Source organism: Gallinula chloropus, assembly GCF_964237585.1.
Source record: "Gallinula chloropus genome assembly, chromosome: 1".
In the NCBI taxonomy this organism is placed as follows: Eukaryota; Metazoa; Chordata; class Aves; order Gruiformes; family Rallidae; genus Gallinula; species Gallinula chloropus.
This window is the reverse complement of record NC_140085.1, coordinates 148339714-148411802: the sequence shown is the minus strand read 5'-3', so window position 1 is coordinate 148411802 and position 72089 is coordinate 148339714. Positions and strand designations below refer to the sequence as shown.

The 72089-nt window shown below is 41.6% G+C and overlaps 2 protein-coding genes across 3 annotated transcripts; both read left to right on the top strand.

Moving 5' to 3' along the window:
* Positions 1-12293: 12293 nt before the first annotated feature.
* CDC16 (cell division cycle 16) lies at positions 12294-36259 on the top strand (the record flags this gene model as incomplete). 2 transcript variants are annotated; one of them, XM_084266532.1, is made up of 18 exons in its annotated part: positions 12294-12341; positions 14700-14754; positions 15638-15735; positions 16218-16256; positions 17040-17180; positions 19245-19404; positions 20055-20149; positions 20794-20927; positions 21774-21853; positions 23182-23231; positions 24033-24106; positions 27215-27340; positions 28069-28221; positions 29110-29173; positions 30845-30906; positions 32977-33112; positions 33978-34068; positions 35189-36259. In XM_084266532.1, the coding sequence occupies 18 exons, from the start codon at positions 12294-12296 to the stop codon at positions 35452-35454; spliced, it is 1872 nt and encodes a 623-aa protein (XP_084122658.1). In that variant the 3' UTR covers positions 35455-36259. The 2 variants fall into 2 exon arrangements, with proteins under 2 accessions (XP_084122658.1, XP_084122659.1); XM_084266533.1 differs by lacking the exon at positions 28069-28221.
* A 4475-nt stretch (positions 36260-40734) lies between these two features.
* Positions 40735-66852, top strand: UPF3A (UPF3A regulator of nonsense mediated mRNA decay; the record flags this gene model as incomplete). The annotated part of the gene is made up of 10 exons (XM_084266887.1): positions 40735-40959; positions 42444-42550; positions 51383-51489; positions 53588-53686; positions 53782-53892; positions 56973-57028; positions 57120-57278; positions 58907-59067; positions 62578-62872; positions 66679-66852. Exons 1-10 carry the CDS (start codon positions 40741-40743, stop codon positions 66850-66852), a joined length of 1488 nt encoding a protein of 495 aa, XP_084123013.1. The 5' UTR covers positions 40735-40740.
* Between the last annotated feature and the right edge of the window lie 5237 nt (positions 66853-72089).

Here is a 72089-nt window from a genome sequence, read left to right as displayed (position 1 = left end):
ATCACGAAGAAACATGTTGCTATTGCCTGAGGCAAGCACAGAATCTACTAAGGAACCAAATGAGAACAAATGAGATATTAAGCCTGAACTCGACAAGCAGCATTCCAGTTCCTGCCATATTTTCTGGCGTGTGGAATAGGAAGGTGGAATATTCTATGGACTTTGTTGTTTTTCTGTGAAATTGGTCTCGCTGTAGCGAAGTGCAACCCAGAAGATCAGGACAAGATTTATCTCTCTGGCCTTTGAAGGAGAAGTAGGGTGGTCTAGGTTAATGTAACTCCAGCTCAGGGTCTCTCTTGACTTTATTTATTTATTTTGGCAGAGACGGATGAGCAAGTATGTATATTCACATGTATAATTCCTCACAAATATTGGAAGCTAGGAGAAATTTAGAAATACCACAGGCAGAAATCAAATGAAGACACTTTACAAACATGTTAACACAATGCTCATTAGACTGACTTTGAAATAATATGCTGTACAAGAACATGGGACTTATTCTTAGCATAGGAAAAATCTTGTCTATGTTACAAGTTCTTTTGTTATTGAGTAGTGAAGTATGCTGATATTTTATTTACCACCTCATAGATGAATTCTAATAAAACAGCTGAAATCATTCCTATGGTAAAGGCAGACAGTCATCACAGCTACAGTAACATTGCTTCTCTGTTTTCTAAAAGCAGTGAAAAAGTATCCTCAGCCTCTGTGAGTGCACTGAATTAAATTGCTAAGGGATTACAGACTAGCCGCATTTCTATGACCAAATTCATCACACATACCTCCATTCACTCTGGAAGGTCCCTGGGAAACTCTTCCATCTCCTTCCTACCTGTAGTGAGAGCTCAGTGTGTTGCCCCCTCCTCCTTGTCATGTTTAATTCTCTCAACAATGTTATTTCATTCCTGTCCAAAGAAAAGTCAATCACAGCGTTACCATATAAAATTCTCAGCACAGATAAGTTAAGGGTCCTACAAGCCATCCATCAAAGCCAGGTTTTTGCTTTGCAGACATTTGTCAAAGCGCTTGAAGCTGTGATTGCCTGCCTCCTGTTTACAGTCTCTAATGCCCAGACCATTACAGTTCTGCTCACTGATGCCTAAAACATTCCCTAAAATATTTGCATTGATCGGAGGTAGCTTTTAAAAACTAATACATCCAGACAGGGAGATTATTATATCTGTGTGGCCTCACAACCTTGACCAGCAAACCAGAGGCCTCATGGCAAATCCTTGCTCTAACTACTTTGCTACAGTTTCAGTTTCCCTTATAGCAGCAACCACAGATTGCACACACTCCAGGACAGGGCTCCTTCCCCCACCCCGCCACCCCCGAACCCCCCTCCACTCTGTAACTAATTTTCAGTTTGAAGATCTCTAAAATTAGAAAAAAAATAACCCAGTCAGCTGTCCAGAACCAAAGGTTGCAAAGTGCCAGAACCATCTGAGGCTTCCTGGCCTGTACCAGGACCGGTGTGGCCTTCAGGGCCAGGGAGGTCATCTCACCCTGTACTCAGCCCTGGTGAGGCTGCACCTCCAGTGCTGTCTGCAGTTTTGGGCACCACAGTACGGGAAGGACACTGAGGTGCTGGAGCACGTGCAGAAAAGGGCAACTAGGCTGATTAGGGGTCTGGAGGACAGGTCTTATGAGGGAGCTGGGGCTGTTCAGCCTGGAGAAGAGGAGGCTGAGGAAAGACCTTATTGCTCGCTACAGCTCCCTGAAAGGAGGTTGTAGTGAGGCGGGTGTTGGACTCTTCTCCCTAATACCTAGTGACAGGACAAGAAGGAATGGGACCAAGTTGCACCAGGGGAAGTTCTGATTGGATTTTGGGAAAAATTTCTTTACCAAAAAAGTGGTGAAGCATTGGAACAGGCTGCCCAGGGCGGTGGTGGAATTGCCGTCCCTGGAGCCGTTAAAAAAATGGGTATATGTGGTTCTTTGAGAGACATTTTAGAGGTTATGGTGGTGTAGGGCTGACAGTTGGACTTGATGATCTTGAAGGTCTTTTCCAACCTTGATGATTCTATGATTCCCATATCAGCAGTTCCACACGGTGCCATTCTTTAATTCTCCTCAGTGCTGCACAGGAGCAGAACAGATGGGGAAAACAACTGCCTGGGAGCCACTTGGCTGTGTGCAGCAAGCACAACACTCCTGTGTTTTGTAAGCAGACTTGTCAAGTCTCATGCATAAAAATCAGTCATCTGACCTCTGTTTCAATTTATCACACCAGCACCAGCAACTCAGCTACTCCAGATTCAGTGCTCCTGGGGCAGAAGAGAGGTGGTCGCACCATAAAGCGGTGAAGTCTGTGTGCCTCCCACTAGATCTCTCCCCTCCCTTTCCTCCAACACACAGGCAAAAAGGACCCACGCTGGAAGAGATGCTTTCTAGGGTTGCAGCCTTCCCCTGCAGTACATCTTGATGGCATAATGTGATATTGCTGAGGAAAGATATATAACCCAAAGAGGTGTGGCCTCACAGTACAAGCCAGTGCCTGCAGCTGCATGCGCCGAACAAGAAGAAAATAATGAAGGCTATAGAAAGCTTTATAATTTCCTATGCAACTCGGGACAAAGACTTGAGGCTGATGCAACTCTTATCACCCATTGATCTAAAAAAAACCCAAAACAAGCAAACAATAAAACCCCAAACCCCTAACCAAGAGGAGATTATTTTAAATTCATTAATTGCTGTTAAAAAATAAAATACCCAGGGAATTGGGCTCTGGAGGCTTAGCTATGCTGAACAGGAGCTCAAGGTACTCAGTTAAAGGCTGAATGAACTGGGGCTGTTCAGCCTTGAGAAAGGAAGTCTGAGAGGGGATCTGATGAATGTTTATAAATATCTGAAGTGTGGGACACAGGGGGACATGGCCAGCCCCTTTTCAGTGGTCTGTGGAGACAGGACAAGGGGCAATGGCCTCAAGTTGGAGCACAGGAAGTTCCGCACCAACACGCAGAAGAACTTTTTCACAGTGAGGGTGACGGAGCCCTGGGACAGGCTGCCCAGGGGGGTGTGGAGTCTCCTTCTCTGGAGATATTCAAGACCCGTCTGGACACCTATCTGTGCGACCTGTCCTAGGGAACCTGCTTTGGCAGGGGGGTTGGACTTGATGATCTCTCGAGGTCCCTTCCAACCCCTACCATTCTGTGATTTTGTGATCTCTGGTGATCCCTTCCAACCTCTACAGTTCTGTGATTGATTCTGTGATTGTGCAAGGGGCATCCTCAGACCGTGCTGACTAATGTGACACTGTGGCACTTCAGGTACTTTGCAGTGCATCCTGTTTGGTTCCATGGAACTAGACTTACACAGGGCATTTACCTCAGCTTGCTCATCACAAAAAGACTAGAACTACTTGTAAGATCATTGCATGCTGTGACAAATGAGCGTGGAAGAATAGAAAACACAAGTTATGCCTTTGCAAAGACTGTTCACAAGTCAGAAGATAGACATGCCACACCATCCCACCCCGGTTATCTTGGTATCCGTTTGTTTGTCTTCCTTCCAGATGAAATAAAAGAGCCAGAGAAAACACGACCAAGGCTTGGAATGGTTAATAATACATCGATGTGAGGAGTGCAGCTTCGGTTTGCAAATAATCTGCCCCGAGGCTCCTTTATAATCCCGTTTAACAGTGACCCCTAGTGCTAGTAACTAAAATAAACCCGCCTTTGTGTTGCAAGGGTACATAAAGACCCAAGGAGAGCGCAAACCTGTGTTGCCTTGTATTGGTGAGGCCTTTTTCTTTAGCCTTGAGATCTTTAAGCCCGTGTTTCCAATGTCTGTCGGAGTGTTAGAGCATTAATTCACTTTTAACAAACGAAAAAACAAGAAAAAAATACACAAAAATTGATGCTGGCACATACTATAGGGATCTAGATGAGAAATTTATCAACAAAATTTTATTGTAACATCTCACTAAGGAATTCTTTATGCAGTTGAGTCTATTCTTAGAAATGCAATTAATATTTGGTCTTGTTATGTATATATTTGCATTATTTACATAGAATCATAGAATTGTTTTGGTTGAAAAATACCTTTAAGATCATCAAGTCCAACCATTAACCTAACACTGCCAAGTCCACTACTAAACCATGTCCCTAAGCACCACATCCACACATCTTTTAAAAACCTCCAGGGATGGTGACTCAACCACTTCCCTGGGAAGCCTGGTCCAGTTTTTCACAACCCTTTTGGTGTTCTTGAGGTGAGGGGCCCAAAACTGAACACAGTACTCAAGGTGTGGCCTCAACAATGCCAAGTACAGGGGGACAGTGACATCCCCTAGTCCTGCTGCCACAATATTTCTGATACCAGCCAGGATGCTGTTGGCCTTTTCGGCCACGTGGGCACACTGCTGGCTCATATTCAGCTGCCTATTCAGTCAGCCCCCACCTCCATCCCTGAAAAAAGGTAATGGAACAACAAAAAGGAAAAATTTTAACTCTGTAGATAAATATTGGAAGCTCAAAATACCTCTTAATATCTCAGTGCCGTTTTTCACTTGGACTAAGGATCAATTTGTAAGCTTTCAGTTTTCGAAACGACAGCAGAAATTCAGGCAGACAGAAACCCAGCAGCTGATTCAAGACTCGCACAGTAACACTAGAGGGCAGGAGAGCAGTTTTAAAGTCAGTCTTGCACATTTCAACAGTCAATCTTCACCTTGCTAAACTGTGCCAAGAAACCCCTATTTTGTAAGGGAACAAAATGGAAATAAGATCTATCTGTTCTTATAAATGACAGACTAGCACAAGCAAGGCAGTGCAAGCTGGAGCTGAAGAAACTAGTTTCCAATGAAATACCCTTTCACTAACACTATTTTAAAACATAAGCCAGCGTCCTCCAGCCCTCTGTTTCACTTGCATTATCTTTACTGGAAGGTACAGTTACACTGTTTCATTACATTTCTCCTCTTCCTGAAAATGAATTTTATGTATTGCTTCTTATTTCATAGTTAATCATTAAGAGATAATGAGATTCATTGGGCTTTCTTCCCATTCATGTACTGAAGACCATCAGGTTCTGCTCTCACAACTAACTTCCTAGACACAGATAGTGAAAACAAACAGCCTATCTGAGGTCAAAAGCATCTCTGACTGTTGTACAAGGAAGATGTGATCTTATTTAGCCTCAATGAGAATTACTGTGTCTGGCTGAACATAGTATTTCACAAACTGGTTGAGGCTGGCAGTCACCTGTGGAGGTCATCTGGTCTGACCCCCAGATCAAGCAGGGTTATGGAGAGCTGGTTGCCCAGGAGCATGTCCAGACAGCTTTTGAGTTTCTCCAAAGAGGGAGACTACACAACTTCCCTGGGCAACCTATGCCAGTGCTGGGTAACCTTCACCGGGAAAAAATGTTTCCTGATGTTCAGGTGGACCCTCCCATGTTTCAGATTGTGCCCAGGGCCTCTGGTTCTGTCACTGGGCATCAGTGACCACAATATTTATTTATTTACTTGTAAGATGCAGAGACATGTGTAACTACTTGTAACATCAGAACATTTTTAAACCTTCAACCGGGCACTAAACCAAAGAAACCAAAATCCCTTTGGAACTTCAGGTTAAGAACTTGTCCAGTAGCCACCAGTGCTATCATAAAACAGGAGGCCATAGGTTCCCCCTGAACAAATCACAGGCTCAGCAGTCAGCCACAAGAAAAAGCGTGCTCTTTTTTCACTCCTCCACAACAGAAGTGTCTAGGGATGCAAAATGCAGAGGGGATTCACACCGTGAGTACAAATCTGCCAAAATGCAAATGGGATTATGCAAAATGCCCAATGCACCTGCAAGGACAGTTGCTGCCATCTATCTAATAGATACCACGTGAGTTTCTTTCTCCTTGTCATGGGAACATGTTCTTTTCATGTTCTTTCTTTTTTTTTTTTTTTTTTGGCTAAAAAGTTTCCATGAGATGGTGAAGTGCTTCTCTGACATGCGTACAGGTGCGTGGTTCAATACCCAAGGCTCAGTATAATAACTGTAAAGGGATTAAAGCAGCCTTTTATTTTGGAAGCTAAACACATAAGAGCAAGTCCTGGTGAGAGATTCAAGGGGTTAAGTTCAGCATCTCAGCAGAGTTGATGGTTAGCCAGAAGTACTGTTTTCATCCTCTGAAATGAAGTTCTCATCCATCTCAGCAGAACAACAAAGCCACACAAGAAAGTGGAGTCTGCATGTGCTGTTATCATCACTCCTCTGAAAACCTCTGAGCAACTGCAATGACAGGAGGGTAATGATAGTGACAACAAAAAACAGGGGGTGGAATCCCACAGCAAAGACTCATTCCAAAGATGCTACAAAACTGCTTTTCAAGGAAACCAAAAGCTGAAGTGTACATACTTAAATTCATTCCAGCTCTTTTCTGTTTCACATGTGTTGCATCTCATGCAGCCATTTGATTCCATTTCTTTATGGAACTGAAGGATACAATTGCCACGGTAGAACATCTTGGTGTGAGAAGGTTTTTCTCAGTAACCTGAGAAAGGTAAAAGTAGTTTTCTGTGTCTGACTGTTTCAAACACGGCATCTTAGTACCAGAATAATCAGACTCCATATTTCTTTAAGAAGAAATGCCAACAAACTGGATTTCACGTTAGCTAACCAGAAAACACGGATTTTCTTGTCCGTGGTGGTGATGAATGGCAGTGGTGAGCAGCCCTCTCACAGCTAAGGGCGATGACAAACAAGCTGTTCAGCCACTCAAGCTGCACTCCATGCAATGTGTGCTAAGTGTCATAGCCAACAGACAAGTTTTTCACATTACTTCACTGTCCCAAAGCCTAGAGAGCGAACTCTTAACCAAGCAGGCACATTCCTGTAATACAGACTATGCACATTTCAGGTCAATATCAGTATTTTTACTTCAAATGAAATGTCAGACTGATCAAAACTATGTCCCAAGTACTAGACTTCTTAAAATATCAGACCACTTGTATGTTGCATTACTTATGGATTGCAAACTTTCCTTCCTTATCCCTGCATCCAACTGTCAGACTGCTTTCTGCTCCTCTACCTGTGCTATTGCAAACAGTAAGAGCTACAGTTAGGGCATGCAAAATAAATTTCTCTTTCCATATTGCTCTGCTGCAGCCTTGAGCATGACAGCATGCCCACCTGAGCTACCCTCTGCACAAGGGTAAAAGAATCAGGGAATCATTCAGACTGGAGAAGACCTTTAAGATCATCGACTCCAGCCATGAGCCAGCACTGCCAAGTCTCCCAGTAAACCTGTCTCTAAGCACAACATCCATGTATCTTCTAAATCCCTCCAGGGATGGTGACTAAGCCACTTTCCTGGGCAGGTCCAGTGCTTGACAAACCTTTGGGTGAAATTTTCCTACTATCCAATCTAAACCTCCCCTGCAACAACTTGAGGCCATTTCCTCTCATCCTATCACTTGTTACTTGGGAGAAGAGCCCAACACCCACCCAGCCACACTCCTTTCAGGTAGTTGTAGAGAGCGATAAGGTCTCACCTCAGCCCCCTTTTCTCCAGGCTAAGCAATTCAGGTATTGCTGTGAATCCATCCAGCCTCCTGACCTCAGGTCAGAGGAGGGCAAGACTCTTTAGCAGACTGGTCCCATGCAGATGTCACAGACACTGTACAGCAACTCAGATAATAATCCAATTTAACTACACTCCTACCCATGGAGAATTTAATCAAGGTCCTTGAGTAGTTTCCATTTGATACAAAGACATATACATTTGGGTAAATATGAGATAGATGCTTAAAGTCTCATTCTAATCAGTAGAAATCTAATTATCACAACCAATGGAGAGTCCAGAGAGCCAGTCAGCTCCCTGTAATCCAGACAGCTACATCTGATCAGCTGAATTACTGGTTTTGCTCCAGTGACAGTAGAAATTTTCAGGGAAATAGCAAAAGGTAAACTGATGGCAAAGCAAGTTAAGAGCATCTCATCTGCCTCCCAGGACATCTACCTTGGCTCACCACCTTTACTATGTTTGGACTGTGGTTGCATAGACACCACAAGAGACATGGCACAATACTTTGCATATTGGTCAACATAATCAATCCAGATGCTTCTCAAGAGAAATCTACAGCATTTAAAAGAAAATCTTCATGAAGCAGACAGTAACTCTTAGAGCTAAGTTCTATGCTTACTCATCCCATTTATTTAAACTTAAATAAAGAGGAGCATAATTGTAATCAGTGGCACAGCTTTGAAATACAAGATGCCCTTTGTGGTGCAAATATTTATTTATTTCTCAGTATTAAAATTTGTCCTGAAGGCTTTATGTTTTATTGTGATCAGCCTGAAGAAGTGAAAGAAAATTGTATTTTCTTCATGTCCTTAAAAGAGGTTTCTGTTTCTTGGCTTCCAAGCAAGAAGGATTTAACATCTTTAAGCTCATCCTTGGCACCTCCAAAAGCCATAATGGAGTAATAATGTATGTATGAGAGACAGCAATCAGCATGAAAGAGGCCACTCCTGTAAAACTAAACTCAGGGAGAAACCAAAACACAATGTCCCTGTCCTCCCATGTCCTTGAAGCCTCCTGACATCCTCCATTGTGAACCCATACACAGCCTCACTGGATGTCTGACAGGCCAGATATAGAGCAAAAATCTACCTTGTTGAGGCTGCAGCCTTCCTTGGGGGCAAAGGGACAGTCATCTAGTTCTCTCCAATCTTGCCAACGACTTTCTCAAAACTTGCTGGAACTAACCTTGCTGTTGGAGACCCCTGTTAAACTTGCCTGATGGTAACTAAGGGGATGAAAGATGCTGTGGGAGAGGCAGGAATGATTTACAACACAGTTGTGTAAGCCAAGCTAAAGTAAGAGAGGGAAAAATTAAGTGAAGACACTCAATTTAATTGCAGATTGCCTTCCTGGCAGTTTATGCAGTTCATGGTGGGCAAGGAATTACAGAAGATTGGCTACAGAAAGTAATGTCCTGCTATTGAGCCTAGAAGTAGGAGAGATGATGCTGTTACCATATGAAAAGGCAAAAATTCTGTAAGATAATTGAAGAATGCTGTTGAGAGCCAGGAAAAAGCTGATTGCTTTGCTTTCTCTACCCCTGTGCATGCAAGGATGCTCACAGGGCATCAAGTTCGGTCCATTTCCATATCCACTTTTTTTAGACCGATTCAAAAATCAAAATAACACCTTTTTCCATGCCCCTACCTCACAGCTGTGTTGCAGGCAGCAGAGAGCAAGGGAACAATTCAGATATTCTGCCGTTGTGAAGTGGGGATTGCCAAGGGTTGCACCCTGGCACATCTGTAGTACTTATAACGGGGCTGGAAACAGGAGTCCACATGGGTTTGGGTTTGCAAGGACCACTAAGAAAAGCTTCAAAACGAGGGCAATGGAAGGTCACTCTCATTTTCCCCTTATCTGAACAAAACAGCTGAGGTAGGGGCCATCTCTGAAACCCTCCCAGAAAGACTGACACCTGCTTCTGGGGCATTTTTGGGGAACTTCTCCCTCCACAACACATGCCGCTGTTTCAGAGGCCTCACTACACTTACAATACCCAAGCCAGAAACAAGGACATTTTTCCAATTTCAAAGAAAACCTTTTGCACATATAAACTCAAATTGAACATACCCTCCTTAACTGGGTCAGGTCTACATGTGCAGGCATCAAACTGACTCGGAAACATAAATCTAAAAGCAGGAGGAGGAAGCTATGTGGTAGCACCAGCATACGGTACCTATAGGTATTTTTAGAACAAAAAAAGAAAGAAGGTTCTCAATGTAGGTAAAAATACAGAAACTTCCACGAAGTAGAAAGTCTTAATATGACTGTGGAGCCCTCCCCTTCCCCTCAAGATTTAAGATATTAGAGTACAAATTAGTAAAGCAGTTTGTTTTAACTGACTATATCTTCATAACTTTTAAGTACTATTAGCAAAGTAGTTGTTATACACCACTTAACCATTAGTTTTGCTTGTTACTAGTTTTGAATTTGAAAGATAAACTGATATCTCATTTGAAAGTATGTAAAATTCAATTTTCCCCCTGTTCACGCCTAAAATAATTTTAAAGCTCCAACCACCAGTTCACAAAGATCTTGTTGTTCGCAGCACCATGCATCAGCCCTGTCTTTTTGCCCACACAACTGCATCCCTCCCAGAGAAGAAGCAAAAGTTTGGAGTCTAACCATAAGGACACCTTTTGAACAACCAGCTACTTCATGAGCGAGGAGGTCTGAGCAGCTTCTCATTGCAGAAATGGGACTGGAGCCCACCTGAGCAGCACTGCTGTAGTCTCCCAGCGTAGTGCAAGCAACCATTTCTCAGAGCTCCAGCCCCAGAAACAGCTTGCTCAGACAAGCTAACTTTTGAGAACAACATGAACAAGCAGCAGGTAACACACAGACATTATGGAGCAACTTGAGGCGATGCACTCAGCTTTGACAACGTAAGAACTACACAGATGCTAACAAAGCAATAATGTAACCTGCGTGCATTTCCACGCCTCAGTTTCCTCACCTTCACAGAGTGTTCTTTGGGCCCCTCCAAGATCCTGCAGATGACAGGTCCTGTCTATGCTTCAGACCAGCTCCCTGTGACTATGGCTGCGCTTAACCGCCACCCATCCCCAACTAGAGCGTTTTCTCCTCTTCCAACCCCCACACTTCCTGTGCATCTTTTTTTTCTTCCCCAGCCAAGACTTTTATCTTAGAGGTTAGCACCAGCTCCTAATTTTTATAGTGTTTTGGTCGTTCTGCATTATTTGATAATGTTTCAAACCCGGTTATTTACTGAGATATTTAAATCTACCTTGTTCTTCTCAGAGTTGCTGCAGTTTGCTGCCCCGGTATCTCAGGCTGAATAGAAGCCACTGTGCTCTGATGAGTTACTGTTACACCTAGTCTAAAGGGAAAAATACCACTTAGGAGCAAATCGTGGGCTCTGACACTCAGCAGTTTCTATATAGTTTCAAAATCTCACTCAAACATGTTTTATTATATACATAGAAAGATCCACAAACTGACAAATATGTGTGCTATTTATCATACTAATTCCAAAGAGATTACACAGCAAGTAAGAGTGGAGTGCTAACACCCATGGCAAGCCACAGGTTTCACAGAGTTGAATATACAGAAGAGTTATTGCATCCTTTGTTCTGCCACTGTATAGCCAGGTGGCCATTGGAGCTATTTTGATACATGAAACTGTCTTCAGAAAAGGTGAATGTGATGGTAACGCTCATTAGGTAGGACCGTTGGGTCTAAAGAAAACACTAACAGAAGGATTTTTCTCTTCATTACAAGAGCTGATGGAAAGATAAACAAAGATTTTGCATTTCTCAAGATCTGCTACAGAAATGCGAGAAAGCAACAGACCTACAAATGTGATTGAGGAAAAAAAAAAAGCAAAATAAATCTGTTTTACTGCATGGTTACCTGCCATCTGCAGCACACACACTCCATGCCAGAGAAAAGACAGCCCCAAAGGGTGACACAGCGTGAGGTGAAAACCCAACCTAATTAATAACAGGTGGAAACCACCGAAGTCAAACAGTATTACATCGAAGTGCTGCTGTTGCAAACAGCTCAAGAGAGGGCACACAGATCCTGTTTCTCTCAAATCACTAAGTTTTCGCTTGCGACCAGCTGCCATCTTTGTGGGCTTCTCCACGCTGCAGCTCTGACAGGGTTTTTCCCTCCCTGTCAAAGCACACACAAGACGATTGCACTCCTCGTGCCAGGCATACCCACTCCAAGACGTATCGGCCAGCACCTGGATTATTTTGGATCAGGCATTATAACGATTCACCTTATCTGCTCTTCAGAGACCAAAGCTGGTATTTTCCAGCAGTGCCCTGGTAGATAATGATTCCCTAACCTGTGCAATAATACCAGAGGTGGCTGGGGGTGATGGCTGACTCCAGGGATGACTGGGGGTGATGGGTGGCTGGTAGGAAACCTCCTGACACACCGCCTGACATCACTGCGGCGGCGGCCCACGGAAATATTTTCACCTCAAGGCCGCAGTACCCAAAAGCAGGGTCGCGAAGGCAACGGGTGTCCATCAGGGCCCTCACAGAAAGAAACCTCCGCGTCACAAGTGCGGACAGAAGTCTGCAGAACAAATTCTTTTCGGCAGGTTCCTCTTTCCCCCGGCGGCTTCTAGCGCTCCCGGAACGATGAGCTCGGGGCGCTGTTTCTGGGAGGGAGGGGAGGACGGGGGGCGGGTTTGAGCGCGGCACCGCCGGGCTGGGCGCCTCGCCGGGCGGGCGGGTGGCGGAGGGGCCGGCGCTTGCAGCGCTTTCTCTTCGTCTCTCGCCCACAGACCGCGAGGGAGGATGAACCTGGAGCGGCTGAGGAAGCGGGTGCGGCAGTACATCGACCAGGTGAGGTGCTGGGGGGGATGGCGGGGGAAGCGGCCGTTGGTGCGGGGTGGGGTTTGCGGGGGAGGGGGAGGCTGGCCCTCTGGCTCTCCCCGAGGCGAAGCCCTTCTCGGCCCTGCTCCCGGGGCGGGGAGGCCGCGGAGCGGGAGGTGCCAGCCTCTGTAGCCGGGAATGGGGCAGGAGAGGGGGGGTTTAACTTTGCAATATTGCCCCATTTCCTCTGGAGAGGGAGGGAGCGAGGGTGGGAGAGGAGCGCGGTGGGCCGGAAGCGCCGCCTGTGCGGGCTCTGCTGGGAGCTGGGGCGTGCGGCCTCCGAGTAGCGCGACGGGGGGTTGTCCTGGCTCCTTCCTCGCTTGGAGGAGGAGGAGGAAAGCCCGCCGTGGGAGCGGAGGCATGCTTGCGAGATCCCGCCCTCGCGGGTTGTGCGGGCTGGGCCGCGCTCACCCGGTGAGCCCGGGTGCCCGTCGTGCTAACGTACCGCTCTGCGAGCTGCTGCTGCTGCTGGAAGGAGCAGCTTGCTCTCCTTTGTCGGCGTGTTTCAGCAGTTACGTTGCTGCAGGGCAAAAAAAAAAACCCCAAAACCAGCAACAAAAATTAGGAAAATGCACTAACGAGTTAGATTAAGTATGGCACGAAACTGCTCTGCTCTGATATCTAGTCCAAAGGCTTTGTACCGGCATTGCTGTTGGGATGTGGAACAGGCTGCCCAGGGAAGGGGTTGAGTCACCACCCCTGGATGTGTTTGAAAGATGGGTAGATGAGGCGCTCAGGGATATGGTTTGGAAGAGGACAGGAACAGTTGGACTCAGTGATCTCAAAGGACTTTTCCAACCTAGTCATTCGGTGATTCTGTGCTGCCAAGAGAAACCCATCGCTTCAGTTAGCAGAAATGCTTGTGTTGTCTGGCCAGAGAGTCAGGCAGGAAGGTTGATTGTGCGCCCTAGTTAGTTTGGTGGATTCTATTGTTTTGTTTTGCTGTACTCATTTGATTTGGCCTTCTTAGCTAAGCTGCCTTAAGCACATACATAGATGCTTGTGTAGCGCCAAGGAAGGGGCATCAGGACGAACATGGGGCTGCTGCTTTGGGTAATATACAGCTCGTAGTACTGTGGAACCACTCCAAGTTGTGTAGTGCTTTGTAGACCTGGATTATGCCCATCTTTCATGCTGTAGAGGGATTTATTTAAACCTCAGTTCATGCAGATAGCTGTTATAAGGATCTTGGGTTTGTAGCTTGGATTGGTTTTTTTGTTGTTGTTGTCTTTGGAGTTTTTTTCCCTTTTTTTTTTTTCCCTTGGGGTGCAGATTGAAACCAAATTTGCTGGGCATTCTCAATCCACATCAAATAGGAAATGTGGGACCACGGAACCGAAGAGACAACTTTGATAATGTGTTAAGCCTTGTGATGACTAGGATCATCACTGTGCATTTCATTGAAGTCTGGCAAATTTCTGCTCCAAGAGCATAAAATGATCTCTTAAGATTGTGAAGAAACTCCACAACTGTAATATTGTTGGAAAAAGCAAAAATTATTAATGCTTTTCCAGTCTTGCAAGTCCTTGCAGTGACAGGATATCCGTTAAATGTCCAGCGGATCCTGAGAAGCTTCTTATGGCTGATAGCATGGAGAATGATAAAAAGGAACAGCAGTAGCCCCTGCTGATCTGCTTGGAGAATAATCTCAGCCAGATCAATGAGGTTTGCCTAGCACTCCATACCTGATGGCAGTCATGGCTAAGTTAGTGGGGTGTACCAGCAAACTGCCTCTGTTGGATCTGTAGGTGCCACCAGTCTTCTCTGTTTCGCCTGCTGCTTCTGAACTGCAAACTTAACAGTCAAACTGTGTGTCCAAGGGTAAGGGGAAATTCACACAGGGACTATGGTTTGTGTGAGAGCAAAGCATCTTGACTGGAGGATGTGAATTTCTAAATCAGTGATGGTCCTGATGAAGTTCCTTGAAGTAATTAATAAGTCCTTTTTCATATATATATATATATGTGGTATTCTTTTTCTTCTGAGATGTAGCATTTCGCTTAACAGGAATGACGGACTTCTTGCTACCCTTTCAGTGATAGCAAGTCCCCTATCACCTACTGCCATACTTATGTAGTGCATACCTTATTCTCAAAGATACCTACATTTTATTAAAAATAAATTACCACTCCACCTCAGATTAATTTTTACATCCATCTAAATGACAGTACTGATTCTTTTCAACTGTTTTTTTAAATTATAAATATGTCGTTCATTAGAGACTATTGGCATAAGATATTAAATGTGAATGATGTACAGTATATTTCAAAATAATCCAGAAAAGCTGGCCCCAAATAAATACTGATTATTTCTATCATGTTTTTACAGCAGCAGTATCAAAGTGCCCTGTTTTGGGCAGACAAAGTAGCTTCACTGTCTCATGGTAAGTAGTTGCTTTATACATTGTTTTTCATTGATGCCCTTCTGATAGTGCTCTGGTTTTGGTTTGGGTGGGGTTTTTTTGTAAAGATTTGTGGCTAAATGTTGAAGTTTTGAGTGTGGTGTAGGTGCTTTCTTGTGATCTTTGGAATGCTGTTTTTCCAAATAGAGCAGGGCCAATTAATTTTATTTGCCTTTTGAACTGTGTGTTAAAATTGCTCTTCAGCTAAACCTTAAGGTTTGTCTACCTTAAGAGACCAAACAAAAACCAAAGAGCTAGGAGAGGCAAGGATGGTTTCTTACAGGGTTCGCTGTTGCTTTTGGTGATGAGTAGAATGCAGGTTGACAGAGTGAGCTCATGCTGGAAGCCTTTGTCTGCCCACTGCCATGGCCTGTTTACACTTGTTAAAATGATTTGGGGCTTGATCCCACAAAAGCTATGGTTGCCAGTAAACTAAGAGAGTACTAACCCATGGTTAAGGGTTTTTTTTGTGTGGTTGGTTGGGTTTTTTTTTTCTTGAGAGACAGAACTCAGTTGGTTTTGTCTGCCCTCTGCCCACAGGCAGGGTCACCTGCAACTGCTACTTTTTCTTTAGATCTCTATCGCTGTTGTCTCCTTGTGACACAGATATAGTATGAGATCCTTTGTATTCACTGTCCAGCACTCTTATCTGGTGTCTTTAGTTAAAATCTAATTTTTTTTTCATTTTAATCTCTTTCTGATAGATATCATAAGTTATGTATATATAATAAACAACTGTGTAACTCAATACGATGCTAGAATAGAGGGAAATGCTTATCTAGTGAAGCAAAAGTGAGTATGCTGTATGAAAGTCTTTAATTTATAATAGATCTTTAATGGTTTATAATTTTCTCCTTTATTTAAGAGGAACCACAAGATATCTACTGGTTGGCCCAATGCCTTTACCTAACAGCTCAGTATCACAGGGCAGCACACGCCCTTCGATCGCGTAAGCTGGATAAGGTAAGTCGTTTTAGTCAAAGACTTACTACTGTTAGTCCACATCTAAACCTCTACTGCTAACTACAGTGACTTCCTCACCATCAGAGGACAAGATTTATGGGAAGGGTAATTAAGAAACCTGCATGATAGAATTTATCTGAACCAAGTATAGCCCTGTGTTCAATAGGCCAGGTAGAAACTGTTGTCCCGAGGCAGGGTCACGGAAAAGACCCGTGGGGTGTCACTTTATGTGTAGCTGTTTAAATTGTCCTTCCACTCTGCTAATGAGTGGTGAAGGCGAGAATGAAGCAAGCATCCTCTGAGAGTTTAGTAGTAGAGAAAGTGTCACAGACTTAGTCATTTTTTGTCAGGCAAGATTTTTGGAGGTGAAAAGGATGAAGAAGCCAGAAAACTGAAAAGGGACAGAGCAGCATGGAGTGTAGGAGTGTAAATAAACATGCCCCCTCTTTGTAATTAATGTATGTGAAACTTCTCTCTTTCAGTTATATGAAGCGTGCCGCTACCTTGCAGCTAGATGTCATGTGAGTACACCTTTGAACCTCTATAGGAAACAAACCAAACTAAATAAAAGATGCATCTTGGGAAGATTAGGTACCTGACAAGCAATGTAGATGTCTACATTCTTTGGAATGACAGGTTTAGATTTTGTGACACTTGATTTAATTATTTAACCTTCAATGTGGTTGCTGGAGAATCCATTGCAGTACTATCCTGAAGAAATCCAACTGACCCTTTTTTGCAGGAAAGAAAATACTCCTCTATTATTTTGAGGGGAAAGAATTTGAACCATTTTTGGTTTTAATTGGTTGGTTGTAGTCAGACCGGAGGAGATGTGATGTATGGTTTTATAAATACCGTCAGCAGCTTTATCTGTCTGTATAAAATGAGAATAACTAGTAAAATGCAGCTGCTTTCAAAGGATAACTGAGTCAAGTAGATTAAAAATAGAGATTTGAAACAGAATAAGATGATTGTATTTTATTAAAATCTCTATTAACCCTTTTAGAAGCATATCTGCTTCTGTGATTGCATAATGCTGAATAATGCATAAGTGCATAATGTAATTTTTCTGTAGGTGTAAATTTTTTTGTTGGATTTTTTGGTATTATCGATACCTGTAAAATAGCTGACTGCAATTGTCATATGATACACATCCATGTTAGACTATGAATGCATTAAAAACCTGCTGGCAAGCGCTGGTTGTTATAACCTGTGCCTTTGAAATGTGACACTTTGTTTATTGGTGCTTTATGTACAGATATTTCAAATCCAACCTTGTTTTTTACATGCTTGTGTTTGGCTAGTATGCTGCAAAAGAACATCAACAGGCCCTGGATATTCTAGATATGGAAGAGCCAATCAACAAAAGACTGTTTGAAAAGTACTTGAAGGATGAAAGTGGATTGAAAGATTCTACAACAGACTGGGAGATGTCACAGTCCTCTGTAAGTGACATTTTTTTAAACAAGTACTTCCATAACTTAGGGGAAAAAATTGTGAAAGTCAGAAAGTGATTTTACAGCAGGATGAATCTGAAATGCTGTGTTTAAACTTTCTTTTGTGGATAACAGGGTTTCCAGAAATGCTGACTTATTCTTCTTTCAGTCAGAAGTCACGCATTAGCTTACCTGTATGAAAATAACTTGGTTTGCAGAAATGAAGAGTGCTTTTCAACAACTTCCCATAAATTAGTTGCGGACACTTTGCAGGAAGTTCATGGTGCCACATTGGTTTTTAGAGTCTTTTAGCTCTGCTGCAACTTCAGTCTTGATAGCGTAAACTAACACTTCTTTCAGCTGAGCTGCAAGTTCTGAGACAACAGGTTTTCTTCTCTAGATATTTTAAATAAAACATTTCCTTAATCCCCCAAGTGTTATTCTCAGTGGGAGGTTTTTTGCTCACGCTTGAAAATTCTGTGGTGTGAAGGTGAAGTTTTTGAAGCCCAGTGAACGCAGACAAAAGGAATCAGTAGCATGTGTGAGCTGAAGAGTCCTTACTTTCAGAGTTATGGGTTGCAGTTTATTAGCTGAACCTACAGTGAAGGTGACTGGCAGATGGCATTTTCCTTGTGACACTGAAGTAGCAGAAAAGGTTAAATCATCGATGTGAACTGATTTCAAATGCTGATATTAACGAGCTTAAGGGAGAATCCAATTAGACTGAGTTGCTGGGGTGCCCCTTAATGGGAACATTTAAGCTACCACTGTGAGCAAAGGAAGAAGCCCTCAGTTTTGGCTGTTCATTCTCACTCCCTGTTTCGTGGTACTCTGGCCCAAGTGTTTGGCTCATTATTGAACTAAATTGGGAAACTATTTTGACCAAAAAATAACCCAGCTACAAACCTTGACTTCCATCGATCCTGACCTTCACAAATACTTGTGATATTGTACTTCAGAGATGTGAGGATGCCTTTGTGTTGGCCAGAGCAGAGACCTACTGCTATGAGTACTGCTACAAGAAATTTTATATCAAACTCCTGTCTAGGAATGTAGCTTTTTCCAACTTAATTTGGTCAATTTGTACAGACACCGCTTCTAGAGTAAGAATGACTGGCCTCTGAGCTGGTAACAATGCTGGTACAGCTGCAGCAGCCTCCTGGGGTGTATGAATTAGTGCAGCTGTACTGCTTCTGGGGCACAGGATCCCTGGAGAGTTGGTCTGTCTGAGTTGTGTGATGGCATTATATGCCTAATGCGTTGGAAGTTGCGCACCAACATGCAGAAGAACTTTTGCAGAGTGAGGGTGACAGAGTCTACTCTGGAGATATTCAAGACCCATCTGGATGCCTCCCCGTGCAACCTGTCCTAGGGAACCTGCTTTGGCAGGGGGGTTGGACCCGATGATCTCTGGAGGCCCCTTCCAACCCCTACAGTTCTGTGATTCTGTGATTGACTCTCAAAATAACTTGCAGACGTTCCTGTGGCCTTCTGACCGAGTTGAACACATGTCCAGTGAGTTTTTAGTTACTATGGATCTTAGCACAACCTTAACTAAGGTAGTAATGATCTTTCACTACTACATTTCTGAAAGATCTATGTTTTGGGTTGAATTGAAGGATATATTATTCTGCTCTAAATAGTCGAGTCTATTGCTTTGGCCTTTTTCATCACGTCAATGCAGTCATCCTTGCCTTGCCTGAAATACATGGTTTTGTAGTCAATGAAGAAGTGAATTGCCTTTGGAAGTGATGATTTCCATGTACTGAAAATGAAGGGAATTTAGTCTGAGTAGTTTACACTCCATATTGGAGATTGGATGCCAGAAGTAAGAGCCTACCTCTACTTACTTCCAAGAATGTGTTCCTTTGGTGGTAGATAACCTGACAGAGCATTCTTTTTTTTTTTTTTAAGACAGTAGAGACAATATTTTATTTAAAGACAGCATAGAAAACCAGGTTCCATCACACATGAAATGCTTTTTACTTTTCAGGGAGCCCATTTGATTTGTGCTCAAAACCAAATTGCAAACATTGATTCAGTCTTTGACCTCCAGCCCTGCTTTTCCACCAGATCAAGAGCTCTATATGCCTTCTGCGAGGGAAGATCTATGATGCTTTGGATAATAGAACCCTGGCAACATACAGCTACAAAGAGGCCTTGAAGCTTGATGTTTACTGCTTTGAAGCATTTGATCTTTTAACATCCCACCATATGCTGACAGCACAAGAAGGTCTGGATAGCTGTGTTTCTCAAGTACAAGTAAAATTTTAGCTGCTTTCTCAAGATGCCTTTTCCCAGCGTAAAAGTAAAGCTCTGCTACAATAACAGACTTTGAAATGTTGAGAGTAGACAGTGGGTGAAATGAGTGACAATTTTAATTGCTCAATTTAGGTGTAAGCTTTTACTTTTTTAGTCTGCAGTGCTAAGAAGGAAAGGAAACAAAGTAACCCAGCTGTCCTGTTCGATAGCTAGGGAAGTTCCCACGCACTTTGCCCAGCCTAAACATGTTTTGCCCATGTTCGCAGTTTCAAGGGGCTTTGAATCCATGAAACCCTACTGGTGTTTGCTTATTTATAATAGTCATTGCTTAATGGAGCATTCTGAGTGATAAAATTTGATATGTAGAGTAAATAAAAATAGTGGTTCATTATGTCATCTTTATTGAATTTTATTTAAAAGTGTAGAAAGAAAAACTAAGAATTCAATCATTAATTTCCATGATTAGTGGTACTGTTTTGGTGTATCTGCACTGTTATTTTCCTTGTAGTTTTGGGATGAGAATCATAACATTTTTTACATCTTAAGTTCTTAAAATGTTGAATCTTGCTGTGTCTTCTGTAGCATCACTCCAAATTTGTTTTTTCTTTTGAATTCACGTAGAAAAAGAACTTCTTGAATCTCTACCTCTTAGTAGACAATGTACAGAAGAAGAACAAGAATTGCTTCACTTTTTATTTGAGAATAAATTGAAAAAGGTAAGCCCTCAGACTGAATGAAAAAGCTGGAGAATTAATGGAAAGTCTTGACTTCAGATGTAAATTTTCATGCATTCTGTTTATTCTGAACATTGGAATAAGTAAGAGCTTTGTAGTGTTGGCTATTTTAAAATTGTTGATGCAGTAGATATCACTTTATGGGGGTAGTATACCAATTTTGTGTAAACTTATTTTCTGGTGTGGTGACAAATTGAAATTATGATTGATTTTTTTTTTTTTTAGCTTTATTTCTTGAGAAACTTCTAGGTGCAGAAAAAAAGAATATTACTAATATAGGCAAAATGCCAGTTACCTGAAAATACTAGGCTATAGTAACATAATTCCAGACTATTTTTTCCAAGATAATGTGAGAGCACTGAAAGCCAACTATATATTACTCAGTATCAATTTCTACACCTACACTTAAGATATAGACCCTGGCAAACATCTTTCATGATTTAATGAGCTTCTAAGTACATTATTATTTTGCCAAATATGTGTATCATAGATTTCCAGTTTAAAACAAAGAATTTTAAGAGGCTTAATGCTTCTTAAATATTCTTTTAGAACTAAAAGCATTTATACTTATAACATCTGAGTTCAGATTGGTTGTTGCTTCACATGTTGTTTCTTTTGTCTTTCAGTATAACAAACCCAGTGAAACCCTGATTCCTGAGTCAGTAGATGGCCTTCAGGAGAACCTGGATGTGGTAGTATCATTAGCTGAAAGACACTATTACAACTGTGATTTCAAGATGTGCTACAAACTTACTTCAGTGTAAGTAAACAAAGCAACTCTAAGGGTTTGTTCTCCGGTGTGGTGAATTATAATATTTATGTCTGGATTTAACAGCAAATGTCATTGTTCAGTGGGTTGATTTACATAATGATTTAATTAAGGAGACTGTTGCAGATGCTAGAGCTTGGAAATTACAGTCTGAGAAGTTCTTATAACTTCAAAGTTTTAGATTCTCTTAAAGAGAGCATATATAATATACTTGTTTATGTGTTGTTTTATACTTTTAAATACCTTGAACTATTTTAAAATGTCAGCTAAGCTTTCAGCTATTTCAAAGTGGCCTTCTCATAGAATGGAGTCATAATGTGCTCCTGATTTAAGAGATTCTGTGAATAGATTTCAAACCAACTCATTTTTTTCCCTCTGCTTAGTTCACCAAATGCTTATGGAAAGGGCACATGTCTACAGGCCGTGTCTTGTGTGCAGCCCCTTGTGTGTTTCCTAAAGCACACTTGAGCTTGGCATTAAGCTCAGGAAGTTGAGGACTTGCTTGAAAGTTGATACCAAATGTGTGGAAAAGCTGATTAGAAACATAGTTACTTGCTGGTTTTTTGCAAATCACTTCAAATTTAATCAGCAAATATGCATTGTATTCTGTTTTTCTAATTGTATATTCAGCTTGACAGAATTTTCTTTTGCTGTCTGCTCTTAAGCTAAATTAATAGTCTTAAGATAGCCTGTTAGTAGTTACCTTCTAGTTACAAATAGTTTTCCAGTGCCTAAAGTGGTAATTAACTGGATCATTACATACTATAAAAGCAGCTTGCTTAAAACACAGTAAAATTTTTTGAAATGTGCATTGCAGACTTGCTTTTTTTTTTGTAGGGTGATGGAAAAAGATCCTTTCCATGCAAATTGTTTACCTGTGCATATAGGGACACTTGTGGAGCTTAATAAAGCAAATGGTAAGAAACACAGTATTTTATATGAATCAAAAGAAGATTGTAAATCTTCAATTTTAGGAAAGAATTAAGAATGCCAAGAAAGCCCCTGATACACCATTAAAAATTACTTACCCTTTATTCCTCATGCCTGTAGTTTCAAGAATGAGTGGTATCTGGAAAAAAAGGAAGTTTCAGAGCTGACAGCAGGGTCAGGGAGAGGAAGCAGTTGTGCAAAGAGTCTTCATTCATTCATTCATTCATGACCATGAGTGTCACTGTCTTTTAAACACTGGGCTGTGTAGCTGGAAAGAGTGAGCTGTGCTGATTCATTTCTGATTTCTGTTTTGAAGTGATCTTTCTAGAGTAGCTAGGTGTAGTTTTTCTGCTCAATTCATTTAAAGTAGAAGGAATTCTTTCAGCAGTGTGCATGCTGAGGTGGACATGCTCAGTTCTAGGCTCTCCTTGCCTTTGCTCTTGTGAAAGCCTCTTTTTAGTTCAAACAAGTTAAGGATCATTCAGCACCTTTTGTTGGAGTTACAAAAATAGCTTACTTGCAGCTGGGGTGACTCTTTCTAATTTCAGACTGCATTTAAACGTCCAAATCAAGTGAGGAGCTTGAATGTCTTTAGAACCAATTGGAAAATAGACTAAGGAGCTCATGTGATTTGCAGTCTCTCGAAGGATGGTGCATTGTATGTATACAATGTCATTAAGTGTGCTGGTCTCTCTCAGTGTTTGGTGAATGTACTTGGTGGTTACTTTACAGTCAACTCCATCTGAAAATGTGGCCACTATGATTTTTCATCTAAGCCTGCCTTGAGAAGTAGTTTGTAAATAAGTTGCTATTTTGTAAGCCAGTTCTCCTATTTTATTTCTCTAAAGCTGAGTATTGATGCAAAGTCCTCTAGGACAAACTCATCAATTTAAGAGCACTGTACTCCTAAGAAATGGAAATTTTGTGTACCATAGTGCTGTTTCTTTTGACATTACATCAGCAATAGAATTCTTACTCAGTATCAGGTTACTTCTGCTGTCACTAGAAAATCTGTAGTAACTTATTCTAATAGCAGAGTTCTTGTGGAATTCTTAAGGGGTGGGATGTATAGCTGTTTGTGCTGTGAAAAGTTATGGGTTGTTGGTTTTTTTTTTCGTTTTGGGGTGGGGTTTTTAGCTAATTGCAAAACTGAATCTGTTTTGAGGCATTTTGAAGTTTTACCACTAAACAGAAAACATTTTTGTTTGCTTAAGTATTAATACTGTTAGATGTTCTGAATATTTTGTATAGAAAGCTAAAGGGCTTGAAATACCTTAATGTGTTGGCATGTGTTTTGTTTCCTTCCACTATGCAGAGCTTTTTTATCTTTCTCACAAACTGGTGGACTTGTACCCAAATAATCCTGTAAGTTGTTCTAAGCCTTCATTGTCTGGTAGTTTTTCAAGGTGGAAGCACATAATAACATATTCTGTAATATATTGCATTATATATATTATAATACATAATATAGATACTTATATATTATATGTAATAAGTAATAGTATGTAATTATATATAATATATTGTAATATGTAGTATAATATTCTGTAATATGTATTACATAATAATGTAATAGTTTGAGCAACAGAATTCAAAATCAGTTTCTGGATGTAGCTAGGTAAAATCATTCACTCCTTATATTACTGTACTTTTCTTGTACCATGTTTCTTTTTAAAAAGCAACCAACCTATAAAATGTATCAGATGTGAGGTATTCACTCTGAATAATAATTTAAACCGAATCCCACAGTAATAAATGTACATGCCACTCAGGGCAAGCTTTTCTAATGTTTTTACCTTCGTTTTCCTTTTTACTCAGCCTGAATTTCCCATGTTGCAACTCGTACCCACTGCCTCCCATTCTCTCACTGCACCTCTGGGACATCTGGCTCTGTCTTCTGTATTCCTTCCCATGAAGACAGCAATATACTTTCCACTCAGCACTCTCTTCACTAGGTTGAATGAACCCAGTTAGAGATGTACATGCCAGCAGCTCTAGCTTGTCTGTAATACATTAAATAATTTGATAAGCTGAACCTGATTTCATTGAAAATGTTCGTAGCTTCTTTAATTATAATTGTTCTTCTGTTTTGCATCACCTGTGGGGATGTTCCACTAAAACCAGTGTGACATATCTGTTAATATTCTGTTTGGTTTTATTGTTTAGGTGTCATGGTTTGCAGTAGGATGCTACTATCTCATGGTTGGTCACAAAAATGAACATGCTAGAAGATATCTCAGGTAACTTTTTGTCAGTTTTCCTTAGGGAAACGTTGCTCACTTACTAAGTAAATACTTAATCTTCACAATTGTTTGTAAGCTCATAAAGCAAACAGAAGCCTTGATGAATGGGCTAATACTAAAATATTCCTTTTGTTGACACCCTTTTTTTGGGGTAGCAATTTAGACCTCAACCATCTAGATACTTTAAAATACATCCAGACTTGCTTGGAATCTCTTTTGGCAGTCACCCTCCTCTTCTGGGCAGGTGTAATCCCTGCGTTTGCTCATGCTGCCAAGCTAATTACAACGATGTAATCAAGCTTAATTCAGGGACACTCCAGCATTCTCCCTGGTTCAGGCTTCATATCCTGAAGGGAAGAGTTAGAAACTCCTGACATTTGGCTGTATCTAGTTCTTTCTTTGCACAAACAGCCTTGGACCTTTTAGGTTGCTCAGTCGGTCCAGTGCCCTTTCCTGTAGGTCTTGTCTATATGCATCAATTGTCAGCGCTGGGGAGCAGGACCTTGCTGGGAAAGTAGGGCATTTGTTGTGCTGCAAGCTTTAAACTGAGACAGCTTAAATCAACCTGTAAGGCTCTCATTTTACTTCTGAAGACCTTTACAGACAATATATGTAAAGATGTGCTAGCAATTGCCTGGTTATTATGGGTAAGCTATTTAAATTCCTGGCAAGTACCAGTGTGAAATTCTTCAAGAAGCTGCCCTGACTAACATAGGTGGTTTTGGTGGTGAAATAAAGAACATCTGTATTAAACCTGCAAGCATTCCTAACCAGACAGGGCTGGAACATCTATCCTGCGAAGACAGGCTGAGAAAGTTGGGATTGTTCCATCTGGAGAAGAGAAGGCTCCAGGGAGATCTTAGAGAAGCCTTCCAGTACATGACGGGGCCTACAGAAGAGCTGATAAGGGACTTTTTAGAAGGGCATAGGACGAGGAGGAATGGTTTGAAATTGGAAGGGGGTAAATTTGCATTGGATATTAGGAAGAAATTACTCACTACAAGGGTGGTAAGGCTCTGGAACAGGTTGCCCAGGGAAGTGGTGGGTGCCCCCTCCCTGGATGTGTTCAAGGCCAGGTTGGATGGGGCCTTGAGCTGCCTGGTCTAGAGGTGTCCCTGCCCATGGTAGCGGGGTTGGAACTTGATGATCTTTAAAGTTCCTCCCAGTCCTAAACATTCCATGATCTATAGATGTGTTAGAAAATAAACCAAACAAGCCAACCAAAAAAAACCCCAAAACCCCAAACAAACAAGAAACCAAACCCAAACCATCAGAATTCAGAGTAGTTCTGGTAAAGAGGAAAAAAAATCTAGTAAAAGTGAAATAGTAGAAAGGTGCCCAAGTTCTTGGAGCAGAATGGTAGTATCCAACTACAAGGCTAGGGACAGCTGTGGGCTGGGCAGCAGTTTTTGGAAAAGGATGTGGAGGTACCATGGATAAGAACCACAAGCTCCCGTATCACTGTTTTGGAGTCATAAGCCACCATGCTGGAGCATGCTGGACAGGGCAGAAGGCACAGCTGGGCAGTGCCCAGGAAGGGAAGTATCATTCCGACTGTTCCATAAGGATTTCTCTGCATTCTTTGAATCCTGCAAAAGGGCTTACCTCATCTCAGCACCAATTAGGAAAACATCTGAGAGAGAATATAATCCATCTTCTATAGCAATAACAAAGCTGTGTTGTAATGTGTCACTGTTGACAAGTCAGTATGTGTGGAGAGATCAAGACAGGTGTGAGATATTTGAGTTGAATTCAAGAGAAGGTAGTAAAGAAGGAAATGAGGAAAACTTTAGAAGTGGTTGATGCCATCTAGGAGGTAGGGTTGGAAGATGCAAGTGTTTGAATATGTAAAGTTATGTCCCAGGAGACAGAGAACAAATTGTTCTAGCATCTGTGATGAGAAGTAATGAATTTAACTGTGACAAACAAGATTTAGGTTCAACGATAGGAGAAAATGAAGTGTTTAAGCACAGCTGAGCAATAGCGTAGGTTTTGTGGAACGTGTAGGATGTCCATGTTGGAAGCTTTTCAGAAAAGATTTGTCATATCTGTCATCTGCTCTTTAGTTATGAATGCCCTCACCTTCAGACTGAGAAAATAATCTTCAGAGCTTTCTAATGTCCCTCTCAAGCCTGTTTCTGTGCAGACTCCAGGTTGTTCTCTTGATGATTAGGTTGTAGTTTTCAGCTCAGGACTTGGGTGACATTCTGTGTACTTCTCTGATGGGCAGCAACCATCTGCAGTGTGACAAATACATTGCAGAATCATAGAATTGTCTTGGTTGGAAGGGGCCCTCTAGGTCATCAAGTCCAACCATCACCCTAAACACTACTAAACCATGTCCCTCAGCACCACACCTAGCCGTCTTTTAAATACCTCCAGGGATGGATTCTCCACCACTTCCCTGAGCAGCCCATTCCAATATCTAACAACCCTCTGTGAAGAAGTTTTTTCTAATATCCAATCTAAACCTCCCCTGGTCTAACTCAATACCATTTCCTCTTGTCCTGTTGCTTGTCAGTAGGGAGAAAAGGTCAGCCCCTGCTCTCCACAGCCTCTTTCCAGGTAGTTGCAGAGAGCAATTAGATCTCACCTCACTTTCCTATTCTCCAGACTAAATACTCATGCCTTCATTAAGGCGAGTACAATTACATAGCAAAATTCCACCATGCAGTTCAACCTAAGTGTTCACTTCATATTTTCATATCCTGTTTGTGAAACTTAAATTTGCTGGAATATATTTATTTTGAAATGTATCAATAAAATTTTGTAATACGTTATACATTGTGGCCAATGTTTTCTATATTTTGCCCAATTCACCTGTTTATTCTGTCATTGTTTATGTTCAGTAATACCAAATAATTCTTGCTGTCCATGAATACAATGAACAGAAACAATGCAATGAATTTTTGCATATGTGTGATACTTTGAAAAGTTCAAACATATTTAGCACTTAAAGTTAGCACTGTTTGCCACTGGTTGCTACAGGAGATTATCTGAATAGCAATGCTATGTGACATAGTCAGGTATCTGTGTAAGTGGTCACCTGAAGCAGATGAAATCTAATCTCAGATGTGTTTCCTTGTGACTTGCTCCTGTTTTTAGCAAAGCCACTACACTTGAGAGAACCTATGGACCTGCGTGGATTGCATATGGACATTCGTTTGCAGTTGAGAGTGAGCATGACCAGGCAATGGCTGCATACTTCACAGCTGCACAGCTCATGAAAGGGTATGTCAAAAATGCCATGTTTGGGAAAAAATCCCAACTTATTCAATAAATAGTGTGGAATATTGACCTACATCCCTTTAAACAGCAGGAATACATTTGCAACAATTATCCAGTAGAGAACAAAGGAGGGGAAAAAAATCCAGTTAATTTCATAATCTGCATTTCTCTGCATTACTTGTGAATTTATAAATTCTGAAGTAAAGATTTCTATTTAGGTAATCTGTCTTGTGCCTGAAAGTTAACTGGAATTTGTGAATCCTTTTTGTCATACCAGGTCATACACTGCTATATGAACAGCTGTTGCATGATGTGGAGAAGGCTGTAAAATGAGTAGTGGGCTAATCATATCATATTGCATATAAAATCACTGTGTTTGCTTGTAGTTAGTGGTACATGTAATCCCTTTAATTATGACTTCTTCCATATTCTGCTGTAAGTGAAATGTATGAAGGAAACTGGGGGGAATGGGAACAACCACAAAACCCTCACAACTATTCTAAGCACTGAGGAAATAGTAATTCCAGAGCAGGTTACAACTACATACTGGAGTTCACATTCTCATCACCAAGATGTAAAATGTTTTAATCTGACCCTAGGGTTAATAGTCCATTTAAATCATCCTGTGCTCAGATGTACACAAATACAGGCAAACACAGTTGGCATTTTTGATAGTTTGTGGCACTATTCTTGATAAATGTGTTTGTTTCTTTGTGGCTTGGATTTTTTAGGTGTCATCTGCCGATGCTCTATATTGGACTGGAATATGGTTTGACCAACAACTCAAAGTTAGCTGAAAGGTTTTTCAGCCAAGCTTTAAGCATTGCACCAGAAGACCCTTTTGTTATGCATGAAGTTGGAGTGGTTGCCTTTCAAAATGGAGAGTAAGTTTGCAAAACAGGACTAAACCAAACATTAAACGTGGATTATTCCGAAGTGTAATGTGCTAACATACCTAGTAAAGTACTCCTGTTGAAATGTAGTGTCTATTCATACTAGTTTAGATGGTGTTTACCCTAAACCCTTGCTTTCTGTGTTATTCTTCATTGTTTAAGGTTGAACTGAAAAGCACTTAATGCTCAAGACACATGTAGAGATAATTATTATCTTACGTGTGTCTGTCATTGGGTAGTTTCAGACCTGGAAGAGGCATGTGTCTGCACACACAAGTATAAACTTTATACTGTGCACACACATAGCAAAACGATTTGTCAGCTCAGGAGGTTTAAACTAGAGAAGGGGAGATTGAGGTTGGATGTTAGAAAAAAGTTCTTCAGTATGAGGGTTGGAACAGGTTGCCCAGAGAGGTGGTGGAGGCCCCACCCCTGGAGATTTTCAGGGTCAGGCTTGATGTAGCTCTGAGTGACCTGATCTGCTGAAGATGTCCCTGCTTACTGCAAGGGGGTTGGGCTAGATGACCTTTAGAGGTCCCTTCCAACCCAATACAGTGTATGATTCCAAATGTATTCTAAAAAAATAAAACCCAAACCCAAAACATCCCAACAAAACAAAAAACCCCAATCAGCAACCACTCAGATAACAGTGTTTAGTGAGTATTACTGGCTCGCTTCTGGCTTTTTAACCGTGTCGTGTTAGCTCTCACAAGCACATGCAAAATACAGCCAAATGTAAATTACTGGGTTTTACATCTAATTTCACTCATACAATGCAATAATGCCAAAGAGCTGTTCCTGGTAATACAGTTTTCTTACACTGCTAATGAAAACTCTTCACTAATTTACTTTCTTTCCTCCCACCCCTTCAATTCTTAGCTGGAAAACTGCAGAAAAGTGGTTTCTCGATGCACTGGAAAAAATCAAAGCTATTGGAAATGAGGTATTTTTCCTAATAACATGCACAATCTTGAATCTGTAAGACTACAGCAAGTTCTGTAATACCTTGTGAAAAAATATGTTGTTCTTATTTTAAGGTAGAAGCAATACAGTAGAAATTTGACTTTAAAACTTAGACCATTTACTTGTAATTGAATGTGTTGAATTTTTAGATGAGAGTAATCATGCATTATCTTCAGTGTTACAGAAAAAGGCAAAAAAGGTTTCTATATGAAATTTAAAAGGCTGGAGCATGGAATACAGGTCTTGTTCTCAGTCGTGGGTCTTAGTAGACCAATAATGGTTCTTGACCCAAGGGGTGGAAAATGGTTTCTGCCACGTTGTTAACTGTTTCTTGAATGACTTCCACTCTTGTTTGGACATGAACCTGTAGGTGCAGATGTGTTTCTACCAGATAGAAGAGCTGTGTGGGAATGGCCGTAGGGAGGCTTCACTAACTCCCTGAGAATGATCAAAATAGGCACTGGCAGAGTTTGTCAGGGAAGGTGCTCATGGCTCAGGCACTTCTCTGAATCAAAAGTCAACCATTACAACCCCAATTGCTCAAAAGCTGGAACACACAAGTCAGCTTGTACCTATTGGTAGTACTGTCTTTCATTTTATTTTGCCTTTTGTCTACAGAAACACATTGTACTAGAGGAACTTCAGATGCTTTAATGAAAGCAGTACAATCTTGTGTCAGGCTTCTTGTGAATCTTAGGATAGGTTTTCTCAGTTTTTAGCTTAGATTTATTACCACCTCTTGCTACTGTAATCATTAACAAACCATCTCCTACGCAGATAATGAAATTGCTTGTAGAGCACAGTAAACTTTCTATAAAGTAGAAAGCTCTGAAAAAAACTATAATCTTCCTGTTGACAAGACACATTTACTGAAATAAACTGCACTGATACTGATATATAAGCTCACCAACCCTGTATAAATAGGATTGTTCTGCTTTAGTTAAAGATGTTATTGTTGTTCCTGTGAACGTCGCAAACTGGGTAGACCAGACTTAAATTTATGTATATGCCTAAATTCTTCTGTGTGGCATTTTTCTTCTTTATTGAGAAGTACTAAACTAAAATAAACACACAAATGGAAATTTTAATTAGAGTGGGAAACACCTAAAATAACTAGATACAGAGAGTTACCACAAATTCATAATGCAGTCAAGTCCAAACGATTTTTCATTTCAGCAAAAAGTGTCTTAAGGATTTTGTTGGCTCTGACTCTTCTGTGTGCCTCATAAATGAGCTAATTTATTTGAAGCAGATTAAGTTAGATTATGGAGAAGACAGTAATAAGATCTTTAGTGTTCATGATTATTTGTCAGACAACTAATCTGGTGTGATCTGCAGTTTTCCTCAGCCGAGAGACTTAACATGATTTTTAGCTAACTAGAAAACAAATCTTGTTCAGCTGGCATCCAAGTTTACTCTCACCAACCCTTTAAAGAAATGTAATAGGGTTTGGAGAATAGAAAATGAGAAAAAAAGGAGTTACTGAGTAAATGTTTTGAGCTCAGATGCATGTTTTGAAAAGAATTGACAGTGTGATATTTTTCATGGTCATGAATCAATTGCCGCCTTCATTGGTAATTTTTTTTATTAAACAATATTCAGTTATAATCAGTGAAGCTGCAATTATGTGAATTGTTGCATTATTTTGCAGGTAACAGTTGATAAGTGGGAGCCATTATTGAACAACTTGGGACATGTCTGCAGAAAGCTCAAGTAAGCAGAGAGCACTGGAGCTACGTTTAGCTGGAATACCACACAAATGTGTTTTCTACTTGCCATTAAAATCAAGATGACGTTCCATGAGAGAGCAGTGTAGACACATCTTATAAGAACAGGAGTCCCTAATTGACCTTGTGAACATAAATACATTAATCACCCCTTATATCCAGTTTACTACGCCTAGTGTAGGAATGTAAAAGCCTTTTGTTAACCACTGATTCTTATCAGACAGAAATCTGGTCCTGGGCTTTTAGATCCTCATATTGGTCCAAATTCTGCTGTCCCAGTCCTGATGTACTTGGCAACTACGTGCACTGATTTAATCAACATAAAGGTGGTTGTGTGCCAGCTCATTGCTTGGATCAGTGTTCTTGTGGTTTGGTTTTGGGTTTCCTTTATTGGAGTGAAATACACAGTGGCATTAACACAGCAATAAAATACTACTTTACGGGTTTTGAGAGCAGAACTATTTCATATTTCATTTTATATTTCCTGTCTAGAGAAGAAGAAAGATAAAGCTTGCATATTTACTTTGCACAGTTTTAACATAGAAAAATGGGGTTTTTTCATTATTTACCTTGGTCTCATTTTAACAAGTGTTTTGTTTAATCAGTACCGTATTGGGTTTTTTAATGTCATGTTTTTAATTGTCCAATTCCTGTATGCTATAATTTTTGTTTCAAAGCTGCTAATGATTATGTGATTATGGTAGATATAAGTTGTACTTTTGTTTTGGCTTTGGTAGCAATTGCTTTGTGCTTGAATTGCCAATTAGTCTTCATTTTCATTATGAAATAGGGATGTATAATAGTTACCTCTTCTGCCAAGATCAAACAAAAGGCACTGCTTCTAGACTCTATTCATGAGCGTAATTGCAGGTTTTTTCCAAATCAGTTATAATTCCTTTTGTCTTGTTTTAATTTCTCCAATAAGTTAGTAACTGCTTTTATCACGCAAGGACAACTTGCATTGTGCTGTTTGTTCAGGTTCAGAAAGGCAACCTAATGTGCTTCCCCATCCTTGCAAACCATCTTTCAGGAATATCAAATTGAGAATTTAGGCAGCTGTACATATGCTTTGACAGTTTAATAAATACTATAATGACAAATTTACTAGTCTTCATAATACATGATGAAAAAAATCACTGGCTGTATGTTCACTCACTAGCATTATGTAGCATATTAAAATACAATGGTCGTTAATTGGTCAGGCAAATACTATGAGGGAAAATAAGATTCAAATCACAGGCAAGTTTTGTGCAGCAACCAAACGGTTGCATAACTTTTCTGCCTCAGTTGTTACTTAGTGCCCTATAACAATTTCATGTGTTGGCTAGTTGCACAATTTCATTACAGCCATTGACATTAACATTTCTTCTGAACAGACAGTTGATATCTTTATTTTTAACAACGTTGTCGCATTTGACGTCCTGGTGCCATTTCTCAGAGCAATGTACTTTTACTCCTTGTTTTATAAAATAACAGATGCAGTCAGCAGTCTAGTTAACAGATAATTTTCAAGAAAGGGTAGCTGGTATTTGAAAGAAATTAGGGATCTGTGTAAATCTTCTTTTCTTGTACAGAAGGTAGCAGAATGGGAGGGATAAAAGTACCAGTGTACGTTGCACTTAAGGGTTGTGAAGTATCTGCCCAGAGAACTTTTCTCACTTTGAACAATGAGCGATTTAGCCTCCTTGGGCTCCTTCACTCCCCGGGGGAGGAAAATGAAAGCTACAGAAAGAAAGGCAACTTTACAATGAGCAGCATTAAATATCTAAAGTGATGTACCACATCAAATTGAGGAGACCATCTCCGAATGGGGCCCAGCTATAGGCAGCTGTTGTTTGATACAAGGGAAACAAGGATTTCACAGTAATGTTGAGGAAAAAATATCAATATCCACGAGTCTTTTGTACATTCTGTTACGTTTGGAGTATGAAGCAATAGTTGTTAAGTTCTCACAGGGCTGTGTGCGACTGAGCTAAGGAAAATATCGATGTAATACTATAAAAACACCTTTCACCCTGAAGCTTACTAGTAGATCTTCTGTATTTAATTCTGACAGGAAATATGAAGAAGCACTGGAATACCATCGCCAGGCTCTGGTACTAATTCCTCAGAATGCCTCTACCTACTCTGCCATCGGCTACATACACAGTCTCATGGGCAATTTCGAAAGCGCAATCGACTATTTCCACACGGTATGTAACTGGCTTACACTGGAGCGCTGGTCACGGAGGCAGCATTTATTGTTTCATTCTGGTTTGGTTTTGAAACAGCCTCCAAATTAGTGTTCATCTTATAATCTCAGGAAGGTTTAAAAAAAGTTGTTTTCTACTGACTAGGTAAAAAAATGGTCATTTTGCAAAACTCATTACTTCGGATCCTTCTTTGTTATAAAGGAATATAATTGTCATACATGTTTTATGTCCATAAACTTGTCATTCTGCTGAAGTGATTTAAAATACTTAAGAATACTTCCAGCCTATGCCTTGGAAGTAGAATTTTTACAGGAAGCACAACATTTAAAGATAGGCTATTTTCTGTTGTCTCAGATTCATCTTAATAATAAACAATGTTGTTACATGGTTTTCGTGATTTCACATTTTTATAGAGCAACAGTGAATTCTCCTTAGTTGAACTTTCAGCATTTAAGGTGACTGCTTGAAGTTCCATTTGCCTAGAAGCTTGTAGTATATGCATTTAGCTGTAATTACTTTCAGCAAGTCTCAATCTATTTCATTATGGATTGCAGCTTAGCTATACAAAATAACTCACAGGTTTTATAATGATTATTTCAGGAGTATGTTATACTTCATGGTTCATGAGTGACTGTCTGTATATGTATCCTTTTCTGGGTTTGTTTTCTGCAATTTGCTTGCTTACCACTTCAGGCACTTCACGTGACAATATTATTTTGGTTGTGCCATGTTTTGCTTTTCCAGTGAGGACTCTGTGATAGCATTGCTGAGCAACCAAGCAGCAAACTCGGAACCCTTGTGGGCTGAAGACGTAAATGGATTCACTTGGTACTGAATACTTGTTAATTCTTTTTTTTTTCCATAGGCCCTTGGTCTTAGGAGGGATGACACGTTTTCAGTCACAATGCTTGGACATTGCATAGAAATGTATATTGGTGATTCTGAAGCCTACATTGGTAAGTCTTCCACCCGTGTGACTCTTAAACTGAGTCCTTTGAGAGGAGTCTTACATTGAGAGAGTGTCTACCGTTGCCTAGTTAACACACAAAGTAGAGTGTGGTTTTGCTCATTTCCTTCTTGGATTTGTTTGGTTTGGTTCTTTGTTTAATTGGCTAAACAAGTTAGAACTTACCAGCAACTACAGATGAACATGGTTCTTTTTAAGCATCATGGCAGTAAATTCTTACCAGCATAAAGAAAGGAAACGCTTTGCCATTGGAGGTCATGATGGTTTCTTTTATAGAACACGCTGATTTATGGCAGCCTAGAAAGCAAAGGTGTTGGAGAAAAAATGAGACCAAAATAAAGGAGTAAGAGGACTTGATTTTGGCTAATGCTGCTGTACAGACATATGTGCAAGGCACTTTCATCAGATCAAAACTGCACTGTGGAGACAGGGTAAATGCTTCTGCCTCTAGAAAGAGAGCTTTATATGTGGTTACAAAAACCCCAAAAGTACTTCACAACATTAATACATTATGTTGCCATAGATTGAAAAAATCCTTGGAAGCTTTCTGCCCAAAAGAAAAACTTTAAAGTGACGTATTTCTGCTTCATTGAACTGAAGTGATTTATCTATAATTAATGCAGCTGATGTCCTGTCAAGCATGCTAATGAGGCTGAATCTGCTGAAAGCCATCTGTGTGCAGCATTGCTTTTCCTGCAGATTTTTTTGGACAACTGAAGCAGATGTTTCTTCTCAATATTGTCTTGCTCCATATGTAGTTGGTTAACACATCTGGAAGAACAGTGTAGCTGTGTGAGATCCATTAATGCAAGTCGTGCTGTGTGTAACTCAGCCAAAAAAGCCTCTTAGAGAACTGGGAAGGGAACTGGTAATTACCTCTAATAACAGACTTTTGAATCCAAGTTGTACTTTTAAAATTGTGATTCTTTCAAAAGGAGGCTGCTAGATTTATTTGTTCAGAGCAACTCTAGTCAACTTCAGTCATTAAGCAGTGACAGCTCCCTGTCAGTCTGACAGCAGAGAATCACAGTAGTTTCCTTGAGATACCTTTTTTTGGGGGCTGGGGAGTGTTCATTTGGAATAAACTAACAGTTGGACTGTTTTCCTAGGAACAGAAATCAAAGACAAGTTGAGATGTTATGACTTTGATGTACACACAATGAAGACATTAAAGAATATAATTTCACCTCCCTGGGATTTCCGAGAATTTGACATAGAAAGACAAACTCTGGATGAAAGTGGCATTGTGACATTAGAGACGTCACATCAAAGGAAAAGTACAGATACCAGTCGTCCCTTGGAAGAAACATTTGAGATTGAAATGAATGAAAGTGATATGATGTTAGAAACATCAATGTCGGACCATAGTACATGACCATAAATGCTGAGTAGAGAGCTCATTTTGTCTCGGTGTAATATGTTTTAGTGTTTTTTTGTTATGGTGTTATACTTTCCAGAATTTGCTATTTTTATATGAATTCAAACAACTGCTCTCTATTTAACACCAGAGAAATAATGCTTGCCTTAAGGATAATTCAGAAGTACACATGACGGACTATTTCTACAAAACTAATCATACATGATGAAGTAAAAAATAAATTCACTTTTTTTTTTTAAACTGTTTACTGATCAATGTGTCTGCCATCAGCAAGACTGTGAAGGTTTCAAAATAGTAGTTAACATGGTGCTGTTAACGGTGTTGTTAAATTGAATAGCCTGCCTAATATAGCATTATTGTGGCTTCTGTGTTTTCATCCTGTGAGTGAGGAATGCTTTCTTCGTTAAATAGACCCCAAAAAATCCATGAAATTTTATACTTGCTACTTTATAAACATGTATTCCTCAAGGAGCTATTTGAGTGGGTTTCTATCATTTGACTCTAATTTGGCATACATTAAATTGATGACAAAGCATGTTACTTTGCTGTACTTTCTCCTTTCCTTACCATTATTCTATATTGTATTACTGAAAGATCATTTAAGGAACTATTTTTTCCATAAGCTGACCAGACAACAGACATGAACGGAGTAGACATAAAGGTAAATCAGTCTTATCTACACTTAGCCTTATAATCAAGTTGTAAAGCCACAGCCTACTGCTGCAGGGACTGCAGTTGTTCTCTTCACACAGAGTGGTTTTGTCAGTGCCGAGGATTAACTGAATAATACACGTAACATGGTTTTTACAAGTCTCAACAGTGTGATATTATTTTTAGGTGTCGCTGGTTGACTAAACCATGACCTATACCTCAACCAGAAGACTTGTCCATCCACTGACCAGGACAGGTCTGTTTGCCTTCTCAGCGTGAATGTCGAACGTATTTTGTGTTCATTTGTTTCCTTTCTCTTCTTGCCTGATCCACATCTGTCACTGTGTGGGGCTTAAAATTAAAATCTTCATGCTACAAGCTGTCATCATTTTTCTTGTGGCTTCCACTAAGTTTTGACATTTAATGGTTAGAACAGATTTCCCAAAGTCTAGCAGTCCAGACTTTAATATGAAGCACTTGAACTCAAGAACTAGCAAGTTTTCTGTACATAAAGGATTTTTTTCATGAAATGTGAAAATGATTTAGTCAGCAAAACGAAATGATTGCTCTAAAATGTCATTTCTACACTGTATCTCAGTACAGTTGTGTTTTACAATATGTATTTGGGTTTTAGCATAAAATGTATATGCTTATTGTGATATTATTTTTATCCACTTTATTGGGACAAAATATAAAAAAACTTGACAGTAGTGGAATTTCTGAAATATTTCCTCCACCCTTTTTAGTCATTTATGTAAATAAGAGGAGACAAGGAATGAATCCAAGTACCTGTACTTAAACTTTGCTCTCATTTTTGCTTTCCAGCAGTCCATTTTTCTTGATTAATGGTCCTTCTAACTTTAAAACAAATAGTGTTTGCTTTTATCAATGAAAGGGTGTCAAAGGATGGGCTGAAACTGTCACTTCTGAGTGATATATATTTTTTTTGGTTGGTTGTAATTTTGTATAATTTTTGCATAAACTGGAAAATACAAACTACTAATCATCCCCCTATGTCTGTCTCATGGCTCATTGAGTGGCCAAAGGAATATGCAGTTAGTAGTGATCACCACTTGGAAGAGAGAGACAGTGAGGAGGGGGAAGGCTTTCATTTACCCAAGGATTCTTCTTAGCCAATCTGGGACCCCTAGTGAATCAAAATAGTAATTCTCCCTTCTCCTTTGCCACTTCAGGTGCTTGCTGTGCTGCTCTGTGACTGATTACAGCTTCGTTCTTTGGCTCTTTCCCTGGCAGTGCTCTTCTCGTGAATCCTGGATCGGGGAGATTCCATCCCATCAATGCAGGCCACGAGCTTAACTTGAACACAGGGTAGTGGCTGTTTTCCACAGGCACCTGCATCACTGAACATGAATTCATCTTGTGGACACACCTGGACTGCACAATTCAAGGGTCCGGAGTGAGGAAAAGCAAGGGGAAGAGTTGGGGATGGTGGTGGAGTGGTATGTGTTCTCACTCTCAAAGTGGTTGGGTCCCAGAGATCCCTTTGCTTTCCAGTGATCACCAGTGCAGTCTTGTACAGAAGTCTGGTTCTGTCCCAGTGACAGAGGGAATTGCAGATGCCAAAGTTACCGTTCCATGTGTTAGAATATATGGATTGCGTATGTGTCCACTGTAGAATTTAGTGCCAATCCCATATTTTCTTAGCCTTTAGAAAGTGAGGTGAACAAAAATGTTTTACTTCCTATTCCTAAAGCACTTGTCCCAAAGTTGGATGTTCTGAAAACCATAGTATGGGCCACGAGACTTAAGTGGAAAAGCCTCTATCTAATCAGGACATGGGGGAAAATTAATCTCCTGGCTGGCGTTGGGCCTCTTCCATCAGTGTGGCTGGTTGGAAGTTCCATACAGAGGGTTTTCTTTTGGTATCTTGTAATTTGTGTGGGGCTCAGGTGACTTCTGACATTTGAGGTCAATCGGAGACAGACTAGAAGACCGTCTGGTTAAGATGATGTCTCAACAGTTACTCTCATAGGCCCATCTCATCCTTTAAAGGATCTTTTAGTGTTTATTTTTACATCTAGGCTTATGTATCCTGAATGGTTGTAACCATGAAAAGCTATCTCATGGGCAAAGTAACAGCAAAGGTTTGCTGCTGCACATGGAGCAGCTGCAGGGCGATTGCCAACAGATTCTCAAAGACCCGAACTGCTTTTTCTCTGTGATGTTTTCAGTCCAGCGAAGGTGAATCTCGTTTTCTAGTACGACACAGTGACTCACTTCACTACGTGGAAGCTGGCAAAGGAGTCTTCCAGCAAACCAGGCCTTTTGCCTAATGTCAGGCACGGATATGAGCCTCAGGCTATTCGCCTTTTTTGACAATGAAACAGTAGTAACACTGAGAGAATTTGAAAGATTGGTAAGAGTTAGTATGTCTTCCTGCACTCTCTGGTTGTGATCTGATGGTGCACCAGCTCTGGTGACATTATTGGTTTATAGTACTCCTCCCCTGCCCCTAGGGATCTACATGCCCCTGCGCTCCTTCCTCAGCTGTGGGAGTCAAAATGGTGTGTGGTTATGGTGCCAGTCAAATGAGGGAACCGCTCCAGCATCGAAAAACCTTTTCTCTGCCTGGTCAGTTCTCAGGTTCAAAGACAGCAACCCCCTGCTGTGTTAGTGTCATCGGTGGGGCAGAGGGGTAGGAGTGGGAAGAAATGGATGGAATAGCGAGAACAGGTGTTGCCAAGGCGCAGGTCATGACACTGTGCCTTGGCAGGTATCTGCTGGAGGTTTTTTGGCTGCCTGTTGCTGGCCTTCAGTTATTGGCATCAAAAGTTACTTGGAAAGAAACATATGCAAAGTGTCCTAGATGGTGAATGACTTTTCCTGGATGTCAGAGGAATTCTTGATGTAGCTTGATTTGGCTCCCAGCCCTTTTGGCAGGTACAAGAGCTTGTGAGCTGGTTGATGCATGTGTCTCAGCCAGGACTTCAGGGGAAGTTCCTCTCTCCTTATTTGTCATCTGTTTAAACGTTCTGATCAGCTCTTGTTCTATCCGAATCCTTGTCTTTGCACCAGCAGCTCCCGCTGTGTCCTGGTCTTCTACACTTCCCAGCACTTGTCCTGCTTCAGTCCTGCTCTTGCCTGCATTCTGTGTCCTAGAGGGCACTTGGTGCCTTTCTGATTCTTACCCTCTCTCCAGTTATACTGAGTCTTGTCCTTGTCCTCATGTGGTCTTTGGTTATTAATTTTTGTCTGACTTGACCTCAGATTTTGGCTGGGTACTGGGGTCCAGGACTTCATCAGGTTGAGTACCTTATCCACACATCCCGAAAAGAGACATCCTCACTCTCACATAACCTCATTTCTTGCAAGGATCAGTCTTCAGTCTTATCCCAGAGTGGGACAACCTGGCTGTTGCCTTAAAGGTTTTCAGAATAGGTTTGAAAACCAACTTGGTATTTCTGCTGTGAATGGCTCCAACAGTTTCTTCTCAGGCTGCTTAAAAGATTTGAAGAGGAGTATCACATTTCAGAGGTTCCTCAGGCAATGCCACCACCTTTTATTATTCCACATCAAATCGTGTATTTCCTTTGTATTGTGGACAGCTGTTTTAAGACTGGGAGAACAGCAGCATCTGAAGATTGGCAAAGACCCTGTGTATTCTCATAGACTCATAGAATGTATAAGGTTTGAAGGGACCTTCAAAGGCCATCTAGTCCAATGCCCCTGCAGTAAGCAGGGGCATCTTCACTAGATAGGTTGCTCAGAGCCCCATCAAGCCTGACCTTGAATGCCTCCCCTTAAAACTGGAGTTTTCTGTGCTTCTGCCACCAAGCCTAGGAGAAGTAATCCAAAATATCCCAACTCATGCAGGAATTTCAAGAAACTTTGTAGATGTAGCGCAAAATTTGTTGGTTGCAATCAGCTGAATGAGCCTGGATCTGATTGACAGGCCAGCACGCACTTCCAGCCAAGCCACTTAAAAGACTCTTTTCCTCTGGGGGAGGAGTGGGGGGGCAGGCTCAATTCAGGGAAACCTTGTGGGAGATTATTCTGAATCTCTGTATTGCTATATACTCCTCATCCTTATTCTGCTCATTACTGGTGACCTCCCTAGGGACTTGCCACTGCCAGGGACTGGACTGTGGCACTGCGGGTGCTGCAGGCACTGCTCTTCTGCATGGAGAAGATATCCTCCAAAGGAACAAGACGTGTGAGCTGATGGAAGTGATCACTCATGTCCTTTTTTCCCTTTTCCTGCTGTTGTCTCCCCAGGACCCAGCTTTCAAGCACCCTAAGTCTGGGTGCTGTGTCCCCAGAGTGGCTGTGGGTGCTCTGTAAGGCAGAGGGGTGGCCATGGCAGAGGGAGGCCTGAAGCGGGCCGCCACAGGCAGGACTACAAGGCACCCATGGGCCCCAGTCAGGGCCGCGAAGGAAAAATGGACAAATCTGTCTGTCCTCCCCTCCCCACCGGCACAGCGGGGTTGCTGGAAGTGCCTCTCCCCGCCGACAGGGAGGGTGATGATGGCGGCAGCGGCACCGACGGGATGCGGATGGGGATGAGGCTCGGGGAGCTCCGCTCGCCCCCACCGAGCTCTCGCGAGATCCCGCCCGCCCCACGGGCAGCTCTCGCGCGGTTTGGGCGTCGCTGCGGGCAGCGGCGGGGGCTGCATGCGGGCGGAGCGGGAGGCCGGCTCGGGGCTGATGCGGGGCGGCGGCCGCGACAAGTGGCCCATGGACATCCCGCCGCGGCGGGAATCGCCCCGCCGCGATCCGGACGCGGCGCCAAACCCGCCGCTGCCGCCTTCCCCGCCTTCGCCGCTGCCGCCGCCGCCGCTTCACCCGGCGCCGGCTAAACAGCGAGATGAGAAAAAAACGGCCCTGAGCAAAGTGAGGGGGATGGGGCGGGGGGCGGGAGAGTGGCGGAAGGATGAGGGGTGGGGGGAGGGACGCGGCACCCCCGCTCCGGGGCTCGAGCGTGGGGAGGGGGGCGCGGGCGGGCGGCGCGGTAAGGAGGGGCGGCGGCGGGGGGTGCCCGCGGGGGGCAGGGGCACCGAGGAGCGGGGCGCGGGCGGGCGCCGTTCTGCAGACCGAGCCTACTCTCGGGGTCTCAGGTGGATAAAGGGCTGTTCCTTCCTCCGAGAAACGCCGGGGTACGCTGAGACACCCCCCTCCCCAGCAGCGGCGGCGCTGCAGGGTGCCGTGCGCCTTCTCGGGCTTCGGGAGGCCAGAGGGGCTGTTGCTGTGGCAAAGCGGCTCCTGCAAGGACCAGAGCTCTGCTCTCTCCCTGGCTTCACCCGAGCTCTTCGCAGAGGGCATTCGTGTGGGGCACAGTGAGGTCTGATGAGTTATTCCCGCTCACCGACTGCAAACCCGAAGCACTGAGAACCAGGAGAAGTTAAATTCGGGTAACGACAAGACCTGGGAACGGCCGGTCTGAAGCTTGGTGGCCGCTTTGCACTTCTGTGCGCCGGCACCCTCGTGGCCAAAGGTCTCCCCAGTGGTTTCCCAGCCTTTATTATAGACAGGTGTATGCACATACGTCTGGTGGAAAGGCTGTGTAACTGGCTCTCTGTGGCCATCCCCTGTGCGCCCAGCGCTGCAGTAAAGAATACCTGCTTAACAGTCACTATTGAGCTTTGAGTTTGGCTTTTCACGGCATCACCAGTTCACCTGAGTGTGGCGGGTTGACTTCGGGTGGCTGCCAAACCTCCCTCCTCTCATCCCGTCCTCCCTCAGCAGGGCAGGGGAAAAAATAAGGTGAAAAAGCTTGTAGGTTGAGATGAAGGTTTACAAAGTGCCACCACAGGCAAAACAGAGGCAACTCAGAGAAAATTATTTTACTTTATTCCTAATTTAAAAAAATAAGAGACTAGAATGGTGAGAAAGATTAAAATGCCTTTCCACCCTCCATCTTTTCCCCCCAGGCATGGGAAAGCCCTGGACTCTCATCACAGAACCTGCCCTGCAGCCCCAGCCCAGCACCTGGACACATAAACCTAATAAATTTACATACTGTTACAACAAAAGACTAAAAAGATAGTTTAAATTATTTTTTAAAGGGATGCTATGAAAGCTTTTATGTAGGCAGTGTCTGTTTCTTTGGTTGGTTGTTAGCATGTTTTGTTACTGGTAAAATTGCAATGGTTCTCAAGCTCTCTTTCAGAATATTTCAGTTACCCTGAAATTTTACAAAGTTAACAGAAACTGAGATAGGGAAATTGTTCCATCTGTCAGCGCATCCCAGAAGGTAAATCACTAGGAGGCTAATGCTCCAATTGAAGTTCCCAATTTGAGGAATAGTATGATTTGCTTAATCTCTTTCTACAGTATTGAGATCAAAGATAAATCTTCATTTTCTTTTATATATGCAGGTAGTTATTCGACGACTTCCTCCTTGTCTAACTAAGGAGCAGCTGGAGGAACAGCTACATCCTCTACCTGCCCATGATTATTTCGAGTTTTGCACTGCTGATCCCAGGTGAGGATGAGCTGTTGTGCAACTTAAAACCTAATTAAGGTATTTTGGACATACCAAATTATGTGGGGTTTCTTTCCCTTGAGCCCTGTTTGTTAGTCTTATTATTTAAAATACTTATGAGAAACTGGGTATGTATGCAGAGACAATGCATTCCTGCCTTTTTCTTTTACATTGGTGATTTTCAAACAAATTTTTTTTTTGTGTATGGGTAGGGCATGATTTTCTTTGAAATCCTGATGTTTCTTTTACTGGTAAAATGCAACAGACTTGTTTATTGGTTGTGAGAGAGAGTCAGCCTTGGGCAAATATCACAGAAGTTTTTTCATAAGTGCTGTTTTGAGGTTAATTTCTTTGTTTGCTTCCATGGTTTTGTATTTATTTCATATAGTTTTTCAAGTAAACCCATTATATTATTTTTTTGTCTAATTCAAAACAAAAAAGATTAGTATCAGTGGACTTAAATAAGAACTGCTAGTATATTTATAGAATTTATTCAGTGCTAAAGTACAATTCCCTATCAAACAAAAAAAATTCCCAGAAGAGAAGGAACACAACCATTAAATAAACAAGACGCCTGGTATGCTGCATCTCACAGATTCACAGAATTGTAGGGGTTGGAAGGGACCTCCAGAGATCATCAGGTCCAACCCCCCTGCCAAAGCAGGTTCCCTACAACAGGTCACTCAGATAGGTTTCCATATGGGTCTTGAATATCTCCAGAGAAGGAGACTCCACAGCCCTCCTGTCCCAGGGCTCTGTCACCCTCACTGTGAAAAAGTTCTTCTGCATGTTGGTGCAGAACTTCCTGTGCTCCAACTTGAGGCCATTGCCCCTTGTCCTGTCCCCACAGACCACTAAGAAGAGGATGGCCATTTCCCCCTGTGCCCTACACTTCAGGTATTTATAAACACTGATAAGATCCCCTCTCAGTCTTCTTTTCTCAAGGCTGAACAGCCCCAGTTCATTCAGCTTTTCCTCATAGGGGAGATGCTCCAGGCCCTTAATCATCTTTGTGTCTCTCCACTGGACTCTCTCCGGGAGATCCCTGTCTGTTTTATACCAGGGAGCCTAGAACTGGACACAATACTCCAGGTGGGGCCTGACCAGGGCAGAGTAGAGGGGGAATGGGCATGTGTTCAGAAAAACCAAAGTGTAGGATCCATCTTGCCAGTCTCAGCCTAGTGTGCAATTAATCATCCTTTATGGGCACCATATTCTTTCCATTGACTGCAGAGGGATCCTGAATGTTTATTGCTTTTAAAGTTAGGGGTGACCCCAAGCAGACCAGATAGGCTTTCCTTTGTAGGGAGTTGTTTGTGGCAAATTGCACTTGGAACGGACTAGTTCCTGGACTGATCTTATTTGAAAGGCTGCTGCCGCTTCTTGCCACCACTGTGGTGTTAGGTGGTGAGCTTTGATTGTATAGGTTCTCTCAGAATCAGTTCCACAGTCAGAGAGAAACACCTGTCTGTTAAGTGAAGCTTTATGGTAGCTGCCTGACCTGGGTAGTTAGACACACACACAGCAACAAAACAGCAGGTACTGCAATTTTTCTGGTAGCACTGTGAAAGATGTGAAGTGAGGAAAGAGGACTGTTTAGTCCCATAGAAAGCCTTTGTGGTTGCTTACATTTCTCTTCTGAACATCATCATCATCATCCAAATGGGTCTCTCTAAGGCTTCTGTCCCAGCTGTTCATTTGATAAGGGGAAAATACCAAAGGCAAACCAAAAAGTCTCAGAGTAAGAGTGTCCTCAGTGTGTTTAGCTGCACAAATGCCAAGAAACAGTTAAAAAAATGACAGTTAATTTTCCATAACAACTGTTGGCACAAGAATTTAGGGAGTCAGCCGTCTTAGAAAAGAGAAGGCACTGACAGCAGTTTCACACATAAAGTTTTATTTTCTCTCTACTGTTACATGATGAAATTTGGAGAACTCAAAAATCTTCCTGTCCACTCGTTTAATTGCATCCACATCAGGTTACTGATGGCAGACACTGTGGGGGGTTTTTTTGTGTGCTGTGTTACTCCTCATGTATGTTCACAGAATCACAACCTTTGTGCCATTTCCCCTTGTCCTGTCTCCTGTCACCTGGCTGAAGAGACCATCGCCCACCTCTCTCCCTTCAGGTAGTTGTAGGCAATGATGAGGTCTCCTCTCCTCCAGACTAAATATCCCCAGCGCCCTCAGCTCCTCCTCATATAATTTGCCCTCCAGCCCGTTGATATGTTGATATAGCTAGGGAAAGAACATATGTATATATAAGAAAGTTTGTTAGGTCGCATGTGTAGCACAGTTCATTCTGATAGATGGACAAGGACATGCTTAAAATCCTTTAAAAATCTGCCTTGAAGAGCAGATCTTGGTGATAAAAAATAACAAAAAGCCTGAAGAAAATAAAGCTGTATTTCTTACATTGTTTTGCTGTTGGACTTCAAGATGCAGCAAGCAAAGAATTCACATTTTTAAGCTTTTTTTGAGCAATGAAATCTCTGGTTTGTGTTACTTGGATTGTCAGTTTCCTTGAGTCTTGTGTATGAGTCCTGCAATAAAATAATCTGGGAGGAAAAAAAAATTCTCAAAACTCTATTAAAAAGTGCTTTCATCTAAGTTTGAATTTTTCAGCATGAACTGTTTTGTGTTCACATTTTTTTTGTTTGGGGTTTCTTTTTTTCTTGCTTCTTAAAAACTGCTTTCCTACAAAAGGTGTATGTTTTCAGAATGGGTTTATCTGTGTGTGGTTTGTGTGGCTGCACCTTCTTTCACTGAGGTAGACAGTTTGAAAGGGCATTTAGCTGCAGTTCTGCAGGGTGTTGTTTGCTTGACCGATTCTTTGGTCCAGGATCGCTTTGCCCCCTTTGAGTGCTGACACGTACCCACGTACATCTGTTCATGATGTAGCTCTACATGTTCACACACCTTAGAGCATACAGTAAACTTTCAGAAATTGTAGGTTAGAGACAAGGCTAATGCAGTGAGCCTTAGTCTCCTCTTGTCCAGTGGAGAGCTATTTTTCTGGATATGAAGCATTGTGATGCAGTAATCGGTCATGTTATGGGCAGTTCCCAAAATTTCAGAGAACTCCGTGGATGTGTCTTCGCGCCATTCCAGCTAACAGGAACACCTACAGGACAAGGTGGGCATGTTGTCTCTACAGTGCCCTCTGCCTTTCACCCATGAGGTTTTTTTCTAGATCCTATACCATGTGCACAGTGACAAGCAATCCAGAGAAGCAAATTCCACGTTACCTGATGAGAGAATGGTTTGGAGAAGCTATTCAGTGAGGTGGATCTGTTTGCTGGAAAGAGAAAGGGGCGTACAGGTGCTTTGGTGCAGGAGCAAACCTTTGCCTTAAGAGCTGTAACATCTTGGTTTAGCCACATCCTGTTTAACTATATATAGAAAAGGGAAGTTTCTCAGAGCTCATTCAGATTTCTTCCAGCTGTGGAGCACAGGCTTCTTTTCTTTCACACAACACTCTGTTAGTAGAACTCCGTGTCAGAGGTTGAAGCCCAAATGGATCTATGAAAACCTATTCAACACAAGGATACAAGTTGTGCAAGGCAGTTGCGTATCACTAGGCTGCAAGTAGGTGAAGTTACACACTTGGTGAAGCACTGGTGTGTAGTTTCCCCTTTTTGATAAAGTTTCTCTAAGCATCCCCTACCAGGAGCTGTCAGAGAGGAGGTCTGATCATAGCCGTTCCCACACTTTTCATTTCCAAGGTCATCTCACCCAGGGGGCAAAACGAACAGTTGTGTCCCTACCTGCATGCTTTTTGCAAGAAACTTTGATTTCACTGATTTTGCAATCTAAAGGTGATTTTTAAGTTTACAATGTCTTCTTGTTATAGGTAAACTATAAAGCTTTTTTTTTTTAACTTTCACATGATGAAGTTAAATGTTGTTAATGTATAACGCTTGGTGGGTTACATCCATTTCAGTAAAATCATTTCAGAAAGTGACTTCTGCACTGTGTTTCATTCATTTGGTCCTCAGATTCATCCGATTCAGCGCATTTACATTTTCTCTCTTGTTCATAGACATCAAAATAGAAACAAAACAACTGTTTCTGTGACACTAGGGATGCTCATTGGATAGACACATGATCTGTCACTGATAATAAAAACTCTGCCTTCCTGACAATCTGGCTTGTCCTCAGACACCAGAGAGCAACTATTTTTCCCAGACATTCTCTTTTATCCACATATAAATATTTCTGCATCTTCTGAGACTTGAGGCAGGTGTTTGAGCTGTGACCCTGCAGGATTTTGGTCATCTGTCAGGACTGGGACTGAATGCTGAGTGCTGGGACTCATTAATAGTGGTGAGAGGTTACGAAAGTAGAGAGATCTGAACAGGAGCTTTGCTTACCCGAATCAAGTAGTCGATGCCACGCCATATGCCCCAGTGATAAAGCTCCTTGCAGGCAGCACCCCTCCTTTTCCCTTCATGACTTCCCAAGGTTTTGCTCAGGGTTATTGGAGGCAGATTGCATTAACCTAGGGTGGCGGTGTGCACCCAAGGATGCCAGCTCTGAAGGGGCAGCACCTTTAGAGCTTCCAAGGGAACTGCCTCTACTGTCTTCTGGATGGAGTGACAGTCTGTCATCACAACTGCATAGTCTTTCTGCTTCTCCACAGCCAGGCAAATTGTGCTCCTTTAAATCTGTAAAAAGGGAAGGATAAGTTAATTTAAAATTATGCCAGTTCTGCCCGCCATGTGAATGCCCACAGGGTGAGAGACCAGAGGATGGAGGCCAGTGATGGTTTTTAGCTTGATATGACGATGCAGGTGATCAGTTACTTGTCTGATCAAGAATTGCAATGTACTGGATGGATGGAGTTTATTTAACACTCCAAAATTTAGATGTAGAGATCTGCGTACATGTAAATATATATGTTTATATATACACATACATGCACACCACAGGACCAAAAAGTTGGCAGGTGTTTTTGCTAAGATGTGATGGCTGTTCTTATAGTTTACGTGTTGCTGTTTATACTGTAGATGACTATTTAAAATTACTTTCCTATCAAATCTTTTTGCACAATGGTGTTAAAAGTTACATTGTACAAGTAGTAAATTATTAGAATGTGTTTGTTATTAAAATTACTGTAGAAGTAAGGGTTTAAAGAGATGGTAGGCAAAGTGTTACAGAAATGCACATAACCTAAAAGATTGGATGCTCTTAAATGCGCAGCAGAAGATAAAGCAGCACAGCTGTGCTGAAGAAATGTGTATAGTCAGACTCAGCTGGGTTATTTCCATAGAGATTACTCTAAGTGGTATCCCAGCGATGCCAACTTCATGTGCAGCACATCTGTCCAAAACATGACATAGGTGAAAAGCAGCATTTATTGACCACAAACTCATGGCAAAATAGAACCAGCTGTATGATTATAAAACTAACCATGCAACCTCAAAACCGAATTGCAAATCCCAAGTGAAATCTATGCTGGTAGATACTTGGAAGAGGTGCACAGACTCCAGTAAGAAAACAGTAGGAAAACAAAATTCTGAAGAGCAAAAGCTGTATTTTATCCAATAGCAGCTGAACGTAAACTACAGTTGTGGAGCAGGACTGTTTCTCCCTAGGAGGATGTGTGAGCCCCAGCGTCCCTGTGGCCCTGTAAAGCCCCCTGTGTTCTTTGCAACACTGGTGGCTTTTCAGTCAATAGGTGAGTCCAGGGTGGGTGGAGGTGTGGAAGCTGCAGTTGGAAGTAACATGTCTGAAACCCAAAGGAAGAGCATTTCCTGCGTGGGCCTGTGCTGACTGAGCATTCCTGATGTGGTTACCTTCCCATTTAGAGTGAATTTTGTGCTATAAAAAAAGTATTTGTAGGCACACTGCACACTTTGCTGGGTGAAAAGCCCAGGACAGGTGTGAAACACTCAGCTGTCAGGCTGTTGCACACTACTCACTCTGACATCTAGCTTGCTCATAGGTTTCTCACATGAGAACCCACTCTTCATTTGCGCAAGGGGCTCCATCAGAGAAGGAACCCATAATTGCTAAGCACTGTCATAGCCATGGCTCTACACAGCCTTCTACCTGGATACATAGCAAAGGGCAGACAATCCTATTTTATTGTGTGATGTGCACATCGATATCCTACTGTGCACAGGCACGCTCGTATGTTTTTGTATGTTTCTGCTGATGTGAGTCAAGTTCTTGAAGATGTTAATAATGAACAGCAGCAACATTGGGTCACTTACTTGCCAGGTAACTTCTAAATCTCTGCTTTCCAGAATCTGTTTATATGTTTCGGACTCAGGCTTATTTATAACTAATAAATAATAACCATACCAAATGTTTCTCTGTTTCAAAAGATACTCATTCTGCTAAGTCTAAGCTGAAAATGTTAGAAAAATATTATGTTTTGTACCAGGAAAAGATTGTGCTGCCAAAGCAGATGGCATTGATATACAAGCTAAAGGAAACAAGGAAGGAATAAGTCTTTGTGTTTTCAGTTCTGTTTTATGATGGTTGTGTGCTAAGCCATAAGGCTCTAAATTACTGCAGAAAATAATAATCCAACTGCACGATGAAGCTGTTTACTGTGGTGGACTGAGACAGAGAAGAAATGCCACAGTAAGGTAGCAGCTGGGACACTTGTCTCAGCCCCAGTCTTTGGTTTGTGGAAAGTTGTGGTATTTTGCAAAACTGAAGATGGGTAAAACACTTAAGTAGTTGTTTACCCAAGGAACTGAACATTTCTCAATCTCAGATATTTATAACTAGTCTGAAAAATAATATTCCTTCAAGATCCCTGTTTCTGTCTTGTGGATCTTCAGCACTGCAAGTGTATAATCATTGCAGCCTCTGATATCTGGCCTTATTTAATATAAACATCAAAGAACATGAAACAGACCCTGCTAACATGACAGAGAATGAAGTTACTTCTTCCTGGGAGCCACCAGGTATGAGAGACTTCTCTGTTCCAGCCATCAGGCAGTATACAGACAATACTTCCAGCACAGCTATAGACTGCCACAGTAAAATTTTCTCCTTTACGTACACTTTTAGGCCTTTTTTAAAGATATATTTTAAAGGTATGTAATTATGAAAAGATTTTTTTTTTTTAATTTATTTGCTTTCTAACCTCTGAGAAGGAAGCTGGATCATTTTGTCTGCTTTGCCTTGTGGTGGTAACTCTGCAGCCACCCTTGAGATCCCTTGTGTTACATGTGCAGACTGGAGGTCTGCCAACAAAAAAAACAACCCCAAACTGGAGGACTCTCTGCAGGGTTTGCAGAAGAAAACACAGCCACGTGCCACCGTGCTGATTTGGCCAAGCTGTCTAGAGGTTACTTGCAAGCTGTGTCCATAGCTTTGTGCCATCTATATGTAGCTTGCAGCAGTTGAGGGAGCATGCTGTGCCCGTAGCATCTTTCAGCACTGCTTGGTGTCAGTGACATACCCCTAGCCATGCCCTAGCAGGCATTTTGTGGTTACCTGCTTCCAGTTTAGTGGATGCTATTCCCGCCTTAGAATGTCAAAATACAGTGAGTATATGTGGATGAAGCAGCTCTTCCTTTGAATGAAATTGTGTATCCTTTGCATGCTGTGGAAACACTCCATAGCTGGTATTCACAAAAAGATCTGAACAAAACCAAGCCCTTTAGTTTTATCCTTGCTGCTGTATCAAACATGAATTTAGTGGGTTTACAAAATCTGCTGCTCTTTATGGTCACCTGCTAACAATCACAATGGGAAGCCATATGTTGAAAAAGAAATCACTTGGTTTGTAGGAACTGTGTTGCTCTGAGCTGCCACACGTGTGGATCCTGTGATCCAACCCCTAGTTTTGTTCTTTCCCATTGCGAAATCTGATGCTGAAATAGCTGTGGGATTGAAGTGTGGTTCCAACTGTGTATGTTTATTGTCTCCTGCTGGTCTGAATTCAGGCCATGTGTGGCAACAGTATTAAGGTATTTTAAAATTACGGGCTTGTGGTCAGATCTGTTAAATTTGGTGTAATACATCACCATCACTGAAGGCAGCTGAAGCCAAACTCTTTTATCTTACAGTTTCCCTGGGGTTTAAGGCATATATATGCCATGGCTCACAATAACTTAGCTGACGGGTGGTATTACCTCAGTTTCATTGTGGTTGGTGATGTGCCAAGTCAGAGGTTTTTTATCAGGCACATTAAACATTTACCCTTGGGGTGGGATCTATGCTAATAAAGTCTTGAAGAATCAGAATTCTTTTCGGTAAGTACCTGTTCCCTCCTTTGCTTTGCATTTTCACTGCAACTGTTCTTCACAACTAGACACTTCATATATATTCCTACACTTGTATGTCAGAAGATGTTTATTTCTATGTAATTCAGTGGATTATCTGGCCCATCACTAGGTTATTTGATCTTTCTTAAAGGTGGAAATCCATGGAAATACAGTGACAGCCTGGCAGCTGCCCTTTCACTTCTCCTGTTTCAGTAACAGAAGACTTTCTTAAGGTGCCCAAGAAGTTCCCCAAAAGCACTGCTGTTATTCATATCTCTTACATCATCAAATATTAAGGTTTAAAGCTTTGATCCTGCTAAAAGGAAGTGTATGCTCTGCAAATTAGGGAAACGAAACAAACTAGAAATATTTGTCGCAGTTCAGAATAAGTTTCAGAGTTGGACCCAGGAACTCAGTCGTTCAGTTAGTTTTTGTCATACCTATAGTTAGATACGTATATGTAGATACTTAAATATGCATGTTTAATGTGGCCATTTCTCAAAGAAGACAAGAATTGCAGTGTGAACCTTCTGGTTTTGCTTTTTTCCTAGCCCTAAACAGAATAGTAAATAACAGAAAATAAAATTGTTTCTTGTTGCAGCCTTTATCCTCACCTCTACTCAAGAGCATACATTAACTTTAGAAATCCTGAGGACATCCTTCTTTTTAGAGATCGCTTTGATGGCTATGTCTTCATTGATAATAAAGGTTGGACTACTTGTAAGATATTTAATGTGTACATATACATATACCATTTCAGAAAATTAATTTATTTCCTTTTTGCTAATTATGCCAGGGTTTTTCTGCTCAATATACAGTTAATTACATAAATATATATATTAAAATCTAGCACTTAATAGATAACAAAGTGCAAAATGTATTTTTCCACGCAGTCTTGCTTTTCTATGTGGTATGCATGCTTTATCTACATTTTTTGTACCTTAAGCAATACACTATCAGTATCTTATTAAGATTATTATCTTATGTAAGCTTCACAATCCATCACAACAATCACTGAACACATTGCAAGCTTGAATGGTTACATCTTCAGTGTTTCTGTTGAGACAAAGTTGTGCCACTTACCCCGTTCTGAAAACGCGTGATGAAAACTTATCCTCATCATTTTGGTTGCTTCATTTGAGACATGTAGAGCTTGGCATTTTGAAGCAGTTGCAGACACCTTGAGTTCTCAGGAGAAGAGTGACAAGATTTGTTGCCATCTTGAAAATGTGCAGTCTGCAAACATTTGCCCAACAGTAACGGAAAACTGTAGTGTGGGTGTGGATAAACCCAGGTCTCCCATGGTAGCCTGAAACTGCCACAGCCAAGAAACGGTGCTTTCCATCTTTCACTCATACCTTCTGTAAAAAAAAATGCATGGGTTGTGTAAAACAGACACAGATCTCTGGGCTTCTTCGTATAGGCATTGTCTGTTCCCTACATGCGGTGTTGTGGAGGTCCTGTGAAAGGTAGTCCTCTCCCCGCTCGCTGGAGAGTTGATCTGTAAAGAAAAGCTGTCTGTCAAACTAACAAGTTCCTCTTCGGCATTTCCTAACTGAGATATGCTATAGGCTTCTAACAATCTCAAGATTGGATGGATTTTCCTAGAGATGGAGAAAAACACATTTCTCACAGAGCATGATTCCTGTTTTTCAAATCCTGCTGTAAAGTAGGAGGCAGGGCAGCCCCCAACCAACAGATCCCACATTTTTCTGTCGCACATAGTTTTTTTCTTGCTTTCTTCTCAGAAAAAGCTGGACCTTTCAGATGAAAAACTAGAACTCTTTTCATGACTCTGCCAAGACTTCCCTTTGTCAAAATTAAGCACATTCTTCAGCGTTACACTGGGCTGAAGCCAGAATACTCTGTACATTGTAAAACTGAGCTTGGGCACAGCTGGTCAGTTCAGCAGGGTTGTTTGTGCAAATAAAGAGCACAAGTTTTGATCAAAGGTGCCCTCTGGTGAAGCTTGTGGTGGTATTGCATTTATGAGGCTAAAATGTGAATAAGGATTACCAAGTTCATGAAGGTTAACAAATATTCTAGCAGACTTAAGCCAAGTTTTCAGTGGGCTTGAGTAAAGTGTAATCTTGAACTTGCTGCAAGTGGAAACTGAGGGAAATTCAAAAGCTATGCATAGTTCTGACTCCAGTCCAAAGAATAATCCAGTATTTAGGGCAGAATTCAAAACAGAGGATCTATGGCAGTAATCACAGGCAAGAAGTTGTCTAGTCCATCATAAACAGGGAAAAAGAAGTTTCTACAATTCTACATCAGGAGTTTTAGAGCTTCGGTTCTCATTCTGAAAGAAGGTGGAATGTTTTATTATTGCCTATTACCCAGCATTCATTTATTTCTTAAGCTTTTTGGCAACAAGGCTTTACAGAAGCAACTCAGTTGTTTCAGATTTGTTTCCCAGTAGGACTTACTCACTCATCAGGCTGAGGTTTTATGCAAATTTTTCTAAGAAATGAACAGCTGTGAAAAATTAAAAGGGAATTATAAGTGATAATGGAAGAATTTTATCATGCAACAGTCATCATCTTCATTTTGTCAGTCTTTGTTAGCATGTCCAAAAATATTTAATGTTTATGTATGTAATTAAAATACAAATGTATTTTGTTTTGAATCTAAGGTACTGCTACATGTCATTTTTCATTAGATGTTTAGGATGGGACTGCAGAAACATTCACCTTTGATTTCAAGTAAGACTGCCCAACACAAGTTTCAAGAGTTTTGTAAATCTTACTTGAATATAAAGAATATTTCTTCCCCCTCAAAAAAATAAGAATTGATCTCTTTTAAGGTTTGGAGTATCCTGCGGTGGTTGAATTTGCTCCATTCCAGAAGATTTCAAAAAAGAAGCTGAAGAAGAAAGATGCCAAAGCTGGGAGCATTGAAGATGGTAAACACATTTTCTTGGCATCACAGTGGGAAATAGATTCCATTTCTGTCATGCATTGCAAAGTATTAACATCATTCAAAATCTTTTCTTCACAGATCCTGAATATAGGAAATTTTTAGAGAGTTATTGTGCTGATGAAGAGAAAATCTGTGCCAATCCTGAGATTCTTTTGGGAGAGATTGAGGCCAAAACAAGGGAACTCATTGGTCTGTTTTCCTGATTTTTCTTATTACTGAGAATATTTGTTATCTGATTTTTATATCTTGTTCTATTACCTGCAAGAGCTGACCTGTTCAGTCTAATAGAGGTTGAAGTTACTGCAGTTAGATTTTTGTTACCCAGCCAAGCAGTGACAGGAAACACCCCTCCCATTCCAAGTCTCTGTGCATCACTGGATTTCACTGGAAGATTTGCATGCACAGTGGCTTCCAGAAATAGGTCCTTAATACTTCTGAACACAGAGGTTTTATTTTTAAAAGATGAAATAGCTGAATACTCAACAGTTGATCTTTGATATTAGCTGCTTTTATTGAGAAGTATGAAAGAATTGTTCTTTGTGTGCTCACAGTCAAAAGCTGCAGAAGCTTTGAAAGTAAGGCTTTCTGTATGCATGGCCCGTGACAGCCTCTTGGGGAATCTTTAGTAAGACCTACACCGAAACCTTCAATGCCAGTGGCAGTTTTCAAGATGACATAGAACATTGACATGTTGTATCTTCAAGTGACAACATGCCAAACACTTCTTCCCTAGGTGTAACAATTGAGTAGAGAAAAAACCCACCAAAACAGACCTTTGCTGTTACTTCTTTATAGTGTAAAAGTAGCCACCTTTTTTGATGAATGCTGTTTGCTTGTTTCTGCCTTTGATAAGAATTTCTATAGTGGCATTAATTATTCTTCATATGCATAAATTAATAATTGAGTGGAGAGGTTTGGAACATAATCCAGAGGCAATGGAAATGTTATAAGTATAGACATTTAGAGAGTTCTGTTACCACTAAAGCTTGTTTGTTGCTTTTCTGGATAAGGCAGGTTCCCCAGCATTTTTTATTGACCCAAATTTTTCCCTAGTATTTGTCAGCAGAGTAAAAACAGTCAATTTTTTCCAACCAAGTTTACAGTTTAAGAAATTATTTCTTTTTAAAACATTCTAACTATCGATGAAAATGATTTGTCTTGAGAGTTGCAGATTTCAGAGTACCAGCATTGGCTGAAGGCAGCTTTACATGAGCAGCTTTAATGTTTTGTTTCTGCTAAATCACAGGGAATCGAATCAGTTGTTACATTGTTTTCTGCTATTCAAGCCTGCTAGTGGATAGCATGTGTGTAGCAAAATTATGTAAGGGTTTAGTTGCATGTCTAGTTTCAAAGGTGTTACTCCTCCTGAAGTCAATGAAAGACATGCCCAGGACTTTGCTGGCAGGATTGGGCCTGACATTCTCAGCATTTCTCTAGGTAGTGTTACCACAAACCAGCATGTTTTATGCATCGCCTCAGATGTGTTAGCTCCTCAGTTTCAGTGTGACAGAGAGATATAGAACAGATTTTCTTTGTAACAAGATGAAGGTAAGCTCATTCTTCTGGCTTGTTCGTAGAGAGCAAGATAAAATGTAAAAGTCACAGTCTCCATTTTGTTATTAATTTTCTTTTAAAACTTATTATGCATTTTAAGGAAAAACCTCTTAGATCTTTATTTGCACTAAGTCCCTTAAATAAGATGGGTAAGATTCGAGTTGAGCAAACATCCTGTTTTGCTCTCCTCTTCTGATAGTACCCACCACATTGCTTCTCTCCCTTGAACTTCAGGGTGTAATTTCTCATTAAACCCCTCACACTGTAGTCTTAGTCATGACTATAGTCGAGTTCTGGACTGCCAGTGTGGCTTCTCCTTCCCTGAGACCTTCCAGTTACACTTTGTGGTCACTTCCAGCATGTAGAAGTTCCCAGAGGCAGGCATTGCTTGGACAGGAGGCAGGCACTGCTCGGATTGGAGCTGCAGATCTTAAGGACTGCTAGGGAGGGTGCTGGGGACCTAAAATGTCTCCAAAAGCAAGGAGTGGGAGGTAGATAGAGTGAGGGGGCAGGATGGGAATCTAGGAATAGAGGGATAAAGATTTCAAATGAGCAGTCTTTTGGGGTTGTTGCTTTTGACCAGTGGTGTTTGCTAAAAGCAAATACTGAATCGGGTCAGGCCTTCCTGGTCATAACACCAGCAAGGTTCTATCGCTAACGAATGGGTTGCTAGCAGGACATTTAGACATTAGGTCAGAAACTTTCAAACGTTTTTGTGGCATGAATTCTGCCTAGATTTCAGCTATTACATTTTAAATTTAATACATGTAATTGTGGGGGTTTTTTCCTAAATCCTGTAGTGCATTCCAATCCTCTGGATTGAGAAAGAAGCCTACAAGTAACTGTAATTTTTTTCTAGCAGCAAATATGTGTACCCTGGGACATCTAAGACTGACAGAATTTGTTGTAACTCCTCACTGATGTAGGTACATGTGTTCAAATTTTAATTCAGTACTGACAGTCATACTATACCTAATGCAGAACTGAATTTTGGTGTGCAAGTTCTTGTAGAATATGGAGGTGATTCAGACAGGTGTCTCGGCCTAGATTTCAAGAGTGTGGAGACAGCTCTGTAACATAAGAATGGCTGAGTGATCCAATAGATGAGGCATTTATTTGTTATGTGGGAAGGCAGAGATTTACTGAATCTGCTGATGTTTTGCTGTGTAACCTGGAACAAACCACTTACCTCTTCCTCATCCCATTTTCCCATGGAGAGGTGAATGCTGAATGGTAATTAAATGTAAATGTTGTATGAGAACAAAAATGATGTACTTTGAAATCTGGGATTGAAAAATGCTGTGTGAGATTACAGTAATGTGGTATGTATACAAACAGCAATATAGCTAGGTTTTCATGTACGAAATTAAAATGAAGGAGTAGATTCTGAACACATTTTTTTCCTTTTTGGTGAATAACCATTTGTTAAGTGAAAAACAACATTCTCTGAAGTGAAAAGATATTATTTTTTTATTAAACAGTAAATAATTATGTGACATATTTCTGTTGCTTCTAAGCCAAACAGCAAGAAAGCAACAAAGTGTTTCTAAAACAGAATGATGGGAATGCCTTCAAAAATATATACAACAAATAGGTTTATTAACTATTTAGCTCCCTTGCAGATAAAGCTAGAAGAAAGGGGTTAGTACTAAATTAAAGAAATGAGTACATATTTTAGGAGTTGAACACTATATCACAAATTTTTTGTGTTTTAGCTAGAAGAACAACACCCCTTTTGGAATATATTAAAAATAGAAAATTAGAAAAGCAGGTACGTTCAGACTTTTGCCTGAAGTTCAACATTTATGTTTCATGTGGGTTTCCTTTGGACAATTTACAATGAATAATTTTGAATTCTTCAGAGAATACGAGAAGAGAAAAGAGAAGAAAGAAGGAGGAGAGAATTGGAGAAGAAACGTCTGCGGGAAGAAGAGAAGAGGAAGCGCAGAGAAGAGGAAAGACGTAAAAGGAAAGAAGTGGAGAAGCAAAAGAAGATTTCTGAGAAAGAAATAAGAATCAAGGTACCATAATTAAAACAATCTGTCCTTCTGCTCATGTTACACAAATGTTCTTTTGGTCTCACTTACTCTGTTCATGCAGTGTACTACAGTACAGCGTGGAGGTACCACACCAGTTTTGACTGGAAGAAGTAGCATTGTTGAAAAGAGACTAATTACCGTAGGCACAGTGACACGCTAATGCAGTTATGACAGGTAACTCAGATGTGTCTATACAGTACTGCCACATTCAGAACCAACTTGTTCCATGCTAATGTGTTGGAAGATTGTTGCAGATACGGCTTTAGCACTTCCTGTTGTGTAAATATTCATCCAGCCAAATATGCAGGGAGTTTTTTGTGTTTATGCTCAGGACTGAGTTATTTTTAATAGTGTACTTTAACCAAGTTACAACAAAGACTTGCTAATTTCAGACTGTGCTGCCTCACAACGTTCTGAATGCATGCACTTCCAATGACTTTAATTAGGGACTTGTATTTTGTGCTATGAAGTCTGGACATTTAAAACTTTATTTGTATAAGATGACAGATAAAAACTATTCATCTGAATTAAATTTGTAATATTGGAAAGATGTTACAGGATGCTTTAAAGAGCAGAGTTGGTATAAGAGTCTGTAGGTTAGCAAAAGGGCACACTGAGTCAGTCAGTACAGATCTTGTGGGGAGAGGCCACAGAGCTGTGTACTTTTCTCTTCCTTTTCTTCCTGAATAACAGTTGTCTTTACCTGTCTGTATAAAAAAGTAAGTTCTGAAGCTGAATTATTACAGATTTTTCATATTTGGGCGTGAGGAAGAACATTTTAGAACTTCAGAATAAACTTCAGAGACTTACTCTTTAAAATGTACTACCCAAAATTGGTTGTCCAAAAGACCCCAGTACTTATGACATATCTGTGGCGATGTGGCCTTGAAAGCTAGTTCTGTCTCTGAAAGAAAGTGATAATATTACCTGAGAGAAACATTACAAGGTTTTAAATAATGGAGAAGAATAACTTGTGTTATTCTTAACTGTAAAGATTATCCCTGTAATGCCAAACACTGCTCCAGGCCCATGTGGATTATTTGTTGTGAAAGGAACAGACCTCTTAGAACTCTTAATCTCCAAGGTGAAAAAACAGTGTAAAACCAGTCTGTATTTCTCTCAGGGTGTATTTATACTAAGCACCAAATTCTATACACCAGTCTGTCACAAGAAGTTCCTGTGTCACACATTTTATATGTAATATTTCATGGAATGAAGTATTAATCCTGCTCTTTTTATCTTAGAGGTTCTGCTTTTTATTTTACTGGCAATAACATTGGGCTCTGTTACATGATTTCTGGGAAATCACAGACCATAATAATGTCTTTATAGGTAAAACTTAGGAGAGAAGAGTAGGTAAGTGCTTTCTCCAGTATTCTTAGCACATTTAAAAGTGAGCACTTGAATGCCTGCTAATGACTGTCACACCTGAGCAAAAGCCAACTGCTCTCTTTAAATAGCTTCCAAAGTTTTATACTTTGCAAAATGCATTCCTAGCATTTAAATATCTTCAGCCTTACTAGGTTTTTTATATATTTAATACATTTTAAAATGTCTGTTGCAATAGAGGAGAATAATTTTACATCATTATATAAGCAAATATTTCTTAGCTTCTTAAGAAGCCTGAGAAAGGAGATGAGCTGGCCATCGAAAAGCACAAAGAAAAGGTTGAAGAAGCTGACATTGAAGAAAACAAATGGGATAAATCACCTGGATCTGGGAGTGTAAAATCCAAATCATTGGAGGGTTCACTAAAAGAACTTAAAGAAAAGTAAGTAATATTTAACTTTTGGGCTCCGAGTTAGATCCTAAATGTTTTTATTTGAAGGCTTAAATGTGATGTATGTAAGTGGTGTGTTGGCTGGGTGTTTGGTCAGCAAGGAACTGATTTCATTCTGTGTGTGAACCGGTTTCTCACTCTCCTTTTTGTAAAAGGTAATTAGCAGCAGTTTACTGACCTGATGGCAGTATTAGTGAACATGAATTGTTATTTTTTAAATGTTTTGAAATCACAGATTGGAAGGATTTCTGCCTGAAAAGTCATTCTGAGTTTCATTGTTATTTCACTTGCTCCCATGAAGAGCTCAGGTAAGGCCCTTCCATTATTGTTGTCAAAGACTAAATTGGCTCAGATAATCACACTTTCCCATCACACTTTATTTTTGCTGCAATAAACAGATAAATGAGCTTGATAAACAGGATAATGGCAGAATAGTTAAGGTGTGAGTGACAGCCTGTCTCTGTCTCCCACTGCCTTCTGCATTCCATATGTAGTGGTAGGAACAAGAGGTGCAGCTCAGTTCTCTGACTGCCGTAGCCTAGAGACGTCTTACAGTCGCTTTTAGCAGCTGTTTCTCTCTCATGTCATATTTCCCATTGCAAACAGGATTCACCCCCAAAGATATGTAAGAGATGGTCCTAAGAATACTAAGCTGCTGAGATAAGTAACACTTTGTTCTTCATTAGAGTTTTTCAGCCAGGCTCTCAAAAGTACTTTGTGAAATGAAAGACCTGGATCTGAGATGTGATGTATGTGTGCAACCTGCACACGTGGACAAACTTCACAATTTAAGTAGTTTACACAAAGTATTCTATGCCTGGTATTAGGCGAAGTTTGGGACTGTGCTGTAGGAGCCTTGTGGTCCACCTGCCTATTCTGAGCAGTGTAAATTTTACCTCTGTCCACTTAAGTTCTTGATTTTTATGGAGAGCATGCAGGAGCTACATATGTTCTAATGACAGGTAGAAAAACAAAGAAAGTTTGAACACCAGAATATAAACCCACTGAATTTGCTAACCAAAGGAATGGTTCACCAGTAATATCCTACATGCACTGTTCATCTCTCTTGTCTCTGAGCAAGGACTTCAGACCTGGGCTCAGTGTTTCAGTTTGCTATATATGTCCTGAAAGATGCTGAGAACTTCCATTTCATATCTGGTAATGGAAATTGAAAATATTCAACACCTCTTTTGTTGATGTTCCTCAGCAAAGGAAACAGAACTGGGTCAGCAGAAACACTTGGAGGGGCAAAGCAGAGATTTGCCTTTTATGTGTAAAGCTTTTGGTAGTGCCATGTATCATTTTTACTGTTGATCTTGTAAGTTTAATAAGGCATTAGTGTAGATTTTTCCAGGTGTAAAACAGAATCCTTTTGGCTGTGCAGGTGCAGTAAGTGTTACCTTGTCTTTCTAAATGCTCACCTCCTCATGATTATTAGTTAGAGTTCTTGTGGTTCAACAACCACACAGCCGTTTGCTCACTCCCCACAGTGGCATGGGGGAGAGAATTGGGGGAAAAAGAAATTAAAAGTCGTGGGTTGACATAAAGACAGTTTAAAATGACAGAAGATTAAGATAATAATAACAATAATAACAATGTTGATATAAGACTATACAAAACTAATGACGCACAGCACAGTTGCTCACCACTCACAGACCACCGATGCCCAGCTAGTTGCCAAGTTGTGATCTAAACCCCCAGACCAGCTTCCCCCAAGTTATACACTGAGCATGACACTATATGGCACGGAATATCCCTTTGGCCAGTTGGGTCAGCTGTCCTGGCCATGTCCCCTCCCAGCTTCTTGGGCACCCTCAGCCCACTTTTTGGCAGGATATTGAGAAACTGAGGAGTCCTTGACTTGTTGCATAGCAACAACCAAACATCAGTGTGTTATCAACATTATTCTCACCCTAAATCAAAACCAAAGCACTACACCAGCTGCTAGGAAGAAAATTAATTCTATCCCAGCCAAAACCAGGACAGTAAGAATATTGAGAAGTAAAACTTGAACTACTTTGTCTCTGACCAAAAAATCAGTAATAAACTGTAGCTTACAACTCTGTGGAGAAGAATGAATTACCTATTGGACACCATGGTTTAAGGTTCAGTAGCAATAGCTTTCTACCACAAATGAAAAACCTCAGTAAGGGCGTTAGGGCATATGGTCACATCTGGATTTGAAACTACACTAAACAGAAGTGTGATTCTATTCCTTTTACTTCCATTGTCCTGGTTCTGGACAGGACTGCTTGGGGAGGTTAACTCTGCCCTGGCCAGAACCAGGACACATTTATTTCTGCTCTCTTTTTGATGGCTGTGTAAGTTTCTCTTCTGCTTTAACTCTGTAATTACCTTGTTGCCTGTCCCAGCATTTCAACTCTTTGCAAAATGCTCAACAACTTGCCTGTCATTCAGGTTCCATTGCTGACCTTCAGGTCTTCCTGAAATTGGACCCCTGTCTTGGAAGCCCCACCAGTACCGAAGTTCATGGCAGAGGCTGATAAATTTCACAATTCTGTTCTTTAAAAAAAGAAAGGGTGATGTAGAAAGAGAGATTTTTACTCATATGAAACCATTCTAGATGCACTGTAATAGACCATAATAAAATCTCCATCCTCTCTGATTCTGTCTGCTGATTCCCAAAGTGTGAGCAGACTGCTGAAATCAACTTCAGTTTTGAGTTTAAGTATTTATACATCTGAAATACACACCAAAAAAGAAACTACTGGTGTTCGCTCCTGATAAATTTTGATCTACTTTGTAATCTTTCTTCACTGTTTGCAGTTTTGGCTCCTGAGAGAAGGACCTACTGTCTAACCAGGAGCAATGAGGGGAGTTTTATGAGGCAGCAAAACGTTGTTGCAAACTAACAATCTTTAGAATCCCAGCCCACTGCAGCATAGCAGAAATTAAGTATTATGTTGTGGTAAAATAGTGGTCTGCCACCCAAATAAACCCTGCAAAGGTAGGCTAAATTACTTGGAAAAGGTAGTAAACAAAAGCCTGGAAGATAAGTGTTTGTTCTCACAAGTGGCTCTAGAGAATATTCTTTTGTATAGTAAAGTCAGAACACTTTACAAATGGTTATGTGATACCTGCCCAGTTCCATCAGGCCCTGAATGGGACCACGAGGCACCCCAGGAACAGGCCACATGGCTCATTGTGCAGCATGTGTTTATGTAAAGAGTGTTGGGGAACTATTTATGGGATAAAAGTTGAGGAATGGGCCTGCCACAACAGTTGAACAAAACTCAGGTTCTGTTTGCAAAGCTTTGTCACTGAATGTGTCAAGGGCCAGACACCCATGGATGAGACATGCAGCAAAATTGCACATAACCCCTTTTAATGAGAGACAAAAGAGCTTCGCCATACAGCTGATCTAAGCGCTGTTGCAGTCAAAGGGAGGCTTTGTATTGTGTGCTTCAACAGCTTTTTTTAAAAATATATTTTTCCCCTGTTAATTGCTTGGAATTTCTTTTTTTTTATACATACTCATAGGTCACAAAATGATAGTGACAAAGAGCAAAGAGATTTGGAGAGAAGATTTCGAGAAAAAGAACCTGAAAGACAAAGGTATCGGTTGGATGATGGCAGAAAGCATAGAGCTCACTATGAGTTTGACAAGTTTGTGAGAAGGAATGAAGAAGAGCTGAAATGGGGGAAAGGATACAACCAAGACAGAGGAAAGAAAGGGAACTACAACTACAGCTTCACTGTGGAGGCAGTAGACAAACTGGGTAAAGAGGACAAGTGTGATGACATGGCATCCAAAAAGGAGCGCATAAGAAATAAGGTTCTTTTATTCATTTAGGATAATCTTTCATTAGTTAAATATGCTTCAAGATCACAGGTTTTACTTTTGCAAACTCAGCATAAAGATGCTTTTTCCAAAAAAAAAAAGCAGTTCTTTATTTCATTTTCAGTGAAACCCAGATTTCTCTTTATTGTTATCTGAGGACAACAGTAGTTTAAATGAGTTGAGGTCACAGGTCTCTACTCATTTGTATTTATGATATAGAGAGGACTTCCTGTCTTCCTTTCAGCCCTAGAATTTTTAGAAGACTATTCTTGGAAGCCTTGTATTTTATATTGTTATACCCCTTATCTGTACTGAAAACTCTGACCTACTGATCTTTTTAAAATGTACTTCGTTACCCATCTCGTAATTACAGTACAGATCGGCCAGTAGAGGAACTATAACAACTTAAATAAATAGCTAATCCAGACCACTGTATTTGGAGAATGTGAATGTGAAAGTTCTTCAGTATCATACACCCCCAGTACAAAAAGGCTTTACTTTTGTAGGGGCAAAGTATCTTTGTGGCCCTTGTCAGGGAAAGAGCAGGCCCAAAACCAAGTGGGGCCTGTAGCAGGGTGTGTAGTGGAGCCACCCTTTATTGTCTCCCAGAGATGCAGACGTCTTTCTTCTCAGACTGTCTGATTTCGTGGATGTGCCAGGGTCTTTTCAGGAGGTGTCTGTCTGTGTCACCCTCATTCTCACTCCTTTCTGATCCTAGATTTTCCACACAAGTTGGCTGAAACATTCTTTTGTGTAGAAATGTATTCTGCATGCGAAGCTCTTGTTTCAAACTGAGTGACTGATCCCTGATGTGGGCTGAGGCTGCCAAAGAGTAAATTAGTCACGGGCAGAGTGAGTCTGTATGGAGTGTGCATGTCAAGTAACTCACCGTGTGCAAACACAGGAAGCCTGGAGTGCCCCACTGATAAGATTTACCTGCGTATGCACATAAGCCACTTTCCACACACAGAGCGGCTCCAGCTGTAGAACAGTCTGAAAAATGGCTAGTTCAGAAAGAGAAAGATGGGAAAAGCAATCTTCTTCATGCTTCCTACTCTGCTTTTGAAATCTGGAAAAATAATTTGTGACCTTGGAACTGGATGGTGGGTCTTGGGGGCCTTTTGTCAGGTTAAGAAGCTGCCTCCTTTGTATTCCTTCCTATCACACTTCTGGTAGCTCCGGCTTAGTCCACAGGTGAAGTTCTAGGTTTGTTCCCTAAACAAGATAAGCAATATCAGTAAAGTTTTTTGCAGTGTGGTGAGGAAGAGGGATGTTTTACAAAGGCATGCAGAGACAGGACAAGGGGTAATGGCTTTACACTGAAGGAGGGCAGATTTAAATTAGATATCAGGTCGAAATTCTTCCCTGTGAGGGCGGTGAGGCCCTGGCACAGGCTGCCCAGAGAAGCTGTGGCTGCCCCCTCCCTGGCAGTGTTCCAGGCCAGGTTGGATGGGGCTTGGGGCAACCTGGGCTAGTGGAGGGTGTCCCTGCCCGTGGCAGGAGTCTGTGACTAGATGGGCTTTGAGGTCCCTTCCAACCCAACCCAGTCTGTGGTTCTATTAAATCCAACACAAATTAAAACCAGCAAGTTTCCAGCACGATCCATAAGCTGATCTGCATCACCACAAGGCTGTATGGCAGGGAAGTGGAGTGAGGAAAAATGGCGGGAAGGCACTGGCAGGGAAGGGAGTGGCCAGGACTGTCCAGAGAAAGGCTGCAGCTGTATTGCCCTGCGCTGATCATGAAATGAGGTCAGTTCTTTATGAAGACCAACAGGCTCGAATGACTTCAAATGATAGATGTAGGTATAGTTCGATGGAGATAGTTTGATGTAGGACAATTCCAGTGCTCTACCACTGTCTTAAAAGAGGCTGTCTAATTTTGTGTGCTAGGCTAGACACAAAACTTTGATCAAAAAAGCTCTGGTTCTGGTGAATGTGTTGCTTTATAACATTAAAAACTGGTATTTGTGAGAGTAAAATACTCTTGGTAGGAAAAGACTTCTTAAGCAGAGTTTCATTATTGAAATTTCAAGAAGAAAAAGTGCTCCCAGGAGCTATAGAACATCACCCTTTGCGAGTTTGAGGTGTCTTTTCCTTGTAAGCTGGCTCCTTCTATAGAACTTTTTCACAGTGAGGGTGACAGAGCCCTGGCACAGGCTGCCCAGGGGGGTGTGGAGTCTCCTCTGGAGATATTCCAGACCCTTCTGGACACCTCCCTGTGCGACCTGTCCTAGGGAACCTGCTTTGGCAGGGGGGTTGGACCCGATGATCTCTGGAGGTCCCTTCCAACCCCATAGATTCTGTGATCAAACCAGTGTGTGTACAATGGCTCACTCGCAAAGCCTGGGCACGTTCAAATTGTATTTAATTTGTTTACTATCAGTGGGTGAGCTCCTCTGCTCTCATACTCAGTGTGGAAGGCATGACGGAGCAGAGCAGTAAGTCTGCAACTTTATTGTTGATACATGTAATTAAAAGATGCACTCTATGCTTAAATTGTGATACCAGTTGATGAGTTGAAGTAGGGCTGCCCACACTCACCAGTTGGTGAAGTTCAGTTAAGGAAGAGTTTCTAGCTGTCACCTGCTAAACTCTTCTCTGGTTTGTCTTGGGGTTTTTTTATGCTTGTATTTAATATTTGTTGTCGATCTGCTGAGATGCAAGTGTGCAGGCTGCAGCTGCAGTGCTTCTGGGTTGACGTTAGCAAAGGTAGTTGACGTATGGAAATAGACTCTATAGCTGGAAAGTTACAAAGTAGGTGTGTTTATTGCGCGCAGATGCACGGGGGATCGCTCCACCACAGACGCGCACACCTGGAGTAACAAAACCGCCCCATATTTATACAATGAAACAATGAATATTCAATTAACGCCTATACATATTCATTACCTAATCCCGCCTACTCTTGCTTCTTATGCTAATTAGCTTATCAGTCCTTTGCGACTGCGCAGTTTCTTCCAAAAATTGTGGGCAAGGGTCTTCGGTGGTCCTTGGGAGGAAGGCCCCAAGTCCTCCTCATGATGTACTTTTCACCTCTCGCCTGGAATGTGCTGATCTTGCAAGCTTGCAGTGTTCTTATCAGTCTCAACTAATTTATGGCCTTGTTAACTATCCGTTTTCATCCAGTAACGAGGTCTAGGAACACAATTCGTGTCCTTTATCAGCCACCTGTTTTCTTTAATAAGGAGGTAACGGGATGGACATTATTCCATCTTAGAGTTCTTGCTCTTTTATCTTCTCCTCGAGATAGTACAAGGCCTTCAGGAGTAATCCCTTTGCTATGGAAAAGAAAAACAAAAAGACTCCCCTTCTTCTTCACAAGCTGTTCCACGTAATTATCTAGCTGAGCAAGAGTTGCTCTCCATAATTATACTACACTACATATATAATCGTGATTCTATACCCTCAGATCAATTCCTATACTACACTACATATATATGATCGTGATTCTATACCCTCAGATCAGTAGTGACATTAACAACATTTTTCAGAGTTCTACCTGCCGTTCTTCATCTGTTCATTGCAGGTTTTCCTCCTGGTTTACATCAAATGTACTGTGGGGTCTTTAATTTGTCAGTTTTATTCAAGATGCTTGGCTCCCAAGAATAGTGTTACAAACAAGACAGGTATCGAGTGCTCAGCTTTCATTACACTCCCATTTTTTCCCCGGATCTTAAGAAATGTAAAGTGATTTAACACACAACCTGCTTCCTTCACAAACATTCATCACTCCAAAAATCCCACCCCTGTACCCCAGATGGGTTTCATGGAGCGTTAATGACATCTCCTTCCTTCTAGGATCGCCCGGCCATGCAGTTATACCAGCCAGGAGCTCGCATTCGAACGCATACGGGAACTACAAGTAAAACCTATGACTGCGGTGGGAAACCCTTTGAAGATGCTCTTGATAAAAAGTATGAGGCAGATAATTTAGCTGGAGGCAGTTCTGAGAAGAGCGAAGAAGCAGAATAAAACAAACTGGAGAAAAGACTCCAGGGATGAATATAAGATTCAGTGTCATCACAAAAAAAAATCCATAGGGCTGTTTCAGAGCTCCGCTGGCAACTGCACCAACGAAATTGTAATGGCTCCACCTCTTACTTTCTGTAAAATAAAGGGAAGTGTGACATAAAGTACCTTACAAGGAAGCTTTTTTTTACAGAAAAGCAGAGCAAACGCTATTTGCCTGATTGAAAAGCGGTTCAATATTTTATTAGAGGTACCTCGAAACAGCAACCCCCTAACAGTTTCAGAGGAGTGTTTATACAGGACTTCTCAGAAGCTGTTTCATCTCTTCAAGTCTAAAGAAACGAACTGTATATTTGTGTCTGTCTGAAATCTGAGGCACGCGGTGTGTGCGCGGTGCGTGACGTGAGGGGCGCGGGGCCCCTTCCTACCAACGCCAGTGCCGGGGAGCTGCGGTCGGACTCGGTGGGACCAGCCCCAGGAGGAAGCTCCGGAGCCGGGAGTGTTTGCAGGAGGAGGCCCAGCTGTGAGGAATGCCCGTTGGTGTCTGTACCTCGTTGTGTTTACTTTGCTTTCCGATTAATTATAGTGTCAGATCAGTGTTGGTAAAGCTCTTAAGTGTGTTGTTAGCGAGTTCGTCCTTTCCTGAGCCACTTTTGCCTTTTATGTTTTTACGGATTCCTGTGCTTAAAGCAGAAGAAAGCGAACACAGACCTCAGCACTTAAACAATATCTCTGGTTTTAATAAATTAGCTGGTTTTTATGGGTTTGACACTGCCTTTAAAAAAAAAATAAGAAAATAAGTGGATGTACAGCGATGACTTTTTATATGCCAGTGGTTTGTATAAGTTGCAGGATTCGGAACATGTACAACACGTAAGTGCTCTGCAGTTCTATTTGTTTGTTAAAAAACATGCACACACGTGAATGTCAATTACCATTTTGTAAGATGGAGGCCAGGTTCTGCCCCCTGATGCAGGCACGTGTATATATGTGGGGGGGTGTGCACGTGGGTGTGTATTTCTTCCATTGGTTTCAACAGTAGCCACATATTTGCAGAAGGACGCGACGTTCCTTTGTCTTTCAGGGCTGAAAAGGTCTCAGTTACCTGAAACCGAGACCTGCTTTGTCACTGAAGTTAAATAGTGAGATATTAATTTATTTTTACATCTTCTTCAAACATTTTATTATTGACATCTAACTGTTCTAGACTGAAAAGTACTGATTGTATTTTCCCAGGCATTAAGCATTAAATAGAATAAAAGCAAAAAAGATTTTGACTATGATTTTGAGACGTGATCTTCTGCAGTTTCTCATCTCTTACTCTAGAAAAGTTAAGTAAGACGCTGTGCTACTTTGTATTCTTCAGAAGCGGATAAAAATGCAGTTGAGAACAATTTTAATAGCAAGCTACGTCAGTGAGCTGCCAACTAAAATGACTTCAGGCTTAAGTAAAGCTGCTGTTGGAGAATCGTTTGGGTTTAGCTCCATCTGAAGTTTTATCTTGGTTGCTGTGATTATCCTGTCTGCAGAGAAGGGTTTTTGTGTCTCAGCATCCTCACCAGGTCAGGTAGTGTTAGCACGGGGCAGGCTTTGCCTGCAGCGAGAGAGCCCGGCTTGGTCTGAGGAGAAGGAGACTTGCCAGGAAATTCTCCTGTCGTGGAGCCGGAGAGGGCTGAGATCTTCACCAGATGAAGGTCTGCTCGAAAGCAAGTAGTTTCCCACCTGTTTGGATGCCCAGGGAAGGCAGGAGGAGGGGTCTCACTGCGAGAGGGACCCCAGGGCCCAGGAAGGCTGCGATTTTGCACGTGCTCACAAACATGAGCTTGTGACCTTCTGGCCAACCCAGGATGGCTCGTCCCCCACCTTCGCCCAAATGCCGAGGTTATGAGTACCTCTTGGGAGCTTCATTGGTAAGTGACAGTCTATTTAGCAGTGATTTTCCGTTCGGAGCTTATTATCTCTTAGTTACCAGAGGCTGGATGTCAGACACTGACTCAGTAAAAACTATCAGGGTTTAAACATCTGTGTCTGCTGGGTGAAGCTGCCGCGCCCTCGCTGACCGAGGTTGCTGCAGGCTGCTCGCGTGGCTTTGCTTCCCCGCTAGCGCAGCCGCCTGCATGGGGCGGGCAGAGTGCCTGGCCCCTGACTGCCGTACCCACGTGGAAGGAATACACCGGGCAGTTGGGTTCAGGCATGGAGAGAGCACTTGGTGTCTGCGCCACAGCCACCTCCCAAGGAACCCTGCTGCCCGATGGCTTGGCTGCCACTAGAGCAACTCCTGGTACAACCTCTGTTCTTCAGCAGGTGCCCTCATCTACTCCTCGCACATCCAAGGAGGCCAGCAGAAGGTACCAGCCACCACCAGCAGGATGGGAGCTTTTTTATAGCCATGCAACACCTGCCACAACAATCTCAGCAGCTGCAGGAGCCCAGGACTCAAGGGAAGACTGCACCCCTAACCTATCCGGGTCTTGGGGGGCACTACCCGCTGGGAATGAGTGTATACCTCATGGTAACGCTGCAAAAGACGATGGCCAAAGCAGCAGATGACGTTTCCAGGTCCATTCCCCAGCTCCCTTGCTGTGGTGGTCAGGCAGGAGGAGCTGCCCCTTGCTCTGTGCTTGTTCTTCTATGCTGCTCACGACGATACGACATAAAATGCAGGCTCACAGCCTGCCTGTGCACAAGGGCAGCGTGGTGTGAGAGCTTTACTGCCATGGCAGTAACTTGATTTTGCAAATTCAGCTCCAGCATCCACCACAGAAAGGGACTTGTGCCTGGTTACTCCGCAACTGAGTTGGGTGCCATCTGTTTTCTTGCTTTTAAAATAAATTTAGTAAAAAACTTCACCAGCTTGATAGCTTCCCCGAACTTCTGTTGTCCTGCTTCTTACCTAGTCTTGAGGTCACTGACATTTTGCAGTATGGAAACCACCCTGTCCCTTAAACTGGAATTGGGCTCCATTCTGTCATCAGCTATTGTCTTACGGGAAACTGATGTGGAATGTAAATACTCAGTAAAACCCCTGTATTCTATAATTCTGGTCTCCTCACCATAAGAAGGACACTGAGGTCCTCGAGTGAGTCCAGAGAAGGGCAACCAGGCTGGTGAAGGGGCTGGAGGGCAAATCCTATGAGGAGCAGCTGAGGGAGCTGGGGGTGTTTAGCCTGGAGAAGAGGAGGCTGAGGGGAGACCTTATCACTGCCTACAACTACCTGAAGGGAGGTTGTAGAGAGGTGGGCGATGGTCTCTTCAGCCAGGTGACAGGAGACAGGACAAGGGGAAATGGCACAAAGCTGTGCCAGGGCAGGGTCAGATTAGATGGTAGGAAAAGGTTCTTCACTGAAAGAGTTGTCGGGGCCTGGAACAGGCTGCCCAGGGAGGGGGTTGAGTCACCATCCCTGCATGTGTTTAAAAAAATGGGTAGATGAGGTACTCAGGGATATGGTTTAGTTTAGGATGGGAATGGTTGGACGTGATGATCTTAAAGGTCTTTTCTAAACTTGTGATTCTGTGATACCCATGAACAGAAACAGAAGTAGTGTCAGAAGGATCCAGCTGGCCAGACAGAGTGTAGGTTACCCTCAGCACGAAGGGCTGGCTCTGGTACTGCTGATCTGTGCCCAGGTCTCTGCGACTGACGTGTTAAGTCCTACTTGAGCACGAGCACCAGGATCTGACGCTACCTGCTGGAACTTGGTGCATGTTTCTGACAGCTGTTCAAGGCCAGCAGTGGCTAGAAAGGACAGCTGGTGTATAATGATCTTCTCAGGCATTCGGATGAGGAAACTGGATCCTAACTGTGTGCTCAGGATTGTTGCAACCAAAGATGTTCCTCACCTGCTCTGTGGAATAATAACAGTGAAACAATTAAAAAGGGAATGCTAAACGTGATTCGCTTTGGAATGGCAAACAAAAAGTGGAAACACTGCCACAGCTGAAAAGAAACCAGCTTGGGCATTTCCTTAATTTGTTACACTGGCCTGCAATGCAAACATTAGAGTGTGTACTGGAAACCCTGAAGTACTTTATTTAATGATCAATACCCAGGAAGAACCACTGGGACGTGTAGTACATAGGGTAGAGATGTGTACAGCAGGAAGCATTTAAGACACACTTCCAATGAGCTGTGGTTTCCCCATAGCTCCAGTGTTAGGTAACAGGTTTATTGCTGCACTCACTGCAGTCATTGCCCTGTAATAAGAATGAAAAGGAAATTCCAGAAAGTAATTTAGAAGGCCTAAAAGAAAGAATGAAATTAAATTAAATATAATTGCTTTCTCGTGTGATTGTACCCCGTGCTTTCAAATTGACATTGTCACTGAGAGAGGAACTTCACAGGCAGCTTGTGTTTCCATCACATTTCTCTAGCTGTTGAGGGTCAGCGGGGACAAAAGGCTCTAGAGTGACATCAGGATTTTGGAGGTTCAGGATGGGAGAAAAAGGAAGGATAGGGCTGCCTCTTAATACACTGGAAAAAGCCAGTCGAGTTCCCTTCATTCAGAGCTTCCTGCCTGGTCGTGACACCTCGACTCTGGAGGATACTGAGCACCCAACCAACTAGGGTGCTGCCTCCCCAGTGACGTGGCAGGGTGCAGAGGTGGGCTCTTTACATTGGCTGCACACCAGCAGGGATCCATCCCTCTTCTACAGGTTCTGCCACGAACATTCTAGGGAAATTTATATGGAAAAAATAAAATGAAATGAAAAAGAACAAGGAAGATGATTGGCCTGGGAAGTTTCAAACAGGAATTTCCAAATTCACAGGAGTTTTTTCACGTTCACTTTTTGGGTTTTTTATAGCTCATTTTTCTAATGCTCTGTAATGTAGCCAAAAGTTGACAAAAATATAATTATACATATTAAGGATTATGTGTGTTAATTATGGAAACTTACTCTGAGCCAAATGCTCATTAAGCTGGCTGAAACATTTTTCAATGTATTTTCTTGACAGAAGGTATATTAAGAAACTCCCTTCTTCTAATTTTACCATTAAAAAACATTTTTATTTAAAGATGTTTTCAAGAGATCAGCATGAAACTATGACTTCCACACATATCCATATATATTCCACTCATATCCATGGCCACAGCTAGTTCTGCACAGAGTTCAGCACAGTTTATAGCATCTGGAGGCAAATCAAACCTTTTGTCAGAAAACTCTCATAAAAGACAAGTTGTGGAACGTTTGTGTTAAATCTGCTTTCCAGAGCCAACTGGGAATTCACAAGAAAGCAGTCA